Below are 72,089 nucleotides of genomic sequence, written 5' to 3' on the forward strand. Positions count from 1 at the left end.
ATGAACTACTTCAATACCACGTATAGATAGTGATGTGATCACATCCATGGTGCAATTGGAAGTGGTGAGGTATGTTTTTTAAAGAGGCAATGTCATCCACAGTCTGGGCCGCAGCAATATCCCTTATGTGTTCTCGGACACGGATGCGCAGTTCACGTGAAGTCAAACCAATATAAGTTAGTGGACATCCACAAACGGCATAGTATATAACGTTTGACGCACCACATGAGATATAATCTCTAATGCGGAATTCACGTGTGCCATCTGCTGATCAAAACACCGAGCTCCGCAGGATATTGCTGCAGGCCAGACAGTGGCCACATGGGAAACAGCCGACGCGAGGATTGGTCAGGCCCAAAAAACTATATGCTGGAGGAACATAATGGCTCCTGACAAGTACATCGCGGAGATTGGCCGCTCTTCTGGCTGTCATCATGGGATAATTAGAGAGTGAGTCCTTCAAACAGGGATCGATCTTTAAAATGGACCAATGTCAGTTAAGGATAGCCCTAATATGCCACTCATGGTTAAATGTGGTAATAAACCTGACACTTGGTCCATCAGACGTATTCTTGTGTCTCGTCACAAGGAGTTGGGATCTCGGGGTGTTCTTAGCCCTAAGGTAACCCCTCTTGATGCTACGATTGCTATACCCTCTTTCTCGGAACCGTGACATGAGATCGGCAGCTTGCTCTTCAAATTTCTGGTCAGATGAACATATTCTCCTCATCCTCAGGAACTGTCCGGTGGGGACAGCGCGAATAGTGGATGTGTTGTGGGCAGACGAGGCATGAAGTAACGCATTGACAGATGTAGATTTACGAAAAACATCTGTTTGGATGAAGTCGTTGTCGTCGACTTAAATAAGCACATCCAAAAAGTCAATGCGTTTATCATGATATTTATACGTCAATTTGATGATATATGGATTCATGCCCAGTCTACCCACAAAAGTCTCAAGCTGCTCAGCCGTGCCCTGCCAAAAGTTCAACAGGTCGTCTATATACCTCAGCCAGCACTGCACATGGGATACTGCCTGATCGCCCCCGTTGCCAAAGATTGAGCTCTCCCAGAACCCTAGGAAGAGATTAGCGTACGAGGGCGCACAGGCCGCACTGTTGTGAATGTTAGCTATGTTTTGGCTGCTGGGAGGCTCCCTCTGGTGGCCAGGAATGGTTTGGACTTGGACCAGGTGTGTTGTGCAGTGGGTGTTTCCTTTGCTAACTCTCTGCTTATTTAAATCCTGGTCTGATTGCAGGCTGTTGCCGGATGTCAGTTGTTCTTTGTATCTCCAGCCTGCTTAATCCTGCTCTACACCACATCTTCCCCAGATAAGTGCTTGCTCTTTATTTATTGTCTGGTTCTTTTGTTTATCTGGGTTTGTCATTTGCTGTGGTTGGTTTCAGTTTATTTGCTTGCAGGGATTTTCCCCCTCAGTGGACTGTTGAGGAACTCCCTGCAGTTCTGTGTGGAGTATAGCTTCTTTCGGTCCATGTGTTTGTGGCTTGTTGACTTTATGATTCTTGTTTTCTGTTCATTGGTATGACAAGGGCACCTGGTATAGGACGGAGTTCAGATCGTGCGATCTGAGGGCCTTTTTGTACTATCAGGAAGTTGGTTTTTTGCAGGGTTTTTCTCTGGCCACCATCAGTCCCTTTCCTGTCCTTTCCTATTTTAGTCAGTGGGGGCCTCATCTTTTGCTAATCCTGTCATCTACCTGTATATTGTGTTTTTCCTATATCACCGCAGTCTTTGAATGTGGGGGGCTAGCTATTCTTGTCTGTTTTCTGAGGCAGAAAGTTATTCATCTTTCCTACCTTTAGGATAGTTAGTTCTCCGGCTGGGTTCGCGGTGCACAGGATGTTAGTTCACCCCTCGGCTACTTCCAGTTGTGATGGTTAGTAAGGGGATGGCGGCCAGATTAGTTGCCAATGCTCTTGTCACCTTTTGCCAATGTTTTGTGGTGGTCTTCCATGGTTCCGGATCATAACCCCGCACCCATCGCAGTGCCGCGCTGCTGAGGTAAAACGAATCTTTGAACGTAAAAAAATTGTGGGTTAGGATGAAGCGGAGCAGCGAGAGAATAAGATCACACATCTCGCCGTCCCGACCGGAGGTCCCGAGGAAGAATTGAACAGCTGCCAGTCCATCATCATGGCGGATACAGCTATACAATGATTCTATATCCGCCGTAACGATCAACATGTCAGGTTCCATATGGATGCCATTGACCCTGTTCAGCACGTCCGTTGTGTCTTTAAGAAAGGAGGGAAGTGTTTCCACTAGGGGTTTGAGATAGAAATCAATAAATTTGCACACCGGGTCACACATTCCCTCCAATCCAGACACAATCGGACGGCCGGGCGGGTCAAGGGCATCCTTGTGAATTTTGGGCAAGAAGTACAAGGAGGGCACCTTAGGGTATTTAACAATCAGACCCTCCATGACCTTCCTTGTGATGAGACCCAAGTCCAGCGCTCGCTCAAGGATCACCACAAGATCCCTGGAGAAGGAGTTGGTAGGATTAAAATCCAATTTCTTATATGTGTCTCTGTCTCTCAGCTGACGAAAGACTTCCCTTTCATATTTTGCCATAGGCCAAATTACTATATTTCCCCCCTTTGTCAGCGGGCTTTATTACGACATCCTTCCAATCCTGAAGATGTTTTAATGCCGTCCTCTGTCGGAGACTAAGGTTGTCATTGTACCGTTTTGATAATTGGGCAAAATCATTCAACACCAGTCTCGTAAATATGTCGACAGAGGGGCATAATGACAAGGGGGGAAATTTCGTAGATTTGGGCATAATCGAAGGGGGATACACACCTGCACTGTCAGGGGATTGTTCAGACTTAAGTTCCTCCAAGATTGCCAAAGCTTCTCTCTCAGCACGACTATCCAAGCCAAAAGTTGGTATATTACGAGTATGCAGTTTCTTCAGTACCAATTTTCTAGAGAAAAGATGTAAGTCTTTCATGGCTGTGAAGAAATCAAAGGAATTAGTCGGAGAGAAGGACAATCCCTTGGATAGAACCTCAGTCTGTATCCCCGACAGTGCATGAGTGGAGAGATTGATTACCTAAAGGACACGACTGTCCTTTTTTGATGTTTTTGGTGGAGCCTGTTTGGTGGCTTTCAATCTTGTGACTATGCCTGAAGTCGCAGGATTAGTACCATGGTTTACACCATCCCCGCGATTAGGGGCCGTCATTTTGTCAGCGAGAGACCAGAGACAGCAGAAGTTCAACGGGATCGTGATCCAGACTTGGACCTGAACCTGGACCTAGATCTGTACGAGGGTTGTTGCCATCTATATATTTGGTTCAATTGCTGATCTCGTAGGTCCCGTTGGAATTTCTTTATCTTAAGGGTTTGTATCTCCTTCTCCATTTTGCCAAGTTCGGAATCTACATCACCATTGAACTTGGAAAGGGCCTCAATGGATAATTTAGATTTTATTAGTAGGAGAAGTTGTTCCATCTCCTTCTCCATGTCTAAGATGGATGAGATATTAAGCTCACTGAGGAGCTGTAGATACCCCCTCGAGCAAGCGCTAGATAGATCCTCCAATTTAGTTTTAAAAGACTCACTCTCCACCGGGAAAGAGGGGAAAACTTGAACACGCAAGCCTCTCGGAATCAAGTTTTTCTGCAAATACTTGTCCAGGAACGCCCTGTTCCACCAGGTCTTGGTTCTCTTCCTCAAAAGATCCCTGTATCGTGTAATTGCCTCTTTGGTATCGACATCACCACCACAAACCTCTTCACCACTGGTGCCGGCCGCCTCAAGTGCCGAGTTGAGTTGTATGAGCCAGGCATCATCCCGGGCTAGAACACTACATATTAATGCCCATGCCGATCACCAAAACAATATCCACACTGTACAATAAACTGATTTGCGCTACTCTGCTCTCTAAACCTGCCTTTCATACATCTTGGTTATAAGACCTAGGTATGTGCCTGAATAATAAGACACTGCATTCCTCCTCCATTCACATGGATTCTCATGGTGTACAAGAAGCCAGGAAAACTCTTTCAAACTCTCCGTGATGTTACATTGGAATTCTTGCGCTATTTTAACCTCTCTGACCCTGATTGTTACTTGAGGTGTAACTTTAGATATTTGGCAGGAATGTACTGCCTATGAAAGTTTCTTGGGGGAGATGAAATGACTTCTCAAAGATATTGGTGTGTTTAAAGGGCTCATACATTCAAGAGGGGAGAGAGAGAATTACTGCCTTAGTTTAGAGTTTAATCCCCTCAGGACAACTGCAGATCAATTAGTGCGCATCTATTACTTCGGTGTGACTGTGTAAGCAGGTTATTGAGCGACTGCTGATCTGCAGGCATTCAGTGCTTCTACTCTGTCCATGATAGCAATAAATATTGGCATTAAACGTAGCTGCATATTAATGAAAGAGCACATACTGTATATATTCATATATACACATATAACCTGCAGACACATAAGACTATCATAAGGACCAAATCGCAAAAACTAGTAATTAATTACAAGAAAGAGAAAGCCGATCAAATAGTCCAAAAATGTAGATTTATTGATTAAAAAAGGTGACAGGGGAGAAAAACGGGTTACATCACTGCAAAACATCAGGTACAATTACATCAGATATAAAGATGAAAAAATCATCAGACTGAAAAATGCGCAGTCGAATATTGATGGATTAGAGATTAATAAAATACATAGCCTGAAAAAACGCTAATATAGCTATATTATTAACATACTCCTAGAGATGAAGTCAATCCTTAATGTAAGGTGTATCCCGTGCATGGAGTCAAATACAACCAACGATAATATATACAAGATCCTTAGTTAGTCCATGCAGAGAAAACACCCCACATAATAGTTTCTGATGTACCCTTCCCTATCATATTCAGATAATACGATATATACAGCATAGATATAAGTAAGTGTCCACATATATCATTAGCCAGTGTCAACTCTGAATGACCGCAATAGATGAAAGGTGAAATAATGTCATTAAATATCAAAGCTGCAAAATGATCAATCGAAAGTAATATATATATATATATATATTATACTATTTGCAGCAAGGAAAGGGTGCCATCATATATTAGAATGCAGCATGAACACTGGCCACGAACAAAATGAATGGAAAATGGGAGCAGGATGACTGCATAGCAAAGCGAGCGGAGTCAGGCAACATCTAAACAGCTCATGTTGTGGTAGGGCTGAAGTTCTGTGGAAAGGGGAACTTTAAGATTTAACTTTTTGGGGGGGGGGGAAGAATGACTGAAATTTTTTCTTTTTTCAATTAATTTCATCATTCTTTATAACAATGTAGAGTTAATGTGAATGGCCACTATAAAAACTAAAGCATCAAGTTTTGAAAAACAAAATTGGTCAGTCACCAAATTTTGGCCATAAATCTGTGTGTAGAAAATTGATAATCTTCATATTGTATCTCGATGATTTTGACAGATTCTCAGGAAAAGGACCAGCTGCTTTGGGATCCTAATATCCTACCAGAAAGAGAAGTGGAGAATTACCTCAGTCATGCAGCAGAGTACCAACACCGAGTTGGTGGAAGATATAGCCAAGATGAAGGAACTGTCAAGGATAATGAGCAGGTGAATGTGTAGACCTTGTCTGTGTCTTTACTGGTCTTAAGGTGGTGTCACACATAGCGACGCAGCAGCGATCCCGACCAGTGATCTGACCTCATCAGGATCGCTGCTGCGTTGTTACATGGTCGCTGGTGAGCTGTCAAATAGGCAGATCTCAACAGTGACCAGCCCCCAGCTAGCAGCGACGCGTGGAAGTGTAACTAAGGTAAATATCGGGTAACCAAGGAAAGCACTTCTCTTGGTTACCCGATATTACCTTAGTTACTAGCGTCCGCCGCTCTCACGCTGCCATTGCCGGCTCCCTGTTCCCTGCACTCCTAACCAGAGTACACATCGGGTTAATTACCCGATGTGTACTCCAGCTACGTATGCAGGGAGCAGGGAGCCGGCACTGGCAGCGTGAGATTGGCGGACGCTAGTAACTAAGGTAAATATCGGTTAACCAAGAAAAGGGCTTCTTGGTTAACCAATGTTTACCGTGGTTACAGCTTACCGCAGGCTGCCAGACGCCGACTCCCTGCTCCGTGCTAGCTTCAGTTCGTCGCTCTCTCGCTGTAACACACAGCGATGTGTGCTTCACAGCGGGAGAGCAACGTCCAAAAAATGAAGCGGGACATTCAGCAATGACCAGCGACCTCACAGCAGGGGCCAGGTCATTGCTGGATGTCACACACAGCGACAGCGAGGGGACGTCGCTGCTACGTCACAGAAAATGGTGACTTAGCAGCGACGTCGTTGTCGTCGTCGCTATGTGTGACACCACCTTTACCTTTGCCATGACTTAATTTGCATCAGGTTGCTTCCCTATTATTTGCATTCTGATAAGCTTCCTCTACCATGTTTTCTTTAGGCTCTCTATGAATTGGTGAAATGTAGATTTAACACAGATGAAGCTCTGAGAAGGCTGTCTTTTAATGTCAAAGTTGTACAAGGTGGGTGATGTGCAATTACATATTTGCTAAAGATGAGCAAGAAGGTTTGTGATGCCCAGTTCCCCTCTGTGGTCTGATCATCTCACACAGCTGGACTTCACTTCTGCAGCTTGCATCCTCAGGGTGGCAACTCGTAAGGTCTAGTCACAAATTTAATGCGTTTTGCTGCAACTGGGCACTATGAATATTTTTGCTCATCTCTAATGGTTACAGAAGTAATGATGAAAGTACTTCATGGCCATGCATAAATATGATGGTGTATATAAAAAGTCTACACACCCCTGTTAAAATGCCATACCACATTATTTAAGGTCTTTTTTTATTTTTCTTTGACCACTGGAGATCTTTTTTTTTTTTTTACTTGAGTTGTATAGATTATGTTCAACCCCTTAAGGACCTGGCTATTTTTATTTATTTTAATTTTTTTTGCAATTTTTTTTTCCCCCCTTATTCAAAGAGTCAGAACTTTTTTATTTTTCTCTCGATATAGTCGTGTGACAGCTTATTATTTGCGGGATGAATTGTACTTTTGAATCCATATGATCTAGTGGTAAGGGGGGGGGAAAAATCCAAGTGTGGCAAAATAACCATGAAAGTGAATTCTGCAATTTTCTTGGTTTTTATTTACAGCATTCAGTTTACCATTAAACTGACCAGGCGGTATGATTCTCCAGGTCAGTACAATTATGTAGATACCAAAATTGTATAGTTTTTTTGTTTTATTTAAGCGGGGGAAAAATTACAGACATTTTTTTGGGGGGAGCGAGAAATCTAGCTTGTTACACGACTTTGAGAGCTGCAATGTTATAAATCTTTATTATATTTAATTCTGTTGCAGCGACCAAAAAACTGCAATTGTTTTTTTGATTTTTATTTGGATTTCTTTTTATCTTATGTTGTTACCAATCAGATTTTTTTTTTTTGTGTTGATACATTAGACTTCTACGAATGCAGCGATACCAAATAGGTGTATTTTTTTTAATTTATTTTTCTTTTTCGCTCCTAATTGGGAGACCCAGACAGTGGGTGTATAGCTACTGCCCTCTGGAGGCCGCACAAAGAACTACACTTAAAAGTGTAAGGCCCCTCCCCTTCTGGCTATACACCCTCCCGTAGGAGTACAGATTCCTCAGTTTTAGCTTTGTGCGCAAGGAGGTCAGACACGCACGCATAGCTCCATTGTTTTTAGTCAGCAGCAGCTGCTGACTATGTCGGATGGAAGAAAAGAGGGCCCATACAGGGCTCCCAGCATGCTCCCTTCTCACCCCACTGTATGTCGGAGGTGTTTGTAAGGTTGAGGTACCCATTGCGGGTACGGCGGCAGGAGCCCACATGCTGATTCCTTCCCCATCCCTTTTTACAGGGCTCTGGGTGAAGTGGGATTTACTGGTCTCCAGGCACTGAGACCGGGCTCCATCTACAGCCCCTGGAGAAGATGCTGGATGGAGCGGAGTACATCAGGGACATGGCCCTGCTTCCTCAAGGTACTCTGTGTCCCCGTGCATTTGGCGCTCACACCGCAGCATGCTGGGTGTTGTAGTGCGCCGGGGGACATCAGCGCTACGGCGCTTGTGCCATGGCCTCATTCAGCTTCGCTGAAGCAGGCACACTTATAGGAATCGGTCGCGCCGGCCGCTGGGACTGCGGCGCGGCTGGCACTTGTGGTGCGCCGGGGACTTCAGCGCGGCCCGCGCTTTTACGGCGGCCGCGCTGATAACTCGAGTCCCCGGCTTTTGCGGCCTGCTTCCGTTCGTTCCCGCCCCCGGACCTGCCAGTCAGGAGAGGGGCGGGACGCTGGCCACGTCTAGGACTCGGTCACGCCGGCCGCTGGGACTGCGGCGCGGCTGGCACTTGTGGTGCGCCGGGGACTTCAGCGCGGGCCCGCGCTTTTACGGCGGCCGCGCTGATAACTCGAGTCCCCGGCTTTTGCGGCCTGCTTCCGTTCGTTCCCGCCCCCAGACCTGCCAGTCAGGAGAGGGGCGGGACGCTGGCCAGTGCATCAGCGCCGAGGGCTGGAGTCGTTTTTACATACTCCAGCCCTCACAATCGGCACAGAGGGGACACTGTTTCCCGCACTTTTGTTTGGGAACTCCCACGGACCGCCCCTCTCCACAGACGCCGGCAGCCATTCCTGCTGACACGCTGCGCTGCAGAGGGGAGCCGGGGAGACCCAGACAAGGAATTCTGCAGCCTCTTACCCGCTATTCAGCGGGCGGTAAGCAGCCCTCAGGGCTCACCCCCTCTTGTGCCAGTAGTATTCTTAGTATTTTGTTTCTACAAATACTTTGTATTGCATAGCGCTGGTCGCCCTTTGGCTATAGACTCTCTCACATTGCAGAGAGCCAGCAGCATGTCGCCCGTAAAACGCAAGGGTGCCAAGGCGCAGACATTATATGCTTCCTGCACCGCATGTGGGACTTTTCTACCGGCAGGCTCCACGGACCCCCATTGTGTGCAGTGCTCGGCCCCTGCGGCGCTTGCACAGTCGGGACCTCTGCTGGACGTGACCCAGGGTGTACCACCTGTGAATGCTGTCCAGGTGACAGGAACTGAGTTTGCAGCTTTTGCTGACAGAATGTCTCTCACTATGTCACAAATTCTTGACACATTGCGAGCTAGGCCTGTACTTCAGGCCACGGACACTGTGCAATCATTGCCCCCTGGTCCCCCTCAGCTCCAAGCTCCGGGACGGGCATATACACCTCAGGGTGAAGACTCTGACTCGGACGATGGCCCCGGGCAGCCTAAGCGGGCTCGCTATGACGGGCCTTCACATTCATCTCAATGGTCAGGATCCCAGCGAGATGAATCTATGGGTGATGAGGCGGACGTAACTGATCAGGATTCTGATCCTGGGACCGCTCTCAATCTAGATACACCAGATGGTGACGCCATAGTTAATGATCTTATATTTAACATCAATAAGATGTTAAATATTTCCCCACCAGCTCCTCTTGTGGAGGAGTCAGCTTCGCAGCACCAGAGAATCCATTTCAGATACCCTAAGCGTACTTTAAGCACTTTTCTGGACCACGCTGACTTTAGAGACGCAATCCAGAAACCCCACGCTTATCCTGAAAGGCGTTTTCCTAAACGGCTTAAAGATACACGCTATCCTTTTCCCCCTGAGGTGGTCAAGGGTTGGACCCAGTGTCCAAAAGTGGATCCTCCAATTTCCAGGCTTGCAGCTAGATCCTTGGTTGCAGTTGAAGATGGAGCGGCACTTAAAGATGCCACTGACAGGCAGATGGAGCTCTGGCTGAAATCCATCTATGAAGCGATTGGAGCGTCATTAGCGCCTTCTTTTGCAGCCGTATGGGCACTCCAAGCTATCTCAGCCGGGCTTGCGCGAGTTGACTCCGTCACACGTGCATTTGCCCCGCAGGTAGCACCATTGACCTCGCAAATGGCGGCATTCGCGTCGTACGCGATTAATGCTGTTCTTGACGCTACAAGCCGCACGGCAGTGGCGTCAGCCAACTCCGTTGTTTTGCGTAGGGCCCTGTGGTTGAGGCATTGGAAAGCAGATTCTCATTCCAAGAAGTGCTTAACCAATTTGCCTTTTTCTCGTGACCGATTGTTTGGAGAGCGTTTGGATGAAATCATCAAACACTCCAAGGGTAAGGACTCATCCTTACCGCAACACAGACAAAACAGACCCCAACAGAGGAAGGGTCAGTCTGGTTATCGGTCCTTTCGAGGACCGGGCAGGTCCCAATTCGCCTCGTCAAAAAAGACTCAAAAAGACCAGAGACGCTCAGATTCTTGGAGGTCTCAGTCACGCCCAAAAAGGACAGCCGGAGGAACCGTTGCCAAGACGGCGTCCTCCTGACTTGCGGTCTCCGATTCCCACACCCGCGGTCGGTGGGAGGCTTTCCCACTTTGGCGACATCTGGCTGTCACACGTCAAAGACCGTTGGGTGAGGGATATTCTGTCTCACGGGTGCAGGATAGAGTTCAGTTCTCGTCCGCCAACTCGTTTCTTCAGAACTTCTCCACCACCAGACCGAGCCGATGCTCTGTTCCAGGCGGTGGCCGCTCTAAAGGCGGAAGGAGTGGTGACCTCCGTCCCTCTTCAGGAACAAGGTCACGGTTTTTACTCCAATCTGTTTGTGGTCCCAAAAAAGGACGGATCGTATCGGCCCGTCCTGGATCTAAAGTTGCTCAACAGACACGTAAAAGTCAGGAGGTTCCGGATGGAATCCCTACGCTCCGTCATAGCCTCAATGTCTCAAGGAGATTTTCTAGCATCAATAGATATCAAAGATGCGTATCTCCACGTGCCGATCGCACCAGAGCATCAGCGTTTCCTACGCTTCGTCATACACGACGAACACCTGCAGTTCGTAGCGTTACCTTTCGGTCTGGCAACAGCCCCCCGGGTCTTCACCAAAGTCATGGCGGCAGTAGTAGCTGTTCTGCACTCGCAGGGTCACTCGGTCATCCCGTATCTAGACGACCTGCTTATAAAGGCACCCTCTCAAGAGGCATGCCAACACAGTCTGAAGGTGGCACTAGACACTCTCCAGAGTTTCGGGTGGATTATCAACTTTCCAAAGTCTCATCTAACCCCGACCCAATCTCTGACTTATCTTGGCATGGAGTTTCATACTCTCTCAGCGATAGTGAAGCTTCCACTGGACAAGCAGTGCTCGCTACGGACTGGAGTGCAATCTCTCCTTCAGAGCCAGTCGCACTCACTGAGGCGCCTCATGCATTTCCTAGGAAAGATGGTAGCAGCAATGGAGGCAGTCCCGTTCGCGCAGTTTCATCTGCGCCCTCTACAATGGGACATTCTACGCCAATGGGACGGGAAATCGACGTCCCTCGACAGGACTGTCTCCCTCTCTCAGACTGCCAAGGACTCTCTGCGTTGGTGGCTTCTCCCCACCTCATTGTCACAGGGAAAGTCGTTCCTTCCCCCGTCCTGGGCAGTGGTCACGACGGATGCGAGCCTATCAGGGTGGGGAGCGGTGTATCTCCACCACAGGGCTCAGGGGATGTGGACTCTGGAAGAGTCCACCCTGCAGATCAATGTTCTGGAAATCAGAGCAATCTATCTTGCCCTGCGAGCCTTCCAACAATGGCTGGAAGGCAAGCAGATTCGGATTCAGTCGGACAATTCCACGGCGGTGGCGTACATCAACCACCAAGGGGGAACACGCAGTCGCCAAGCTTTTCAAGAAGTCCAACGGATTTTGACGTGGGTGGAAAGCAGAGCGTCCACCATATCCGCAGTTCACATCCCAGGCGTGGAAAACTGGGAAGCAGACTTTCTCAGTCGCCAGGGCATGGACGCAGGAGAATGGTCCCTTCACCCGGACGTGTTTCAGCAGATCTGTTGCCGCTGGGGGACGCCGGACGTCGATCTGATGGCGTCACGGCACAACAACAAGGTCCCAGTTTTCATGGCACGGTCTCACGATCACCGAGCACTGGCGGCAGACGCCTTGGTTCAGGATTGGTCGCAATTCCGACTCCCCTATGTGTTCCCACCTCTAGCATTGTTACCCAGAGTTCTCCGGAAAATCAGGTCCGACTGCCATCGAGCCATACTCGTCGCTCCAGATTGGCCAAGAAGGTCGTGGTACCCGGATCTGTGGCATCTCACGGTAGGCCAACCGTGGACACTACCAGACCGTCCAGATTTGCTGTCTCAAGGGCCGTTTTTCCATCTGAATTCTGCGGCCCTGAACCTGACTGTGTGGCCATTGAGTCCTGGATCCTAGCGGCCTCAGGTTTATCTCATGAGGTTGTTGCCACAATGAGACAGGCTAGAAAACCATCCTCAGCTAAGATCTATCACAGAACGTGGAAGATATTCTTAGCGTGGTGCTTGGCTCAAGGGTTTTCTCCCTGGCCATTTGCATTGCCAATTTTTCTTTCCTTCCTGCAGTCTGGGTTGGAAAAAGGTTTGTCGCTTAGCTCTCTTAAGGGTCAAGTCTCCGCGCTATCCGTATTCTTTCAGAAGCGCTTGGCACGGCTTTCTAAAGTACGCACGTTTCTCCAAGGAGTTTGTCATATCGTTCCTCCTTACAGACGGCCATTGGAACCCTGGGATCTGAACAAGGTTCTCATTGCTCTCCAGAAGCCGCCTTTCGAGCCTTTGAAAGAAGTTCCCCTTTCTCGGCTTTCACAAAAGGTAGTTTTTCTTGTGGCGGTCACGTCTCTTCGAAGAGTGTCCGAGCTGGCGGCGTTATCTTGCAAATCTCCCTTCCTGGTGTTTCACCAAGACAAGGTAGTACTGCGTCCAATTCCAGAGTTTTCTCCCAAGGTGGTTTCTTCCTTTCATCTCAATCAGGATATCACTTTGCCATCTTTGTGTCCGCATCCAGTTCACCAATTTGAAAAGGGTTTACATCTGTTGGACCTGGTGAGAGCACTCAGGATTTACATTTCTCGCACGGCGGCTCTACGCCGTTCTGATGCGCTCTTTGTCCTAGTCGCTGGTCAGCATAAGGGATCGCAAGCTTCCAAATCCACCCTGGCGCGGTGGATCAAGGAACCAATTCTTCACACATACCGTTCTGCTGGGCTTCCGATTCCATCTGGACTGAAGGCCCATTCTACCAGAGCCGTGGGTGCGTCCTGGGCATTGCGGCATCAGGCTACGGCTCAGCAAGTGTGCCAAGCGGCTACCTGGTCGAGTCTGCACACGTTTACCAAACACTATCAAGTGCATACCTACGCTTCGGCAGATGCCAGCCTAGGTAGACAGGTCCTTCAGGCGGCGGTGGCCCACCTGTAGGAAGAGGCTGTCTGACAGCCCGTTCATGTGGTATCTTTTTACCCACCCAGGGACTGCTTTTGGACGTCCCACTGTCTGGGTCTCCCAATTAGGAGCGAAAAAGAAGAAGGGAATTTTGTTTACTTACCGTAAATTCCTTTTCTTCTAGCTCCAATTGGGAGACCCAGCACCCGCCCTATTTGTTCTTAGGGTTTCGTTTTTTCGGGTGCACATGTTGTTCATGTTGTTTCTTAAGTTCTCCGATCGTGTTATCGGATTGAATTTGTTTTTGAAACTGTTATTGGCTTTCCTCCTTCTTGCTTTGGTACTAAAACTGAGGAATCTGTACTCCTACGGGAGGGTGTATAGCCAGAAGGGGAGGGGCCTTACACTTTTAAGTGTAGTTCTTTGTGCGGCCTCCAGAGGGCAGTAGCTATACACCCACTGTCTGGGTCTCCCAATTGGAGCTAGAAGAAAAGGAATTTACGGTAAGTAAACAAAATTCCCTTCTTCTTTAATTTTTAATTTGGTAAAAGGGGGGTGATTTTAGCTTTATCTTTTTTGCAAAAAAAAACAAACAAAAAAACTGTGTTAGAAGCACATGTCGACTGATTTGACATGCATGGAAAGATGCGGGCTGGGTGTGCGATCCCGCATCAAAGACGGGGGATGACACAGTACGTTGTTAAAGGTGGAAAGAGTTCTGAAATGTGTCTTTTGGGATGATTTTTTTGCATGACACAAAGCTGGCATTTAACAATGTGTGTAGACTTTCTGTAACTGCTGTAAATTCTAAAGCCTTTTAACTTCCCCTGTACCATTGATTTATGCAATTTGTTAAAAGGCTACTGCTGCTACTTTATATATATATATGTATATAGTCTCATATACCTGAGTGAGATAATACAGCCAATGCCTGATACATGATGCCCATGGAGTGGACAGCTTATATCACATGTCTGGTTCTCTTTAAGAATGAGAATCACTTCTTGCAGGTAGGAAAAGGTTTATTGCAGCAGCAAAATAGAAATGTATACACCTTTCCTCTTTATAGTTGACATTTCATAAAGAGTAGACAATGGTGAATTTATTTTAGGAGATTTGAATTCTGCTTGAATTTTACCTGCATGAATTCAGCAAAATGATCGCCAGCTGGCTGCCATTTTGCTGAACCACAATGTGACAGCAAATGGTTAGTTGTACTTTTTTTTTTTATCTTTAAATATCTCACTGATCAACGCAACTGCTCGCTCTCACCTGTACTGTCCTTTGTGGCTATTATTACCATAATGCACTAAAACCTAGGGCCTCTTGGTGCTAGACCAAGACTTCTGGCTGCGAACAGACCCAGGAGACCTCTGCTCATGTGTAGCCATGCATAAATATGATAAACATTTTATTAGTTGCATTTAAGAGCAAAAGTCATGTCCATAAACCACTTCCAGCACAGCTAAAAAGATATCATTGTTGAAAGTCATCAGTCAGGGGAAGGCTACAAAATAATTACCTATAACATGCAAGATTGTGAAAACTGTCTTCAATAAGTGGCTGCAATTTTGCACAACAGTGATCTTACCTAGAACTGGACGCCCCTCAAAAATGGAAGAAAAGACAAGAAGAAATTTAGTCTGGTAGGCTGCTTTGGGGCTTACACCAACATTAAAGGAGCTGCAAGAATGTCAAGTACTAGTTGCATACTGCATGTGACAGCAATCTACCATATTCATATGCCTAGCCTGTGGGGTAGGGGTGGGAAGAGGGAAGCCTTTTCTCACAATGAAAAACCTCCAAACTTGGCAGTTTTCCCAACACCTACATCAATTTTACCAAAAGTGTGTGGGGAAAATGTGTTATGGTCTGGCCAAGGTTAAACTTTTTGTCCATAGTTCCAAAAAGTATGTTTGGTGCATAGTGCAACACTAAGCAACATCAAAAGAACACCATACCCACTATGGAGCATAGTGGAGACAGCATAATGCTGGGGCTTTAGTCAAAAGTAGAGGGAATTATGAATCGTTCCAAATATAACTCAATTTTGAAAAAAGACCTTTAGGTCTCTGTCACCAGATTTTCCTCATAAAAATAGGACCAGCCAGCGCCTGTAAGCCCTGATATACAGCTTTTTGAAATGCTGTATATTTTTTCCCCGTTTGCTGTGCAAGGCAAAAAAATACCTTTTTATTATATTTCCCTATGGGGTGGTCCGATCCAATGGGTGTTGCTGGTCTTGATGTCGCTGACCTCCTTTCTTCTGGTTATCAATAGCCTTCGGCCCTGCTTTGTGTGGATGACACATCCTACGTCATCCACACAGTGGCCTCCAGCACACTGTTGTGCATGCGTAATTCTCTCTGCCCTGCTAAGGAAAGGCCAAAGAGCTCAGGTGCATGCGCCCTACAATACTTTGCCCATCCACAGGTGAGTATAATAAACGGTCTTTTCATTGCCTTACAGAGTTGATTGGGGACATGTATACAGCATTTCAGAATGCTGTATATGAAAGCCTATAGGTGGTAGCCCTACTTTTATATGTGAAAAGCCGTGAGACTGGCTACTTTTTAAGAGGAAATTCACCTTTCAGCAAGACAACACCACTAAATGTACTCCAAATCAACAAAAGCATGACTTTACCAAACACTTATGGAATGTGATTGAATATCTGTGGGTCAACCTGAAGAAGGTTGTACACAGATGCTCCCGTAATCTGACACATATGGGGAATTACTGCAAAAAAAAAGTGGACAAAGACTGCCAGTTCTAGATGTGCCATGGTGATAGACCACTACCTAAAAAGACTGAATGCTGTCATAAAAAGTATTTGTTTAAGGGTGTGTGTATTTGTGCAGCTACATTATTTTAGTTATTTTTCCACTCAAAAATATATTTTTTTTTGTTTCAATTGAACTTTACACACAGTTCTGAAATTTTGTCTTGGGATTTTTTTTTTTTTTATTTTACACGACAAACCTGGCTTTTCAACGTGTGTGTGTGTGTGTGTGTGTGTGTGTGTGTGTGTGTGTGTGTGTGTGTGGCTTTTTAGATCTATTGTATATGCTGTGTAAAGTTGCATATTGCAAGACAATACTCCTGACTTGGCTTTGTAGTTTCGTTTAATCCTAATGTCCTTTTCAGGTCATCTCTGTGCATGGAGTGAGGATGAGTGTAGAAGTTTTGAGCAAGGGTTTCGTGTCTATGGTAAAAACTTCCATCTTATTCAGGCCAACAAGGTAAGGTTCTTCGTAAGATGTTTAAGCGCTTGAGAACTTCTGAGCTCGAATAGTGTAATTTTCCCTATTGTCATTTGTTCGCCAAGGTCCGTACACGGTCAGTGGGGGAGTGTGTACAGTACTACTACACCTGGAAGAAGTCTGAACGCTTTGAGCACTTCACACAGAGCCGTCTGGGAAGGAGAAGGCCGCTGATGAACACTGCATCAGTGTGAGTTATTGTTGGCAGCTAAAATTGTTAATAGCATGGCACAGATTTAAAAATAATAATGTGGAATGTTTTATTACATAGTTACATAGTTACTTAGGTTGAAAAAAGACCTAGGTCCATCTAGTTCAACCTTCCTCCACCAGTTTTATATTTGGTCACTAAGTCATTTATAACCAACAATGTTGTGTGTAGTGAGGAAATCATCCAGCCCTTTTTTAAAAGTTGTTCTAGTATCAGCCATTACTACCTCTTGTGGTAGGGCATTCCACAGTCTGACTGCTCTAACTGTAAGGCTACATGCCCACGCTGCATCTTTTTGTGTTCAAAAACTGCAGCCAAAACTGCAGCCAAAATGCAGCCAAAACTGCACCTTGTCAGAGAGAGCCTGGAAATGTCACAAAAAACGCATGTAATTTTAGGTGCGTTTTTGGTGCGTTTTTCACACCCTGCGTATTTGCTGCGTTTTTGTGACAAATGTTGACAAAAACGCAGGAAGAATGAACATGCTGTATTTTATTTGTCACAAACCTTTGACAAATAAAGCGCTGACAAATAAACTGGAACGTGCACATGACAAATCTGACTTCTCATAGACTTTGCTGGGAAGTCAAATGTCAGAAAGTTCTGACAACAAAACTGCAGCCAAAAAAGCAGCAAAAAAGCAGGAAAAAAAGCAACGTGCGCATGTAGCCTTAAGAACCCTTTCCTATTTAGCTGTCGGAATCGCTTTTCTTCCACTCGCAGTAAGTGCCCCTTGGTCCTTAGTATTGTCTTTGGAAGAAATAAGTCATGTGCCAGTCCTTTATATTGACAACACATGTGTTTATACATAGAAATGAGATCTCCTCTGAGACGTCTTTTTCTAAGCTAAACATATCTAACTTTTTCAACCTGTCATCATATGGGAGGCCTTCCATTCCTTGTAATAGTCTAGTTGGCCGCCTTTGAACTGCCTCTAACTTCTGAATGTCCTTTTTTAAAATGTGGAGCCCAAAACTGGTTCCCATATTCCAGATGTGGCCTTACAAGTGATTTATAGAGGGGTAACAATACGTTGGGATCACTGGATCTAATCTCTTTTTATACACCCTAAAATCTTGTCTACTTTAGAAGCTGCTGCTTGACATTGAGTGCTGCTGCTCAGCTTATTTGTAATGAGAATACCCAAGTCCTTCTCCTGTTCTGTAGTCCCGAGTTTACTTCCATTTAATGTATACGCAGCTATAGGATTACTCCGTCCTAGGTGCATTACTTTACATTTAGCAACATTAAATCTCATTTGCCAAGTATCTGCCCATTCTGGCATCTTATCCAGATCTTTTTGTAATATTGTACTATCAAGGTCAGTTTTTAATATCCTACATAGTTTGGTGTCATCAGCAAAGACTGACACTTTACTATCAATCTCATCCACAAGGTCATTAATAAAGAGATTAAAAAGAATTGGTCCTAGCACAGATCCCTGCGGTACCCCACTGCTGACTATAGCCCATTTAAAGAATGTACAATTTATGACTACTCTTTGTTTCCTATCTTTTAGCCAATTCCTTACCCAGTTGCATATAGTTTCCCCTAGTCCTTGCTTCTGGAGCTTTAGTATAAGGCTATTGTGTGGTACAGTATCAAATACCTTTGCAAAGTCCAAATAAATCACATTAGCTGCATTACCAATATCCAGGTTTGCACTTACCCCCTCATAGAACCCCAACAGGTTGGTTAGACACGACTTTCATGAATCCATGCTGTTTATCAGTTATTATATTATTTTCTGAAATATATTTTTGCATGTCATCCCTTAAAATGCCCTGAAAAACTTTGCAAAAACTGATGTCATGCTTACTGGACGGTAGTTGCCTGGATCTACCCTCTTACCTTTCTTAATATTGGTACCACATCAGCAATCCTCCAATCCTGAGGCACCAACCCTGTAACAAGCGAGTCTAAAAATGTATTTATTTGTTTGTTTTTCTCCTCTGTTATAGTGAGTATGACTGTGATATGCAGAATATGGATTGTCCATTTGGATTGAGGGGATCTGCATTCAGGAAAGATGGTATTGGTGAGACTGGTTTATATGTATTCTTACTACTTGTACATTCTGACATCTAGTCTGTATCTTGGCCTTTACTGTTGTATAATTCTTAACCCCTTCACAACACTTGACATACCTATACATCATGGTCAGATGGGGGTTCCCAACCAATGACTTATAAGTATGTCATTGTGATCGTGCAGGAACAGGATCTTGGCGTAGGTGATAGCAGACCTCTGTCGGTCACAGCCATGGTCGGTGCCTGCGCCTCCCTCAGTTGTTTCAGCCCCTAAATACTGAGGTCAATAGTGATTGCTGCATTTAGGAGCATGGGTGACGGAGTGTGCTTCCTCTCCCACACAACTGGCACCCCTGCAACATAATCGAGGAGCATGGTCTAAAAGGCTTTCTACCACTGTCACTGATACTTGTGCATTGCATCAGTGATCAGAGTATGGACCAAGTAAAAAATTAGTAAAAAAAAGTAATCACAAAAAATGTAAGGCTCTGCATTCCCTTTAATGAGGCAGAGGGAGTAATTTGGCCTATTATCCAGTAGTGAAAACTCTTTTATTGATGAAAAGATATTTTTTCACATGAAGAATCAACAAAAACGTTTCGGCTGTTTGCCTTCTTCAGTTTTTTATAGTTTTTTATATGACTCTAGGAGAATAATTATGGATTCATACTAGAACATATTCTGTTGTCATCGTAGTAGAACGCTTATAGTGTATGCATCGGTAAACAAGTGTCAAACCATCATAGCTAATAAATGACAATTAGGTCATCATGAACTGTGTTCATCAGTGTCCAGGAAGGGATTCCCTTCCTGGACACTGATGAACACCGTTCATGATGTCATTTATTACCTATGATGGTTTGATACTTGTTTACCGATGCATACACTATAAGCGTTCTACTATGATGACAACAGAATATGTTCTAGTATGAATCCATAATTATTCTCCTAGAGTCAGATAAAAAACTATAAAAAACTGAAGAAGTCAAACAGCCGAAACGTTTTTGTTGATTCTTCATGTGAAAAAATATCTTTTCATCAATAAGAGAGTTGTCATTTCATTTTTTGAGTGCCGGAGTTTACTTTTCTAATATACTATACAATTTACTCCTGAGCACCTAAATATACAGTGAGCATAGCTATACTATTGCTTACATTATCCAGTTGTGTCCGTCATCTTAAGCGTGCATAAAAGTGTGCTCGACCCCAGTTTTTTGCAGTTCTGAAAAGATAGACACTGTTGAACAAAAGCCAGATGGAGTACAGAGTAACTGCCACCTCAGCTGCCTCCTTTATAGAGAATTAAACCCTTGGAGTGTCATCTGAATGTCATTTTGAGATTTAGATGGAAACACTGATTAAGTGCTCAGCATTGTGCATGGGATAAATGTAATCCAAAATTTTATGTGTATTGGTACTGTTATGTTACTGGTAACGCATAAGGCTTCCTAAAAGCGTTATATCCCCCGCACCTCAAAAAAAATCCAGCAAAATCTGTACTACCAAATTCAAATGCCCCGCCTTTCTGAGTCCCACAATCTGCCTGAACCACATTTAATGTCATTGTTTGCGTTTTCTGTTGAAATAAGAGCCTGCCTAATTTACGAGGTGTTTGTTTCCAGAAACATGAGCTGGGTACTAACTACCATGACAGTTTGCAATTTTCACTCTGCAATATCCATTGCTGCTTGCTTCTGGAAAACATCCTTGGAGTCAAAATCATTACCACACCTGTAGATACATTCTCACAGAAGTGTAATTTTCAAAATGGGGTCACTTGTGGTTGGGGGGGTTCCTGCTCCTTTTCCATTTAGGAACTCTGTATATGGATTCCAAAAACTATTGTAGGAAAATCTGTGCTCCAAGAGTCAAATAGTTAAATACCGTGTTTTTTGGATTATAACATTCACTTTTCTTCCCAAAAATTTGGGAGGAAAATGAGGTGTGCGTCTTAAAATCCGAATATAGCTTACTAGGTGGTGGCGAATTGGCGCTGGGGGCTGGTTGCCTCTATGTGCAGGCGGCCTGCTGGTTCCTCTCTCTGCGGATGGCCAGCTGGCAGTGGAAGCTGCAGTGGGTGTCTCAGATGGGGTGGGGCCTCCACCAATATAGCTGATACCAGGAAGCAACGTTATTTTTCTAAGTCCACGTGGGCATGGAGTTGATTATAATAGAAGACCCCCAGATGGGTGTGGTGCAGGGGGGACAAAAGAAGTGGACGGGAGGAAGCATCACCACGCCCACCAACCAAAGGTCCTTCTAGCCATTGGGATTTAGCCACAACCCTGCCAGCACATACCCACCGCTGCCATCACAGACTCCACCTGCATCTACCCTGCCTCCTGTGACTCCACTCCACCAACGCTCGGATGTTTAGATTTTGAAATCCAAAAAAGTAAAGTTTAGAAAATTAGATGCTTGGTGAGTGGCCTCGGCAAAGGAGCAGATAATATATTCATAGTCCTCCCCTCTGTTTGTTAGAATTAGCATAAGCATTATACAAACAATTCACTTTGTCTTGAAGGACCTGTGTGAGGTCATACCCATGTGACCTGGTATCCAGCTTTGGTGGCTGAGGCACCGCCCCTTCTGGTCACATGGCTATGACCTCACACAGGTCCTTCAACAGACAAAGTGAGTCGTTAGAATTAGCATAAGTATTATACAAACAGAGGGAGGGGATAACTATGAATATATTATCTGCTCCATTGCTGATGTCACTCAACTAGCTGCTCATTTTATAACCTTTACGGTTTTGGATTTCAAAACCTAAACATCCGAGTTGACCACGTCAGTTTTGTAGAGAATCAGCCTGATAGTGCCAGTATAGTGCTGGCTTTAACTTGTATACGAAAATCCTGGTGATTTTAGTTTCGAATCCTGGTTCCCTTTAAAGGACTAATAAACTTCTTTAGATGGAGAGGTGCAGTTTATAGAATGGTGTCACTTTTGGGTACTTTGACACATAGGCCTCTCAAAGTCACTTCAAATATAATGTGCGCATCCCTAAAATTTTGTTACATTTATTATATTTTTATAAATAAACACAAATCATATTGACCAAACTTTACCACTAACATGAAGTAGAATAATCTCAGAATCACTGGAATATATTAAACTATTACAGAATTATTTCCACATAAAGTGACACGGGTCAGAATTCAAACAATTTGGCCTGGCCGGAAAGGTATCACAGGCTTGGTGGTGAAGGGGTTTAACCCCTTAACGACCCATGACGTACTGGGTACGTCATGGATCGTGTGCCGGTAAGCCCCGCCCCCTGCCGCCGGTAGGCGGCCGCGATCTGCGCACATATCAGCTGTTATCAACAGCTGACGTGTGCCTGCTAGCCGCTGGTGGAATCGCTTCCACCTGCGGCCATTAACCCCTTAAATTTTGCTGCCAAAATCTGGCAGTGATATGTATATGGGCGCCGCCATAACAGTCAACTTACCCCGTTACCTCTGTAGCTGAGATCTGCAGATAGATAATAGCGATCGGATTGCTGATCGCTATAGACCCCTAGGGGGACTAGTAAAATAAAAAAAAAGTAAAAAAAAAGTTTTAAACAATTAAAAAAAATAAAAAAACCTAAAAGTTCAAATCACCCCCTTTCACCCCATTGAAAATTAAAGGGTTAAAAAAATAAAAAATACACACACATATATATTGGTATCGCCGCGTTCAGAAATGCCCGATCTATCAAAATATAAAATCAATGAATCTGATCAGTAAACGGCGTAGCGGCAAAAAAAATCCAAACGCCAAAATTACGTTTCTTTATCGTTCCTATATGAGACCCAGACATAGGGTGTATAGCTTCTGCCTCCGGAGGACACACAAAGTACTACACTAAAAAGTGTAGCTCCTCCCTCTGAGCATATACACCCCCTGGATAACAAGATCTAGCCAGTTCATTGCTTTGTGTTCAGGAGGCACACATCCACACATGCATTCTCATCTGATTTTTCATTTTTGGAAAGTTTTTGAAGAAAAGCGGGTCCAAGCCTGGACTCCCGGCATGTCCCTTCTCACCCCACTGTGTCGGCGGTGCTGTTAAGGTTGATTTACAAGGCTGGAGCCTTACATGCCGCGCTCCTTCACCATCCCTCGGGCTCTGGCTTGAAGTGGGAGCCAGCACGGTCCTCCTTGCCTTGCAGGAGACCGGTCTCCATCCGCAGCCCTTCAGGATCCTGCTGGACGGAGCACTCATCCCCAGGGACTTGGAACCCTGCGTCTCAGCAAGCTAAGTACCTGAGACGTTTATATTCGGGGGGTCCCGGTACTTTATTATGGTGGGAGAGTGTGCTGTGTAACTTTTGTGACATTTCCGGCCGGTTCTCTGGCTGTCGCCTGAGAACTGCGCCGATGGTGACTGCGCGCCGGCCGCATCGCTTAAATTTAGGCCCCGGCTTCGCCGGAGGCCTACTTTCGATTTCACTGCCCTCGAATGTCAATCATGCAGAGGGACAGTGCGGCTCCACCCAGCGGCCGTTCGGCACAGGGGAGGGACACTCCTCTCTGAGTAAATGTCCCCTCCCCTGTAAATCTCCTTGGCCCTCCAGATCCCGCTCTCAGAGCAGGTCCCGCCCCCTCTCCTCGCTCCGGCGCCATTTTCTCAGCGTTTTTTCTCTGGATCAGCGCTGGCTGCAGCATCCCTGCTAAGCTGCTTGGGGGTCCGGGCTATTGGATCTGGAGGGCACACAAACGGGCTGGTAAGCCACAACCTCCGGTTGTGGACCTTCTTATATACTCTCTGGGGGTCATTCTGGCTCAGAGCCCCACTTCAGCAGCATGTCTCACACGAGGAGCAAGGCTGCAAGGCTGTACTCAATATGCACTGCATGTAAGCTCATACTGCCTGAACCGAGCACATATCCACATTGTGATGCCTGCTCTAACCTGACAATGCCTCAGCCTGGAATCGCACCCACAGTGGTCCCTCCGGCTGCTCCTGCTCCTGTGGCTGAACCCCCGGCTTGGGTAGAATCCTTCTCTAGGTCGATCTCCCAGTCTTTTGCCGACTCCATGGGACAGCTGTCCTGGACTTTGCTGAGCATGCATCAGCCCACCTTCTCAGGGCGCCTCTGCTGCTAGGGCCCTCTCAGCGGAGCTCACAGAGGATTCCTCATCTGGTCCCAGACCCCGTCCTCCTAAAAGGAGACGCAGGGTTCCCTCTCCTTCCTCGTCTCGCGGCTCTGATTCACGAACTGACTCGCAGGACGAGGAGGATGCCTTTACTGGGGGCTCGGACGCTACCTCCATGTGCCCCATTGATCTGTCCGAAAGTGACGCAGATGTTAGTGATTTGATTGCGTCCATTAATTCTGTACTGGACCTCAATCCGCCAGTATCAGAGGAGCAACCCTCTCTGGCAGAAAAGCACCAGTTTACCTTGCCTAAGAGGACAAGGAGTGTGTTCTTTAACCACTCCAGTTTTCAGGCCACTGTGACCAAGCCTAGGGCCTGTCCTGACAAACGCTTCCCAAAGCGTGGTTCTGATGACCGTTTTCCCTTTCCACCTGAGGTGGTCAAGGAATGGGCTCATTCACCAAAGGTAGACCCCCCGGTGTCTAGACTCTCAGCCCGAACCGTTGTATCAGTGGCTGATGGCACCTCTCTTAAGGATTCCACTGACCGCCAGGTTGACCTTCTGGCCAAATCTGTATATGAAGCGGCAGGGGCCTCGTTCTCCCCATCTTTTGCAGCAGTGTGGGCTCTCAAAGCCATCTCTGCTTCTCTAGAGGAGATGCATTCCCTCACCAGGGAATCTATGCCCGAAATGGTTGCCTTAACTTCCCAAGCTTCAGCTTTTTCATCCTATGCCATGTCTGCCATGCTGGAGGCTTCTCACCGCACTGCGGTGGCTTCGTCTAATTCCCTCGCTATCCGCAGGATCTTGTGGCTTCGAGAGTGGAAGGCAGATGCTTCTTCAAAGAAGTACCTTGCTAGGCTCCCTTTTGCTGGATCCAGGCTATTCGGTGAACAACTGGATGAAATTATTAAGGAGGCTACTGGCGGGAAGAGTACTTCCATGCCACAAACTAAAAACCAGGAAACCTGCCCAGGGTAGGAACCAGTCGAGGTTTCGTTCCTTTCGTTCCTCCAACTGGTCATCCTCTAAGCCCTCGGCCTCGTCCACTAACTCAGCCAAGGACCAAAAATCCAACTGGCGCACAAAGGCGCGTCCACAGAAGACCGCAGGAGCTGCTGCCACTAAGGCAGCCTCCTCTTGACTATCTGGCCGCGCCAGCAATGTCCTTAGTCGGTGGCAGGCTCTCCCACTTTGGCGACATGTGGTTTCAACACGTCTCCGATCAGTGGGTGCGGGATATCATCTCCCACGGCTACAGGATAGAATTCTCTTCCAGCCCGCCAAACAGATTTTTTCTGTCAACTCCCCCCTGCTCCAAGGCCGCCGCCTTCTCTCAGGCCGTGGCATCCTTGCAGGCCAACGGAGTAATTGTACCGGTTCCCGCCCGGGAACGGTTCAGAGTTTTCTACTCAAATCTCTTCCTAGTCCCCAAAAAGGACTGTTCCTTCCGGCCCTTCCTGGATCTCAAGCTTCTCAACAAGCATGTTCAGGTGCGGCATTTTCGCATGGAGTCTCTGCGATCAGTCATTGCCTCAATGACCCAAGGAGATTTCCTGGCATCCATCGACATCAGAGATGCCTATCTGCATGTGTCAATTGCAGTTTCACACCAGCGTTGGCTACGTTTTGCAATCGGAGAGGAACATTTCCAATTCGTGGCTCTCCCCTTCGGGTTAGCCACAGCCCCTCGAGTATTCACCAAGGTCATGGCAGCAGTGGTTGCGGTTCTGCACCTCCAGGCGTTGGCAGTGATTCCTTACCTGGACGACCTTCTAGTCAAGGCTTCAACCAGCGTGGACTGTCAGCGGAGTGTCTCGCTCACTCTCGCCACTCTAACCCAATTCGGGTGGCTTGTCAATCTGCCCAAATCCACTCTGACTCCGACCCAGAAGCTCACGTACCTGGGGATGCAGTTCGAGACTCTGCCGGCACTTGTGAAGCTGCCCTTAGTCAGACAGCAGTCCCTCCATCTGGCAGTGCGCTCTCTGCTGAGGCCCCGCTGTCATTCCATCAGGCACCTGATGCAGGTGCTGGGTCAGATGGTGGCGTCAATGGAGGCTGTTCCCTTTGCCCAGTTCCATCTGCGTCCTCTGCAGCTGGACATTCTCCGCTGTTGGGACAAGCGGACTTCCTCCTTGCACAGGCTAGTGGCTCTGTCGTCACAGACCAGGAGCTCCCTTCAGTGGTGGCTTCGGCCCCTCTCTCTGTCTCAGGGATGCTCCTTCCTGGCCCCGTCCTGGGTGATCCTCACCACAGATGCCAGTCTATCCGGCTGGGGAGCGGTATGTCTACACCACCGAGCTCAGGGCACTTGGACTCCGTCCGAGTCAGCCCTCTCGATCAATGTACTGGAAACCAGAGCTGTGCTTCTGGCTCTCCTAGCCTTTCACCACCTTTTGGCAGGCAAGCACATCCGAGTCCAGTCAGACAACGCGACAGCGGTTGCCTACATCAATCACCAAGGCGGGACACACAGCCGCCTGGCAATGTTGGAGGTTCAACGCATCCTTCAATGGACGGAGGACTCCAAGTCCACCATATCCGCAGTCCACATTCCAGGCGTGGAAAACTGGGAAGCAGATTATCTCAGCCATCAAACCGTGGACAGTGGCGAGTGGTCCCTGCATCCGGCAGTGTTTTCAGTCAATCTGCCGCAAGTGGGGCACTCCGGAAGTGGATCTAATGGCATCCCGGCACAACAGCAAGGTTCCAGTTTACGTGGCTCGCTCCCACGATCCTCAGGCCCTTGCAGCGGACGCGCTGGTTCAAGATGGGTCCCAGTTTCGTCTGTCCTACGTGTTTCCCCCTCTAGCTCTCTTGCCCAGAGTTCTGCGCAAGATCAGAATGGAGGGCCGGCGGGTCATCCTCATTGCACCGGACTGGCCCAGGCGAGCTTGGTACCCAGACCTGCTCCATCTGTCCGTAGAGGTGCCGTGGCATCTTCCGGAGTGTCCAGACCTTCTCTCACAAGGTCCGTTTTTCCGCCAGAATTCTGCGGCTCTCAGATTGACGGCGTGGCTCTTGAGTCCTGGATCTTACCGGCTTCTGGTATTCCTCCTGAAGTCATCTCCACTATGACTCGGGCTCGGAAGTCTTCCTCGGCCAAAATCTATCACAGGACCTGGAGAATTTTCCTGTCCTGGTGTCGCTCTTCCGGCCATGCTCCTTGGCCTTTTTCCTTGCCGACCCTTCTGTCCTTTCTACAGTCCGGTCTACAGCTAGGACTATCCCTCAATTCCCTCAAGGGACAAGTCTCGGCTCTGTCAGTGCTGTTCCAGCGGCGTATCGCCCGGCTGGCTCAGGTGCGCACCTTCATGCAGGGTGCGTCTCACATCATTCCGCCTTACTGGCGGCCCTTGGATCCCTGGGACCTCAATATGGTCCTCACGGCCTTGCAGAAACCCCCCTTTGAGCCTCTTAGGGAGGTTTCTTTGTCTCGACTTTCACAGAAAGTGTTTTTTCTAGTGGCCATAACTTCCCTCAGGAGAGTCTCTGATTTGGCTGCGCTCTCTTCGGAGTCACCTTTTTTGGTTTTTCATCAAGACAAGGTGGTTCTCCGTCCGACTCCGGACTTTCTCCCTAAGGTGGTTTCTCCTTTCCACCTTAACCAGGACATTTCCCTGCCTTCCTTTTGTCCGGCTCCTGTTCATCGCTTTGAAAAAGCGTTGCATACTCTGGATCTGGTGCGGGCGCTCCGGATCTATGTGTCTCGCACCGCTGTTCTTAGGCGGTGCACCTCTCTTATTGTGCTAACCACAGGTCGGCGTAAGGGCCTCTCTGCTTCTAAGCCGACCTTAGCTCCTTGGATTAGGTCGGCCATATCCGATGCCTACCAGTGTACTCAGGTGCCTCCCCCGCCGGGGATCAAGGCACACTCGACCAGAGCTGTCGGTGCCTCTTGGGCTTTCAGGCACCAGGCTACGGCTCAGCAGGTCTGTCAGGCTGCCACTTGGTCTAGCCTGCATACCTTTTCAAAGCACTACCAAGTGCATGCTCATGCTTCGGCAGATGCGAGCTTGGGCAGACGCATCCTTCAGGCGGCTGTCGCCCATTTGTGAAGTTAGGCTCCACCTACTTCTCAGCTTTCTGTTTATTCCCACCCATGGACTGCTTTGAGACGTCCCAATGTCTGGGTCTCCCATAGGAACGATAAAGAAAAAGAGAATTTTGTTTTCTTACCGTAAATTCTTTTTCTTATAGTGCTGTATTGGGAGACCCAGCACCCTCCCTGTTGCCTGTTGGCAGTTTCTTGTTCCGCGTGTTATCACCGGCTGTTGTTGTAGACAGAGGCTCCGGTTGTTCCGGCTCTTGCTCTGTCTTTTCTTGTGGGTGGCTATTCTCCTTCAGCTTTTGCACTAAACTGGCTAGATCTTGTTATCCAGGGGGTGTATATGCTCAGAGGGAGGAGCTACACTTTTTAGTGTAGTACTTTGTGTGTCCTCCGGAGGCAGAAGCTATACACCCAATGTCTGGGTCTCCCAATACGGAACAATAAGAAAAAGAATTTACGGTAAGTTAACAAAATTCTTTTTTTTGGTCGCCGCAAATTTTGCGCAAAATGACAATAACAGGCGATCAAAACGTAGCATCTGAGCAAAAATGGTACCGTTAAAAACGTCAGGTCGAGACGCAAAAAATAAGCCATCACTAAGCCTCAGATCCCGAAAAATGAGAACGCTATGGGTTTTGGAAAATGGCGCAAAACGTGCGCCACTTTTTTTGGACAAGCTTGTGAATTTTTTTTAACCCCTTAGATACAAGTAAACCTATACATGTTTAGTGTCTACAAACTCGCACTGACCTGAGGCATCACATAAATACCTCAGTTTTACCATATAGTGAACACTGTGAATAAAATATCCCAAAAACTATTGTACGATCACACTTTTTTTGCAATTTTTCCGCACTTGGAATTTTTTTGCCGTTTTCCAGTACACTCTATGGTAAAACTTATGGTTTCATTTAAAAGTACAACTCTTCCCGCAAAAAACAAGCCCTCATATGGCAAGATTGATGGAAAAATAAAAAAGTTACGCCTCTCGGAAGAAGGGGAGCAAAAAACAAAAACTGAAAGTGCCCGGGGGCTGAAAGGGTTAAGAAGCACACTCTTAACTTTTTATTCATTAATTGTGTTATATATGTATGTAATGTAGAGTTTCTTATAACATACTCACCTGTTGCCAATGTCTCTGGTATCCAGCCTTGTTCTTCTCATTATCTTGCCGATGTCACCACTCTGCAGACTGTCCAGGTTATTCTACGTGATCCGGACGTGGCTTTTACAATATAAGCCTATGGAGAAGCCATAGACTTACATTGTAAAAGAGACTTCCAGGTCACGCGTAGTGTGAGCCAGCTAGTCGCAATTGCGGCAACATCGCTGGCACTGGACACAGGAGACCTCGGCAATAGGGGGAGTACAAGTGCATCTTAATAAATTAGAATATCATCAAAAGTTAATTTTATTTCAGTAATTAAATACAAAAAGGGAAACTCCTATTATATAGTCATTACAAACAGTGATCTATTTCAAGTGTTTTTTTCTGTTAATTTTTATGATTATGGCTTATAGCCAATGAAAACCCAAAAGTCATTATCTCAAAAAAATCAGAATAATTACCACAAAACACCTGCAAAGGCTTCCTAAGTGTTTAAAATGGTCCCTTAGTCTTGTTCAGTAGGCTGCACAATCATGGGGAAGACTGCTGACTTGACAGATGTCCAGAAGGTAGTCATTGACACACTTCACAAGGAGAGTAAGCCACAAAAGGTCATTGCTAAAGAAGCTGGCTATTCAGAGTGCTGTATCCAAGCATATTAATGGAAAGTTGAGTGGATGGGAAAAGTGAGAGAAAAAGGTGAACAAGCAACCGGGATAGGATTGTTAAGAAAAGGTCATTCAAACATTTGGGGGAAGATTCACAAAGAGTGGTCTGCTGCTGGAGTCTGTGATTCAAGACCCACCACATACAGACGTATCTCGGACATGGGCTACAAGTGTCGCATTCCAGGTGTCCAGGCACTTGTGACCAATGGACAAAGCCTGCAGCATCTTATCTGGGCCAATGAGAAAACAAACTGGACTGTTGCTCAGTGGTCCAAGGTGTTTTTTTTCATATTAAAGTAAATTTTGCATTTAATTTGGAAATCGAGGTCCCAGAGTCTGGAGGAAGAGTGGAGAGGCACAATCTAAGCTGCTTGAGGTCTAGTGTGAAGTTTGCTCAATCAGTGATGGTTTGGGGAGCCATGTCATCTGCTGGTATAGGTCAACTGTGTTTTTATCAGACCAAAGTCAGCGCTGCCGTCTACCAGGAAATTTTAGAGCACTTCATGTTTCCCTCTGCCAACAAGCTTTTTGGAGATGGAAATTTCCTCTTCCAGCAGGACTTGGCACCTGTCCACACTGAAAAAAGTACCAGTATCTGGTTTAATAATCACAGTATCACTGTGCTTGATTGGCCAGTAATCTCGCCTGACCTAAACCCCATAGAGAATCTATGGGGCATTGTCAAGAGGAAGTTGAGAAACACCAGATCCAATAATTCAGACAAGCTGAGGCTCCTATTAAAGCAACCTGGGCTTCCATAACACCTCAGCAGTGCCACAGGCTGCTTGACTACATGCCACACCACATTGCTGCAGTAATTATTAAAAAAAAAGCCCCAACCAAGTATTGAGTGCATTTACGTATGTACTTTTCAGTAGGCGCCAACGTTTGAGTTTAAAATCATTTTTCAGTTGGTCTTATATAATGTAATTTTCTGAGAATTACTTTTGGGTTTTAATTGGCTGTAAGCCATAATCATTAACATTAAAGGGAACCTGTCAGTAGAAATTTCACAATAAACCTAAAAGATTCCCCTTCTGCAGCTCCTGGGCTGCATTCTAGCAAGGTTCCTGTTGTTACTGTGCCCCCTTTGAGACCTAAATAAATATTTTATAAAGTCTTACCTTTTTGTATGCAAATGTTTTTTATGGTCACGGGGGCGGGCTGTCTTGCGTCCGTTATTCGCCTCCTGCCACTTTACGCCATCCCCCATCGCTGATTTCCATATATGAGGACGCCGCCCACTGCTCCCGAGGTCTCACGCATGCCCAGTGGCACTATCGTGGGACAGCACTGTGTAAAGTGTTACCGCTGGTGAGGTGATTGCGCAGTCGCGAGATTATGGGCGGCGCTGTGATTGTCATCAGCAGTGTCATCACAGTACCCGCCCATAATTTCGTGCCCGCGATTTTCCCACTGCCTCCACCGTTATGCGCAAGCGCTGGCCATATGAACCCATGTCACCTATTACCTCAGGCGCGAAATTATGGGCGGCGCTGTGATTGTCATCAGCAGCGTCATCCAAGTACCCGCCCATAATCTCGCGCCTGCGGTAATAGGTGACGTGGGTTCATATGGCCAGCGCTTGCGCAATAACGGTGGAGGCAGTGGGAAAAACGCGGGCACGAGATTATGGGCGGGTACTTGGATGATGCTGCTGATGACAATCACAGCGCCGCCCATAATCTCGCGACTGCGCAATCACCTCACCAGCGGTCACGCTTTACACAGTGCTCAATGCCACTGGGCATGCGCGAGACCTCGGGAGCACTGGGCGGCGTCCTCATATATGGAAATCAGTAATGGGGACGGCGTAAAGCGGCAGGAGGCGAATAACGGAAGCAAGACAGCCCGCCCCCGTGACCATAAAAAAACATTTGCATACAAAAAGTTAAGACTTTATAAAGTATTTATTTAGGTCTCAAAGGGGGCACAATAGCAACAGGAACCTTTCCAGAATGCAGCCCAGGAGCTGCAAAGGGGGAATCTTTTAGGTTTATTGCGAAATTTCTGCTGACAGGTTTCCTTTAAAAGAAATAAACATGTGAAATAGATCACTCTGTGTGTAATGACTCTATATAATATATGCGTTTCTCTTTTTGTATTGAATTGCTGAAATAACTTTTTGATATTTATTGAGGTGCACTTGTATATTATACACTCTGAGTTCCTTGAGGTACTAGTGGTTTTGCACATATTTTAAACATTGTTTTTCTGCATTTCCTAAAGGATTTGCCCATGAAGCAATCAATAAGAAACCACTTAGTAATATACATTAAATTTCATAGACTTCAGTTTCTTTACTTTTTCCATGAGTAACGGGAGAGACCGTTTCATCTCAGCGGTGATCAGACAACCATTTTAATGGGGATTTCATATGACTTTTACACCATGAAGATATGGAAACGTGTTTTTTCTTCGGCGCTCCATTGGGAGACCCAGACGATTGGGTGTATAGCACTGCCTCCGGAGGCCACACAAAGCATTACACTAAAAAGTGTAAGGCCCCTCCCCTTCTGGCTATACACCCCCAGTGGGATCACTGGCTCACCAGTTTTCTGCTTTGTGCGAAGGAGGTCAGACATCCACGCATAGCTCCACTGTTTAGTCAGCAGTAGCTGCTGACTATGTCGGATGGAAGAAAAGAGGGCCCATATAGGGCCCCCAGCATGCTCCCTTCTTACCCCACTTGTGGTTTGTAAGGTTGAGGTACCCATTGCGGGTACGGAGGCTGGAGCCCACATGCTGCTTTCCTTCCCCATCCCCCTGAGGGGCTCTGTGGAAGTGGGATCTTACCGGCCCCCAAGCCCTGAGGCCGGGCTCCATCCACAGACCCAGTGAACCTGCTGGATACGGAGCTGTGTACCGTTCAGGGACAAGGCCCTGCAACTTTCAGGTACTCTGTGTCCCCGTACAGGCGGGCACGCACACACCAGACTTGCTGGGTGTGTTAGTGCGCCGGGGACAGTAGCGCTGTACGCTGGGGTTTGAGTCACAGCAGCTTAGCTGTGTGACTTCATGTGCTGGGAACTACCGCGCCGGGCCACTCTCGGAGCGGCGGCGCGGCTGGGACTTGTAGTGCGCCGGGGACTTAGCGCCGACCGCGCTTTTACGGCGGCGGCGCTTATAAATTTAGTCCCCGGCTTTTGCGGCCTAGCTCCGCTTCGTTCCCGCCCCCTCCCTGTCAATCAGGGAAGGGGAGAGACGCTGTACGATTACTCAGCGCCGACGGCTGGAGCCTTATTTACATGCTCCAGCCCTCTCACTAGGCACAGTGGGACGCAGGTTTCCCGCTTTTGGTCTGGCACGCCCAGGGCCCGCCCCCCCTCCACAGAGACGCCGGCAGCCATTCCTGCATGCAGTCTGGCTGGAGGACGGACACAGGCTCTGGGAGACCCAGACTAGGGATTTCTGGCGACCACACACCCGCGTTTAGCGGGCGGTAAGCAGCACATTAGTGCTGGCCCCACTAGTGCCACAGTGTGTATTGGTGTACTTTTTCCTGTACCAGATATATATATATATACTGCACTGTACGGTCGCTTCTTGGCTGTATACCCTATATTGCTCTGGGAAGACAACAACATGTCATCCACAAAACGCAAGGGTGCCAAGGCACGGGCTGTATACACTGCTTGTACAGCATGTGGGGCTAATCTACCAGCAGGCTCCAACGACTCTCATTGTGTGCAATGTTCAGTCCCAGTGGCACTTCGTCAGCCAGAGCCTATGGTGGTGGTAGCCCAGGCAGAGACGCCTGTGAACCCTGCCCCGGTGACGGGGACAGAATTTGCAGTCTTTGCTGATAAAATGTCTGTGACTATGACAAAAATCCTGGAGACCTTGCAGTCCAGGCCAGTTGCTCAGACCATAGACACTGCTGTGCCTATGTTCCCCGGTCCCCCTCAGTTGGAACTAATCCGTACTTCAAGGGGGTCCCAGGCATCACAGGCTGAGGGCTCTGACTCCGATGACAGTCCCAGGCCGCCTAAGCGAGCTCGCTGGGAGAGACCCTCCACGTCATCACGCGGGTCAGGGTCTCAGCGAGAAGGGTCTCTATATGATGAGACAGAGGTGGGTGATCAGGAGTCTAGTCCTGACACCGCACTCAATTTGGATACGCCAGATGGTGACGCCATGGTAAATGACCTTATAGCGGCCATCAATAGGCTGTTGGATATTTCTCCCCCAGCTCCTTCAGCAGAGGAGGCAGCTGCCCAGCAGGAGAAATTCCATTTCCTGTATCCCAAGCGTAAATTGAGCACTTTTCTGGACCACTCTGACTTCAGAGCATCAATCCAGAAACACCATGCTTATCCGGACAAGCGTTTTTCCAAACGTCTTAAGGATACACGTTATCCCTTTCCCCCTGACGTGGTCAAACGCTGGACCCAGTGTCCAAAAGTGGACCCTCCAATATCCAGGCTTGCAGCTAGATCCATAGTTGCAGTGGAGGATGGGGCTTCACTTAAAGATGCCAATGACAGACAGATGGACCTTTGGTTGAAATCTGTCTATGAAGCTATTGGCGCGTCGTTTGCTCCAGCATTCGCGGCCGTGTGGGCGCTCCAAGCTATTTCAGCTGGTTTGGCACAGGTGGACTCTTTCATACGTCCAGCAGTGCCGCAAGTGGCGTCCTTAACTACGCAAATGACTGCGTTTGCGACCTACGCTATTAATGCGGTACTGGACTCTACGAGCCGTACCGCAATGGCATCCGCCAACTCTGTAGTTTTGCGCAGAGCCTTGTGGTTAAAAGAATGGAAAGCAGATTCTGCTTCTAAAAAATGTTTAACCAGCTTGCCATTATCTGGAGACAGACTGTTTGGTGAGCAATTGGCGGAAATCATTAAACAGTCCAAAGGTAAGGACTCTTCCTTACCCCAGCCCAGATCAAGCAAACCTCAACAGAGGAAGTGGCAGTCAAAGTTTCGGTCCTTTCGAGGCTCGGGCAAGCCCCAATTCTCCTCGTCCAAAGGGACTCAGAAAGAGCAAAGGAGCTCTGATTCCTGGCGGGCTCACTCACGCCCCAAGAAAGCAACCGGAGGTACCGCTTCCAAGGCGGCTGCCTCATGACTTTCGGCCGCCTCCCTCCGCATCCTCGGTCGGTGGCAGGCTCTCCCGCTTTTGCGACATTTGGCTGCCACAGGTCAAAGACCGGTGGGTAACAGACATTTTGTCTCACGGGTACAGGATAGAGTTCAGTTCTCGTCCTCCGCCTCGGTTCTTCAGAACTTCCCCACATCCCGACCGAGCAGATGCCCTTCTGCAGGCGGTGAATTCTCTAAGAGCAGAAGGAGTGGTGGTCCCTGTTCCTCTTCAGGAACAAGGACAAGGTTTTTACTCCAATCTCTTTGTGGTGCCAAAAAAGGACGGCTCATTCCGTCCTGTTCTGGACCTAAAACTGCTCAACAAGCATGTGAACGCCAGGCGGTTCCGGATGGAATCCCTCCGCTCAGTCATTGCCTCAATGTCTCAAGGAGATTTCCTAGCATCAATAGACATCAAAGATGCTTATCTCCACGTGCCGATTGCTACAGAGCACCAACGCTTTCTACGCTTCGTGATAGGAGACGACCATCTTCAGTTCGTAGCTCTGCCATTTGGTCTGGCGACAGCCCCACGGGTGTTCACCAAGGTCATGGCGGCAGTGGTAGCAGTCTTGCACTCTCAGGGACACTCTGTGATCCCTTACTTGGACGATCTACTTGTCAAGGCACCCTCTCAAGAGGCATGCCAACTCAGCCTGAATATTGCACTGGAGACTCTCCAGACGTTCGGGTGGATCATCAACTTCTCAAAGTCAAATCTGTCACCGACCCAATCACTAACGTATCTTGGCATGGAGTTTCATACTCTCTCAGCGATAGTGAAGCTTCCGCTGGACAAGCAGCGGTCACTACAGACTGGGGTGCAGGCTCTCCTTCAAAGTCAGTCGCACTCCTTAAGACGCCTCATGCACTTCCTCGGGAAGATGGTGGCGGCAATGGAGGCGGTTCCGTTTGCACAGTTTCATCTGCGCCCACTTCAATGGGACATTCTCCGCCAATGGGACGGGAAGTCAACATCCCTGGACAGGAAAGTCTCCCTTTCCCAGACGGCCAAAGACTCTCTGCAATGGTGGCTTCTTCCCACCTCATTATCACAGGGAAGATCCTTCCTACCACCGTCCTGGGCGGTGGTCACGACAGACGCGAGTCTGTCAGGGTGGGGAGCAGTTTTTCTCCACCACAGGGCTCAGGGTACGTGGACTCAGCAGGAGTCCACCCTTCAGATCAATGTTCTGGAGATCAGAGCAGTGTATCTTGCCCTACTAGCCTTCCAGCAGTGGCTGGAAGGAAGGCAGATCCGAATTCAGTCGGACAACTCCACAGCGGTGGCATACATCAACCACCAAGGGGGGACACGCAGTCGGCAAGCTTTCCAGGAAGTCCGGCGGATTCTGATGTGGGTGGAAGCCACGGCCTCCACCATATCCGCAGTTCACATCCCCGGCGTAGAAAACTGGGAAGCAGACTTCCTCAGTCGCCAGGGCATGGACGCAGGGGAATGGTCCCTTCACCCGGACGTGTTTCAGGAAATCTGTCGCCGCTGGGGAAGGCCGGACGTCGACCTAATGGCGTCCCGGCACAACAACAAGGTCCCAACCTTCATGGCACGGTCTCGCGATCACAGAGCTCTGGCGGCAGACGCCTTAGTGCAAGATTGGTCGCAGTTCCGGCTCCCTTATATGTTTCCACCTCTGGCACTCTTGCCCAGAGTGCTACGCAAGATCAGATCCGACTGCAGCCGCGTCATACTCGTCGCCCCAGACTGGCCAAGGAGGGCGTGGTATCCGGATCTGTGGCATCTCACGGTCGGCCAACCGTGGGCACTACCAGACCGACCAGACTTACTGTCCCAAGGGCCGTTTTTCCATCGGAATTCTGCGGCCCTGAACCTGACTGTGTGGCCATTGAGTCCTGGATCCTAGCGTCTTCAGGATTATCCCAAGGGGTCGTTGCCACCATGAGACAGGCTAGGAAGCCCACGTCCGCTAAGATCTACCACAGAACGTGGAGGATATTCTTATCCTGGTGCTCTGCTCAGGGAGTGTCTCCCTGGCCATTTGCCTTGCCTACCTTTCTTTCTTTCCTGCAATCTGGGTTAGAAAAAGGTTTGTCGCTCGGCTCCCTTAAAGGGCAAGTCTCGGCGCTATCCGTCTTTTTTCAGAAGCGCCTAGCACGACTTTCTAAGGTGCGCACGTTCCTGCAGGGGGTTTGTCATATCGTACCCCCGTACAAGCGTCCGTTACATCCATGGGATCTGAACAGGGTGCTAGTTGCCCTCCAGAAGCCGCCCTTCGAGCCTCTGAGGGAGGTTTCACTTTCTAGACTATCACAGAAAGTGGCTTTTCTGGTAGCGATCACATCTCTTCGGAGAGTGTCTGAGCTAGCAGCGCTGTCATCCAAGGCTCCCTTCCTGGTCTTCCACCAGGACAAGGTAGTGCTGCGCCCCATTCAGGAGTTTCTCCCGAAGGTGGTATCTTCTTTTCATCTTAATCAGGATATCTCTTTGCCTTCTTTTTGTCCTCATGCAGTTCATCGGTATGAGAAGGATTTACATTTGTTAGATCTGGTGCGAGCACTCAGAATCTACATTTCCCGCACGGCGCCCCTGCGCCGTTCGGATGCACTCTTTGTCCTTGTCGCTGGTAAGCGCAAGGGGTCGCAGGCTTCTAAGGCCACCCTGGCTCGATGGATCAAAGAACCAATTCTTGAAGCCTACCGTTCTGCTGGGCTTCCGGTTCCATCAGGGCTGAAGGCCCATTCTACCAGGGCCGTGGGTGCGTCCTGGGCATTGCGTCACCAGGCTACGGCTCAACAGGTGTGCCAGGCAGCTACCTGGTCGAGTCTGCACACTTTCACCAAACATTATCAGGTGCATACCTATGCTTCGGCGGACGCCAGCCTAGGTAGAAGAGTCCTGCAGGCGGCAGTTGCCTCCCCGTAGGGGAGGGCTGTCTTCGCAGCTCTAACATGAGGTATTCTTTACCCACCCAGGGACAGCTTTTGGACGTCCCAATCGTCTGGGTCTCCCAATGGAGCGCCGAAGAAGGGAATTTTGTTACTTACCGTAAATTCCTTTTCTTCTAGCTCCTATTGGGAGACCCAGCACCCGCCCTGTTGTCCTTCGGGATTTTTGGTTGTTTTTCGGGTACACATGTTGTTCATATTGAACGGTTTTCAGTTCTCCGACGTTACTTCGGAGTGAATTTGTTTAAACCAGTTCTTGGCTTTCCTCCTTCTTGCTTTTGCACTAAAACTGGTGAGCCAGTGATCCCACTGGGGGTGTATAGCCAGAAGGGGAGGGGCCTTACACTTTTTAGTGTAATGCTTTGTGTGGCCTCCGGAGGCAGTGCTATACACCCAATCGTCTGGGTCTCCCAATAGGAGCTAGAAGAAAAGGAATTTACGGTAAGTAACAAAATTCCCTTCTTTAGGCTCTTATGATTCCATGCTAAAATGTTATCCTCTGAAAGCATATAAAGTTAAAGCACATCTTACTGCATGATCAATGTGCCTCCATCTAAGTAGACATAACCATCAATCTTCCAATTACAGTGCCTGACGTATACAGTGATATCACCACTAAGATCCTAATTACAGTGCCTGACATATGGTGCTTATAGAGACTGCAGCCCCTTATACAGTGATGATATCACTAAAATCCCAATTACAGGGTGGTGCCAGGGTTGCCTGGTGATTGTGCAAGTTTTGGTATGCATGAGGTGGGTGACTGATTTCAGAGCTGCAGCTCTTGTGGCATTATATTAAGAGGCAGCAGTGTCTACATCGTGCAGGAAACCAATGTCTGCAAGAGGGAGAAGGGACTCAAAGTGAATGTTAATCAAAGTGCTTGAGATTTCATTGAGGGTGTGCGTGTTTGTGGGGTAGGGATTGTGCACTTTGAAAGGAGAGGAAAGAGAATGTAAGTAGGTTGTGGTCAGACAGGGGGAGAGGTGAGTTTAAGAGTGTAGATAGGGAACAGTCTGGTGAAGATGAGGTCCAGTGTGTGGCCATTTTTATGGGTGGTTGCGGAGGACCATTGGGTGAGGCATAAGGAGGAAGTGAGTGTTAAACGTTTAGAGTCAGCTGAGTGGGAGTTTTCAATGGAGATGTTGAAATCACCCATAATGATGGTGGGGATGTCAGTGGGAAGGAAATAAGTAGCAAGTTGGTGAAGTGGTCAAAAAAGATAGTGGCAGGCCCTGGGGGTGGTAAATGACAGCCGGTTTGAAGGGAAGTAAATGCATACAGAGTGCACCTCAAAAGAAGACAGGGTAACAGCGGGTGGCAGTGGAATTGAGGTTAAGGAGTAGTTGTCTGATAGGAGCAAACAAACTCCTCCACCATGCTTGTTGCTGGGGCAGTGGATGTGAGAAAGATGGAACCCACCATAAAAAAGTGCAGCATGAGAGGCTGTATCAGAAGGGGTGAGCCAGGTCTCAGTGATGCCGAGGAAGGACAGTTTTAGTGATAAAAATCATGGATGTAGAAAAGTTTTGTTGCAGACGGAGCGTGCATTCCACAGAGCTCCTGTTGGAGGAACTGGGGGAGCCGGGGGAAGGGTGAATGGGTATAATGTTAGAAGGGTTGAAAAATATGTGTGAAAGATCTGGGATGGGGGTTAGAAATGAGTGGTGAGGAGGGACAGTATTTGGAAAGATATAACCAGCTGTGAGGAGGACCAGAAAGTGTTTAGTAGGTGGGAGCAGGTGAGGCTATGAGGTAGCTATGTGTGTCTGGAGACAGAGGGTTTTATGTTGAGGAACAGATCTAGGGAGCAGGTTAAATGGATGGGAAAGATGGAGATGAACAGTTAATTTGTTGGGTGTCGGGATTGTGGGGATTATTAAAAAGGGAACTATTATAGGGGTGACAATGTTCAAATTGTCTCTTCAGGGAGGATGGAGACAAACTCTAGTGCCACCTATTGAAAGTAGCAATCTTAAAAGTCAAATGTGGCTCTCTAGCAAGCCTTTTCATATGACCTAGGATTTATGCCAGATCAGAATCTCAATTTGCAAACAGTGTTTCGGGATCATTGTCCCTCGTCTGTACAAAGTATGAGATCTGACCTGGCTGTATGAGAAACTAAAGTGGGGTGTGAGGGGAGAACTTTTTTTTCCTTGCGGAGACTGATCTGCATAATCCTTGGTGATTTGAAAAGGCTTGTTAGAGAGCCACTTTTTACTTTTTTAGGATTGCTACTTCCAAAAGGTGGCACTAGAGCTTGTCTCCTTCCTCTCTGAAGAGACAATTTGAATATATCCCAGAGGAGCATTGCAGCTATAAGACTCCTCACTAGTGATGAGCGAGTATGCTTGTTACTACTCGGTACTCGCACGAGTATCAATGTACTCGGGCTACTCGGTGGGGACCGAGTAATCTCGCGATACTCGTGCTGTACTCGTGGTCTTCATGTTGGCGCTCTTTTTACAGCCATCCCTTATGCAGGGATTGGCTGGCAGACCACTGCAATGCCAAAGCCCTGTTGTGGAATTGCAGTGATTGGCCAGCCCGCACAGCGTGACCGTGCCTTTAGCCCGACACTTCCCCGCTCGGCTACGGCCCCTCCCGCACTCCACTCCGCGTGTATATATATATGCACGCTTACACACACACGTACGTTTTTTTTGTTAATTTAAAGTTTTATGGTTTCTACATGCTGCCGGGGAACATTTCAGAATAATACTCGGGTCTCCCATAGGATAATATTGGGCTCGGTGCTCGGGCCGAGTACACGAGTATTTTGAGATGCTCTGCCCGAGCCTCGAGCTCCCGAGCATTTTAGTACTCGCTCATCACTACTCCTCACCACTGACAGCCAGATCGGTTTGTCAGTCTGCGCAAAGAGAACAGTTCTCCACTTAGACCCCAGGGGTGACAATGGAAAGAAACTGAAATATTATTTACAGTGACTATGTATCAGTTACCTTCAGTTCCCTTCTGGTTCAATTCTGGTCTAATTTATTATAGTACACTTATAGATGCACCTAGATGATGCACAGGCAGGCTAGGTAGATCCAATATATATTCTTAGAAGTGCTCTCAGGTGTGACACAGAGGGCAGGGGGTGGTACTCATATTGATCAATTAAATCAAAACTGAGCACAGATGTAAGATACCATAGGCAAAGTAAACAAGTGGGCCATAAAGAAAAGTGGGAGGGGCTGATGACGGGGTCAGTTAGAAACATACCAGATTGAGACAAGCAGCAGAGGTAAGGTATGTCAGTTTATGTGAAAGTTGAGTAGTAGTTCAAACAACAGTAGACACGATGATTAGATGAGTGGAGAGTGGTGATGATAGATGACCAAGTGCATCATATTAAAGGGAATCTCTCACCCCCCTTTGACAGTTTTAAGCTATTACTATGGGCATAGAGGTAATAGGATGGTGAAAGTAGTCTTACCTTTATGCCTCATAGTAGATGCCTTGTTTCAGAAATCTTACTTTAGATTGCTATATGCAAATTAGTCTACCAGGCTACTGGGCATTGTGCTTCGGCTGCTGAGGGGTTGCTTCCCTGTAAGAAATTCCTGCCTCCTGCTTAATTATCCTTCCTGTCACCTCCTATCAGCTACAGTCACAGCTGGCAAATCCCGTGCGTGTGCTATAGTGTTCTTCAGCCTGCGTTCAATAACCCCCCCATTGAATCTGCTGCGCATGCGCTGGTGAGTCAGCTCCACTTCCATTACCGGTGCGCTGTTCTAAGTTGTCCTCCCGACTTCCTGCCTGTGGGCAGCTGAATAGACAGAGACACACACACCTGGGCGATTTTTTTTTTTTCAGGCAGGAAGTCAGGAGGATAACTTAGAACATTAACAGCGCACCGATAATGGAGGTGGAGCTGACTTACAAGCGCATGCACAGTAGATTGAATGGGGGGGTGAATGAATGCAGGCTGGTGACACTCTACTGTGCACGCATGGGATCTGCCAGCTGTGACTATGACACTGAGAGGAAGTGATAGGAAGGATAATGAGGCAGGGATTCTTACAGGGAAGCACAACGACCAGTAGCCTGGTAGGCTAATTTGCATATAGTGATCTAAAGTAATATTTGTTGAACAAGGCATCTACTATGAGGCATACAGGTAAGACTACTTTCACCATCCTATTACCTGTATGCCCATAGTAATACAGTGGAACCTTGGTTAACGAGAACAATCCGTTCTTGGAGTTGCTTCTTGGAGTTGCTTGTTAACCAGTTTACTTGTTCAGCAAAGCAAGATTTCCCATAGGAAATCATTGCAATGCAGACAATTCGTTCCACAACTTGTTAAATGTCCTATCCTGGTCCCCTGTTGTACCATTCCATACACTCATAAACATACACAAACACACAATCACGCACGCACACACACAAATTATGCTCACCTTACCTTCCGTTCCATCGCCGGTCTCCTGGGACTTGCTGTTCCTTGGTACGGGCTGTGTATCGGGTAACCATCACGACGAGGGAGGTATTTCCGCTGCAAGAGCGCTTACGTCAAAGGCAGGAGCCGCTTGCCTTTGATTGGTCAGCGCGCTGCCTTTGAGTAGCGGCTGACACGGGAAGTTCCTGCCTTGTCGCGATGCTTGCCGATACACAGCCTATACCGGCGAACTACAAGACCGAGGAGGCCAGCGATGGAACGGAAGGTACACATATTATGCTTACCTTACCTTCCGTTCCATCGCCGGCCTCCTGGATTTTGTAGTTCGCCGCGAGGATTCCTCCCTCGTCGTAATGTACCGGCGAACTACAAGAACCATGAGGCCGGCGATGGAACAGAAGGTAAGGTGAGCATAATACTGTATGTGTGTGCGTGCGTGTTTGTTTGTGTGTGTGCTTGTGTGCATTTGTGTGGACTGCAAGAGCGGGTTAGAGTGCAGTGGATGTACAGAAGCGGAAGTGTGTGCGGTGAGTATTTGCTCGTACAGCAAAGCTTTCTCGTAAACAGAGTTACAAATTTACAGAAAGCTTTGCTCGTTCAGCGAAATTCTCGCTAACTGGGTTACTCGTTAAGCGAGGTTCCACTGTAGCTTAAAACGGACAAAGGGGTGACAGATTCCCTTTTAAATCTTATATAGAGTGCAGCCCCATATTCTGTGATATCACCACTAAGCTCCCAATTACAATTCCTGATGCTTGGAGCTTCTATAGAGTGCAGCCCTATATAAAATGTACACTGAACAGTGCAGTGTATTGCTCATTTCTGTACTCCACCTATATAATATACCGTATTTTTCGCTTTATAAGACACACTTTTGTCCCCTCCCCCCCCCCCCCAAATTTTGGGGGAAAGTAGGGGGTGCGTCTTATAAAACGAATATACGGGGGGGGTAATATACACTGCCGCTATCCATCACAGTGGTGCTGAAACCGCACCACGGTGATGGGCTGGGGCTGCGGCGCATATTATATCTGCCTGTGCCCCCCTTTGATGGCACATGGCCCCCATGCTGCTGCCCATAGTAAAATAAACTCTTTATTTACCTCCTCCAGCGCCGATCTCTCGGTCTCTCTGCTGCCGCTGTGATCAGGCACGCAGAGATGATATCACTCTGCTGTGCCGATCACATGATCGGCACCGGGAACCAGGAAGTGCAGGAGCTCAGCAGCACGGAGGGAGACACGAGAGAGGACAGCACTGGAGAAGGTAAGGATAGTCTTTTATTTTACTATGGGCAGCAGTATGGGGGCCATATCTAACACAAGGGGGGTGTGCCATCCATAGGGGGCCATATCTAACACAGGAGGAGGTGTGCCATGCATAGGGGGCCATATCTAACACAGGGGGAGGTGTGCCATCCATAGGGGGCCATGGGCAACACAGGGGGAGGTGTGCCATCCATAGGGGGCCATATCTAACACAGGGGGAGGTGTGCCATCCATAGGGGGCCATATCTAACACAGGGGGAAGGTGTGCCATCCATAGGGGGCCATATCTAACACGGGGTGGTGTGCCATCCATAGGGGGCCATGGGCAGCACAGGGGGAGGTGTGCCATCCATAGGGGGCCATAGCTAACATAGGGGGACGCGTGCCATTCATAGTGGGACATGTGGCATCACTGGGGGACGTGTGCCAGCACAAGGGGGGTATATTCGATATAAGGGGGCCATATCCAGATTAAGGGGGCTAATTTTAGGATGGGGGTCTATGAGGGACATATACCCTATATGATTTGTTAGATGGACACTGGCATTATAAGACGGACCCCAATTAACATTAAAAAAAAAAAAATTATCTTTTCCTTCACCAAATTTGGGGGGGTGTCTTATAATCAGGTGCGTCTTATAAAGCGAAAAATACGGTACTTGACTCTCCTGGGCTGCAGTCTTATCCTCATGTCCTCCTGCTCCCTTGTCCTAATGAGATGATAGGATAAATGACTCTGTGATGCTACCATCTGCTGGATGATTTAGAGAGCTAGAAACCACAGCATAGTAACTATTTGCTGGTTTAATTTCCTTAATCCCTGGTGCTTGGATTGTTAGTTTGGTATAGTGTGTTTTTTTTAGAATAATATGGAGCTATGCTCTTCCTCCATTCAGCTATGTCATCTGTTGTCATAATGGCTTCTTGTCTCTTTTCATGTATACAGCCGGCTCCAAGCAGAATTCTTCCAAGAACACTGTCTGCTCCTGTGATAGAGACCAATTTGCTTGTAGTCTACACTCGCACCCTTCTCCCAACGTGGAGGATCCCAAAGAGTCTCCTCCAATCAATAGTGAAAATATTAGTCTTGATCTCTGTCCTCCTGAAATGTCTGTATTGCCTGATGTCAGGAAGCAAGACCATCCTTTGGAAACTTTCAATATGGCTGACTTGTCTCTTCCTGGCTTTATGTCCAGACCATCTATTTTTTGTACCAATCCGCTCACCCAGTGATTTTCCACTTTTTACAGAAGTAAGGATTAGGCTGTTTTGGAGCGCTGTCACCAGTTCCTTGTTCCTATCAGCTGATTTTTATAATCTCAGGAAGACATACCTAACAGTACTAGATATTTTGGAGGATTGACAATTTTGAAGTATTGAGTTGGAGACGTGTGCAGGAACTAGTAGTGTACAGTATCTTCTTTTTATTTGTCATTTTTGTATGGGTTTGCAATTGACCTTTTAAATTGCACATGAATTCTGATTATACATAACTGGTTACTTGCACAATCTGTCTATATACTGTACTTTTTTTTGGTACACATTCCACTGTAAATTATTTTTTTCCTAGGGTAAGAGTGCTTGGACAGTTTGCCAACTTTTTAAATGATGAATTTTTGACAATGTAGCAAAGATACCTAGAAGGTACATATTTATTCATTTGTTTTCAGGCCAGACTGGTAATTCTGGCATGCTTGTAGGTTAATTCTGGACCTGATTTGGTCAGTGTGCTTTCTTTATCCTTTTTTTTCTTTTTTTTTTTTTTATGGCTACTGCCATTTTGTAATGTCAGCCAATTTTGCGTACTTGAATCTATGGGCTGCAATGAATGAAATGTGCTCTGTGAACGCAGCCCCTGCTGTTATATGAATTGTTAGCCTATGAAAGATGAAGCCATTTTTTACCTTTTTGGTTCTGCAGAATTTGTATTGAGCAGTGCCTCAGTTCAAGTCTGTCTGTACATTTCCATAACTTCTCAACCTCAACTGAGGGAATAATTTTTTTTTTTTCTGCAGCATTTTGTATTTCAATCTACACTGTTAAAGGGGTTTTCCTACTATCAGTTTTTTTCTAAGCTTGAAACACTTTCACAAGCCTGTCTACTGTAATATCCTTGATTTGCGCAGCCTCTTTCTTCAATTTTCCTGACTCACTATGGCACCAGATTTTTTGTTCTGTTCACAGTTGTAATGGTCAGTCCAACAGAGCTAGTCACGAGTCTCTCAGTACTGCAAGAAACTACAACTACAATACCCATGACCACTGTGAAAGTGGGGCAACAAAATCAAGACACATGCCCATTTGTACTGGAATCATGGCCCTAGCGCACATCCACAAGACAGCAGCCTTGCATTCCAAACGGAGAGTGAACGGAGAGCAACTGCACATGGTCGGCCTGTTAAGGACTACTACAGGGCCAATTTGCTGGCAACTTAAATGAAAACTGTAGTAATCTTTCTGACACACGGGAAAGTTTTCTTCTGGACACTGCAATTTGATTAATTTATGTAAATTTCATATATTTAGTTTTGTTGTACAATAAAATGTGATTTTTAAGTGTGGATTAACAATTTAATATTTAGAAAAATTACGTTTCAGAGAAACCTGTCATGTGTGAGTATGTGAAGAAAAACCCGATCGCTGGCTATTATGATACTTGTATCCTGCATTGTTTTATCAGTTTGCCACTCTGCAACTCTTAGGGGTCGCTCTCACCATTGTTTTAATCGGACGAGTGCTATCCGTTATTTTATCAGATAGCAATCGCACCAATGTTATTAAATGGAGCAGTGCTGATGATGGATATTTTTCATTGTATAGTAGAAAAGTAAATCCGGCACTCAGTTTTCCAAAGAAAATTCTAAAATTTATTTCAATAAATAAAAGATCACACTGTGTGTCAATCAGTGACGTTTCGGTCCTTTCCTGGACCTTTTTCAAACTCGCGCTATAAGGATACAAATATCTAATATCTATCTAATACATAACAAGTTTCCCTCATAAGGCACAGGAAAAAACAAAATCGTATATATTACTCATGGAGATATGTATAAGAAAACAAGAACAATAAGAGTGGACAAAGTTAAAGCCAGGCCACGTCCCCAGTGGCCTCAAATTCCCACCATGGAATATACAATAACAAAATTAACATACATACACACACACATACATACATATATATATATATATATATATATATATACACATATATATATATATATATATATAATATATATATTCGCTCGGCCACGCCCCCCACATGCATTGGCGGCTCGGCCACGCCCCCCGCACACATTGGGCACCTATACACCTCCCCCCCCCAGGACTACTCCACCTATTAGACACCTCCCCCCCCCCCCCCAGAACTACTCCTCCTATTATACTCTTCACCTCCAGGCCTACTCCTCCTATTATACTCCTCTCCTCCAGGACTACACCTCCTATTATACTCCTCACCTCCAGGACTACTCCTCCTATTATACTCCTCTCCCCCCAGGAGTACTCCTCCTATTATACTCCTCTCTCCCCAGGACTACTCCTCCTATTGTACTCCTCTCTCCCCAGGACTACTCCTCCTATTATCCTCCTCTCTCCCCAGGACTACTCCTCCTATTATCCTCCTCTCTCCCCAGGATTATTCCTCCTATTTATACTCCTCTCTCCCCTGGACAATTCCTCCTATTATACTCCTCACCTCCAAGACTACTCCTCCTATTATACTCCTCTCCCCCCAGGACTACTCCTCCTATTATACTCCTCTCTCCCCAGGACTACTCCTCCAACACACACACACACACACACACACACACACTGCACAAAACATACCTCCCCCCAAAACACACGCACCCCACACACCCACCCACACAAACCGCGCAACACACACAGCACCACACACAAACAACGCTGCAGACACACAGCGCTCCACAAGCAACGCAACACACCAACAACACTGCTCTCACAAACCCCCACACCCAGACAATACCCAGAACATTTACAGCGCTCTACACAAACACTTGGCAACTACACACAACAACATCTATATATATAACAAAAATCATACATTAACTACACAATAAATTCTAGAATACCCGATGCGTTTAGAAACAGGCCACCTTCTAGTATATTATAAAGACGCTTGTTCGAAAATGCGGACCCCACTAAATGCCTAAAATCCAAAAAGGGATATTAATTAGAATATATTCTTACGAGTGTGGAGGTCAATGATGGCTTGTAAGGAGCAGAGACGCTCATGGATATGCGGAATCGCCACTATGGGAAAGTGCTAGTGAGTATTCCAAGCTATGGCTATTTAAAATCCCGGTGTTTTACATCGCATCCGGCCGTAAGATCGGATATGACATCGTTGGTTGGCGTAGTGGAGCGTAGTAAGTGTAACCACCGTAGTCATATCCTGTCAGGCACGAATGACACAACATGATAATAGCTGTTCACATCTATTAAGGAAGATAGAATAGTGCTCAAAGGATCCCAAAGGAAAGAGTCTTAAAAAATAAAGCGCACAACAGAAAGAGCTATGAATGGTAGTCATTAAAGGGACAGTAGTCAATAGGGTGTCACACACTACTATATGTGGGGAGGAATGAATAAATGCAGAAAGGGGGAGGGAGATACAGATAAGGTATGGAAGTCAAAAGATAATTAAAAGATAGGGTTGAACCACAGATAAATAATAAATGAAATAGAACAAGGAAAAGAAAGAGAAAAAAAAATGAGGGGAAAAATTAAATATAATGGGAAAATAGAGAAAGAAAGAAAGGGGGGATAGGGAATAAGGAATAAAGAAGGTGGAAGGATGAAATAAGAAAAAGGTGCATAATACCAGTTGTTGAGAATGATGATCTCGTGCTCTCAAGTGACTACGACTGGTGCTGAAATAAAGCAGAAGACATAATATTTGTAAAAACTGTCAGTGAGAGACATCCTTAGGAATTATAAGAAACTTCCCACATCAAATTCTCTATTTAAACCCTTTGGTTCCAAGGTCTGCAGGGTGAATATCCAAAACACCTCTCTCTTCAGTTGAATAACCTGATTTAAGCCCCTTCTATGTGGAGGGTCTTGTTCCAACACCTGAACTTTTAGTTGGGATAATTTATGTCCCATCTTGTGAAAGTGGAAGGGTAGCGGTAAAGAGAGGCGCTCACAGCGAATGGTGGATTTGTGCTGGGGAATTCTATCCCGTACCTTTTGGGTCGTCTCGCCCACATACATAAGGTCGCAGGGTCACTTGATTGACTAGATTACATGTGACGATTCACATGTATAAAACCCCTTAAGAGGACTTGTATGTGGGTGGTATACATGATCACCTTTGGTAATATTACACTGCAAACAGTTTAACCTTCGTCCGGCTGAGTAGGTACAATTGTAACTATTTCGTTTTAAAATTGCAATACATTTTTTTGTTCCAAAAGCTGTAGAGGGCTGAAATTGCGTGACATCTCTGCAGTTTTGGTCCAGAATATATTGGCCAAATTTCAATAAAATATCTCCACCCCCTTCCGAGATAAGGGGTCGCTGTTAACGTTGTAAAATTATGCAGCCTAGCGAAGTTAAACAAGGGAAAGTGGCCTTCTTGGGGGTGCGTAAATGAGTTTGGAGTGATTAAACGTTACAACCGATATCTGCCCTCACCAGCTTATTATGGATTCTAGAATTCCACAATCTTGGGATAACCCAAGAAATTTAGAGTGCATTTCTCCTAGTGTTTTGGTTCTAACGTCACTATGGCTAAGAATCCTGTTAACACACGTAAACTGAGATTGTGGAATGGACTTTTTCACAGCTCAGGGTTGACCACTAGAAATAAGTAACATATTGTTCTTATCTGTAGTTTTAGTATATTAAGCGGTTTCTAATTTGCGTTCAGGTCCCTTGATATTTATAGTGTCACGGAAACTAAGCTTGTCTACATCATACTGTATTTTAAATTGGAGCTTAAACTAAATAGCATTAAAAGAATTGTGAAAGTCCAGTAGTGAGTCCAATGAGCCCCCCAAATGCAAAATAAGTTCTCAATAAAGCAACGGCCGTAAAGGGAGTGAGCCTGGAATAATGGATGAAGGTAAAAGAATTTCTCCTCAAAAGATGACATATAACAATTTGCATAAGGGGGGGTCACATGACAGTCCCCTGTATCTGGAGGTAATAAGTGTCCTGGAACAAGAAAAAAAAAAAAAATTCCTTCAGGACAGGATTAAGTAGATCCATACAGAATTGTTTTACCTCAGGTTCAAAATGGTGGTCTGAGAATAGTCTATCCACCAAGTGAAGGCCTTTGTCATGGGTAATTACAGTGTATAGACTTTGGCCCACATGACCAGATAAGCACTACAAGGTATTGTATCCAAACCCTGAATTACATTCAGAAAATCATTCGTATCAAATAGAAATGAGCTAGTGGTCCTAATCAGTGGTGTCAGGATTTTCTCTAGCAATTTGGCAATATGAAAGAGATCCTTATTTCTACCAGTGGCCCTCCATGTTATATGATCAATATCTAAAATATATATATATGTCAATTTTGTTATTGTATATTCCATTTTTTGGGAATTTGCGGTCACTGGGGACGTAGCCTGGTTCTAATTTTGTCCACTCCATGAGTAATATACGTGATTTTTGTTTTTCCTGTGCCTTATGAGGGAAACTTTATATTTGTATTTGTTTTTGTTTCCTTATAGTGTAAGTTTGAAAAAGGGCTAGGAAAGGACCAAAACGTCACTGGTTGATACACAGTGTGGTCTTTTGTTTATTGAAATAAATCTCAAAATTTTCTTTGGAAAACTGAGTGCCGGATTTTCTTTTCTACTATACAGTGTGTCCACCCATATCCTGTCCACCGCCATTAACTTGAGAACGGCGGCAGCTATAGGCATAGAAGTGGTGCCTAGGTATAGTAAAGTAGCCATGCGCTACACAATGAAACCACCTATAGCGCTACCTGGTGGAAAACAACGGAGTTAGCATTTTTATCTCAAAAACTGAACGAGATACAGAAAAAAAGTGAATTACAAAGTTATAGTGCATCATCCATTCAATATGAATCGATACCTTGCATACAGAAAAGCTATGATTAGAACATGTAAAACACGAGTACATTTTGTCACGATCTCCAAAATTGAGACGTTGCAAGACACGGACTAATGGTGCACTTAACCGTCACTAAGCTCACTAATGGGAATCGTGACCAAGGGGGATGGAGAGGAAAGACATGTCCCCCGAATAATTACAACGGATGAAAATTTAAAACAGTCGGCTTACATGAATTGGCCAAAAAATCATAAAACAACCAAAAATTGTGGTCGCAATGCAAAAGCAGTCCCCCTTGGTCACGATTCCCATTAGTGAGCTTAGTGACGGTTAAGTGCTCCATTGGTGCGCGTCTCGCAACATCTGCATTTTGGAGATCGCAACCATACGTCCGTGCGTTGTACACCTTCTAATCATAGCTTTTCTGTATGCAAGGTGTCGATTTGTATTGAATTGATGATGCACTACAACTTTGTAATTCACTTTTTTTCTGTATCTCGTTCCGTTTTTGAGATTAAAATGGTAACTCCATTATTTTCCACCAGATAGCGCTATTGGTGGTTTCATTGCGTAGCGCATGGCTACTTTACTATACCTAGATGCCACTTCTATGCCTATAGCTGCTGCCGATCTCAAGTTAATGGCGGTGGACTGGATATGCGTGGACACACTGTATATGCGTGGACACACTGTATATGAATAGACTAGGATCCTATCTGGCGGGCACCTACATTAAAAGGAGTGCCGTTTTTCACATGTATTATTGGATATTTTACACCAACAGAATGTCTGTGGGAAAAAGAAATCCCAGCATGCTGCAATTTCACTTTGAAATCAGATGGGTATGAGGAAAAAAAAAAATTGAGATGTCCTATGGAGCAACAGATTTTTACTGTTACATTGGTATTCTGTACCTTAGGAAACTGTAAATGCTCCTATAAATGACTAATAGCTGTGGAGTAAAACAGATTTCATACAGCTGCACATGGATGACGTGTGAAAAACATTGTTCCACTTTTCTGGATAAGAATGGGACTGTTTTTTTTTTTTTGTTTTATTTTATATAAATAATTCTATTATACTGTCCCAGGCCTCAATTTGTAATCCATTCTCAGCTGTTTGTGAGAGACTGGCTGCTGTAATCACTCTCATACACAACACAACTCCTTGGTACGTATTCTTACTCTTTCGGCCTTTCTTAGCACAAAGAGAGCGCGGCTCTGCTCTGTGTGGGTCTGGTCTGCTTTGTTCTGCTCTGCACAGAGCTGCAGTGAGCGGTCATTCTGAAGATGTTGGCGGTCAGGGCTTCAAATAATGGCACTTAGAGTCAGCTCGTGCGCAGATGGAGCTCTCTGCTCAAGCTCTGATCTGCGCACGCGCCGACTTTGGCCGCCATTATTTGAAGCCTTCACCACCGACGTCTTTAGAATGGCCTGTCACTCACCACCTCACGCACAGAGCAGAGCCGCGTCACCAGCCCCACACAGAGCAGCACCCACAGTGATTATCTGGGCCCCCCTCTGTACCACTGGCAGCATTACTGTACTCCAGTACTGCCCCTGCCTACTGTGACCCCCGCTCCGCTGCTGCCCCTTCTCCCTGATAAAACACCACCAGATTAGACTCCATATTTTTATTTTTTTCTCCAAATTTGGGTTACGTCTTATAATCCGGGGCGTCTTATAAAACGAAAAATACGGTAATTGAGACATTATTTGGTTTTTAATACGGGGCGTCTTATAAAACGAAAAATACGTTAATTGAGCCATTATTTGGGGGTTTTTTTCTTCCCCAGAGTGAATGAGAAGTTCAGGAAGGAAGGGAGATGGGAAGCTGTTTTTATAATTACATATTTTCTTATTGATTTATGAAAAGATTTTTGAAAGACGTTTCCCTTTAAATAATACAAGACTACAATATCGTAGTGTGCAAAACGTAGGCAGGTGGCAAAATGCTGCAAAGTAAGAATGCTTTGAAAACTAGAAGTGTACATTTAGTAAAAATATAAATAAGAAAATGCAAAGTGAATAAACAAAACATGTCAAATCAATATTTGGTGTGACTACCCTTTGCATTTAAAACCGCATCAGTTCTTCTAGGTACACGTTCACACAGGAATTCACCAGGAAGGTTGTTCCAAACATCTTTGATAACTAACCAGAGATCTGTGGATGTAGACTTGTGCAAATCCTTCACGACTCCTTGTCCATCTTTATATTGAACTCAGTTCTTAATGATATTTGCTGAAAGTTTGGGGTTATACTCCTACAGAATAAATTTGAGCCAATTAGACGCCTCCCTGATGGTACTCCATGATGGATCAGTATCTACCTTTGTTTCTCAATATTAAGGACATCATTAAACTTGGCCAAATCCCCAATGCCATTTGCGAAATGAAGCCCCAAACTTATAAGGAACTTCCATGCTTCATTGTTACCTGCAGACACTCATTATTAAGGCTCTTTTCCATGCGGGAGCATTGGAAGCGATATGTTAATGACCCTCTGCTGCGATGTCAGCAGAGGGTCATGCGACTGTGATGAGATCTTGCGATCGTATCACAGCAGCGGAGAAGATGGAGGGAACACTTTCTCCCCATCTCCTCCTCCTCCTGCACCGCACTGCAGTCACATAACATGCGAGTGCAGTGTGATTTTACACACGTGAGCCGAGACTCCGTGCAAAATGCAGAATGCTACAATTGTACCGAGAGCCCGATTCGTGTGGAGAAAAAACTGGACAGCGGAAACTGTCTCATTGATTAACACTGGTGCGAGTGCAATCCGATTTTATCAGATCGCACTCGCACCAGGAAATCGCAGATGGAAAAGCGCCCTTATACTGCTCTCCACTCTTCAATGAACAATCTGCTTTCTGTTTCAGCCAAATATTTCACGTTTTCAATCCTTATCCCAGAGCTACTGCTGATATTTTTGTAGTCTCAAGTTTTTATTTTTTTCGTGCATAGCTTAGTCACTTGACATTGTTTCATGTCAAAACTTTCTGACCTCATTCCCAAACCTCTTGCTGACTGGTAGATTGATGTTGCTGGGTCCCACCAATCCTGATGACACTACTTGAGACCTTCCTATTTTGAAAGGAAGTAAGTATAATGTATCTTTTATCTGCTGACTAAAGGTACCGTCACACATAACGAGATCGCTAGTGAGATCACAGCGGAGTCACGGTTTCCGTGACGCAGTAGCGATCCCGTTAGCGATCATGTTATGTGTGACACCTACCAGCGATCAGGCCCCTGCTTTGAGATCTCTAGTCGTTGCAGAATGGTCCAGGCCATTTTCTTCAAAGGCGATGCCCTGCTGGGCAGGACACGTCGCTGTGTTTGACTCTGTGTGACAGGGTCACAGTGACTGCTGAGATCGTTATACAGGTCGCTACTGCGACCTGTATTGTTCCGGCATCGCTGGTAAGATCTGACTGTGTGACATCTCACCTGCGACCTCCCAGCGACTTACCTGCGATCCCTTTCAGGTTCGGGATCGCTGGTAAGTCGTTGTGTGTGACTGGGCCTTTAGTTTCATTGACCAAACACTATCTGTGGTCCTAACCATTGTCAATCTTAGCTGCCTGCAATTCTCAGCATTAAAGCTGCCATTTCTCCATCATTAAATACCATGAAGGAGGCTCAATATTTATTCTGCATCAGTAAAAAGAGTCAAATTTACAGTTAATGCCATTAAGAACTATCTGCAGTGTAAAGACGAACAAGACGTTTTAGTAATTATTATATAGCCTCCACAGAGCTCCAATCTCAACATAGTCTGGGATTATACAAACCTACATCCACAGAAGATCTGTGCTTTATCCTCCAAAGATGTATGGAACAACCTCCCTGCTGACTTTGCGCAAAAACTATATACAAGTGTATCTAGAAGACTTGATGTTCTGATGCGGTCTCAAATGAAAAGGGTGGTCGCGGCAAATAATGATTTGATTAACGTTTCTCTTGTGTACATTCACTCTGCATTCTGTTAATAAAAAAAACACTTTCATTTTGCAACTTTTTTCTATACCTGCCTAAAACTTTTGTACAGTGCTGCAGTTGTACAAAGTTCCAAATAATTTGTTAAATTGTAAGATATTTATGCATATGAGTATTTACCTACCGTATTTAAACAGCTTTTTCATTCACGCTTATCCATGTACAGAATATTTTATGTATGATTACTAGTGATGAGCGAGCATGCTAACCACAGCTCTTTACTCGATCGAACCTTGAGCATCGGAGTTTGAAAATGCTCGAGGTCACATCGGACCGCCCTGATGCTCGATTGAGTAACGAGCAGTGATGAGTATGCTCATTCATCACTATTACTAGTTCATGTATGTATTTATTTTCTAGCCAGTATTCTCACAGCACAGTGTATATTTTTGCACAGATTTCATCATATGTACTAGCAAAATTGGATGTTTGTCTTACCACTTTTATGTTTTAATCCAATTTTTTTTAATTTTTTTTTAAACTGCAAAGAAATGACAATCCATTTAATCCATTTACACAGACTCCTTCTGTAAATAAAGATTTGTAAATACAGTCAAAGTCTGAAATTCTTTTTTGCAACAATCAGGCCCAAGAACAATCTCTTTTGTTGTAAATGGTTCCTTCATAATAAGCAGATTATAGTGTTGTCCTGCTAGGACCCTCCGCAATCATGTTGGCAAATCTGACCGTAACTGCCAGCGTCACCACAGGAGAATATAAACGTTACCTAGTACCCATTTATGTCAATGAGTTTACTGTGTAATTCAAGACATGACCTCCAGTGAGAGGAAGTCTGTAACCGGCTTACAGCCTAAGGGTATGTGCGCACTAGGCGTTCTTTTCACGCTGCGTTTTTGTCTCAAAAAACGCACCCGCGGCTAAAAACGCGGCAAAAACGCGTGCGGTTTTACCGCAATTTGGTGCGTTTTTCGCTGCGTTTTTGCTCACTGCGTTTTTAATCAGTGCACAATGCCATTAAAGATTGTTGATGAAAAAAAAAAAGGTCTGATGTCATTTCCTTCAATATGTTCTTCATTGTATGCAGGAGAGCAGACAGCTGCAAAACTAGTGTATGCAGGAGAGCAGACAGCAGCTGCAGAATTACAAGGCTCAGCATCCACCATCCAGGACTGTATGCAGGAGGTTTTTTTTGCCAAAAAAGAAAAAAATGACATGGGCTTCGCTATATTTTTGTATGCTAGTCAGGTACAGCAGGCAGCTACGGGCTGCCCCCACCCCCAGCTGCCTATTTGTACCCGGCTGGGAATCAGAAATATAGGGAAGCTCTTTTTTTTTTTTTTTTTTTTTATTTCATGAATTTCAAGAAATAATTAAAAAAAAAAAAAAAATGACATGGGCTTCGCCCAATTTTTGAGTCCAGCCTGGTACAACTAGGCAGCTGGGGATTGGAATCCGCAGTGCAGAGTGCCCAAGCTTTCTGGGCACCCCCGCTGCGAATTGTAGTCCGCAGCCACCCCAGAAAATGGCGCTTTCATAGAAGCGCCATCTTCTGGCGCTATATCCAACTCTTCCAGCTGCCCTGGTGACTGTGGCTCGCTGGGTAATAATGGAGTTAGGGCTAGCTGTATATTATCAGCTGGCCCTAAGCCCGAAATTCATGGTGTCACGCCAATATTCGACATGGCCACCATGAATTTCTAGTAATGATAAAAATATTTTTCTGTGTTTTTTGTTTTTTTTTTTTTTTTATCAGAAATAAAACACAACACAATTAGTGACTCCATCTTTATTGAAATAAAGAACCCCCCCTCCCTCCGCAGTAATCCTGGGTCAAGGGTCCCGCGCCATCCAATCCGGATCCAATATCATCTGATCGGTTTGCTGGAAGGCAAACCGATCAGATAATGTGTAAGGTTCCAGGATGTGAATCACATCACACATCAGCTGATTGTATAAAAGCCGATTATACAATCAGCTGATGAATCAGTAGAAAAAAAAAAACTCATGTGCTGATTACCGGCAGCTCCTGGAGCGATCGGATGAGAGTCTGATCCTGTCCCATCGCTGCAGGAGCTGCCGGTAATCAGCTGATGAAGTCTCCTGACGGCAGGATCAGCTGATAGGTGAAGCCGGCCGGAAGCTAAAAAGCCGGCGACACCGCGAGAATTACGATCAGCTGATGCTTCAGGTGATCCATCGCCAGGTCCTGCAGGCATTTGTACGTACCTGAGGAGACGGCACACAGCCAGACCGGCGATACCGGGAGAGGAGCTGGGAGCGGGCATGGCACCGGGAGTCTGCAGACACGTGAGTATGAAATTTTTTTCTCTACTGTTAACTTATGCTTTCGACGCTGCCTCCACCTCCCGCCCAGACATGACGCCGCACGGGAGCTGACATGGCACCGGGCGGGTTGTGGAAGCGGTAGTGACGGTACCGGGAGGATTCATGCTTCTGTGTTTACCAACAGAAGGAATCCTCTTCCTGTACACGTCACTTTAGTACCCACCCCTTGTGTTTATAGCTGCGTTTTTAGTCATAGAAACGCAGCTATATGCGTTTTTCATTGCGTTGTTGAACATCTCATTGAACTCAATGGGTGAAAAACGCAGAAATAATTGACATGCTGCATTTCTGTGGTCACCACAAAAACGCAGCTACAAAAGAACGCTGTGTGCGGACAGTAGTTATGAAAACCCATAGATATTGCTGGGGAAGCAATGTCACTGCGTTTTCAGTACAAAAACGTGGTAAAAAACGCCGCTAAAAACGCCTAGTGCGCACAAGGCCTAATTATGATATGAGGGTCCTGGTGAATTATTTAAATAACATTTACTTTAAAATAAAATAAAAAATAGCCATATTGTTACGGGGGAACTGGCAGATTAGGATAAAGGTGGTAAATATCCCAATCGCCAGTCTGGGTCCACCGTGCTCCCAGATGGTAAAGGAGCTGCTGGCAACCTGTAGGTCAGGCGGATAATACAGAGCTTGGTGGCTCCGATATAATGAGCCTGATCCAAGTTGAATGTCACTTGGACCAGGACTATTCTGAAGCCAGTTCACGCCACAGGGTCCACACACCCAAACTAGGAACTCCACTGTTAACACTACAGGGTTCCTGGGGTACACTGTGTGCGTAGGGGGCACAGCAAGACAGTCGGCACAGCAGCCGCAGCCCAGTTAACTCCACTGGGATGCTACAACAGGACTGGAGTGATAGGAAGGAAAGCACGGTGCCTGACCCTAAGGTGCCGAGTCACGAAGTCTGGACGTGACAAGCACCGGACACCTAACCCTACCTACCGCTTCCAAAACTAGTGGATGTTGCCGCAATGTGGCTCTATCATGTAAGAACATGTAAATACTGCGCACGATGGTGTGGTCACGAAGCCCTTTTATCACTTAGGATCTGCCCAAAACCCAGGGTGAGCCACAATGGCGCCTTCAGGGGCCAATAGCGGAGTGCCACATCATCAGTGACGTCACTGGCGGCCTATCTGGAACAGCCACGTCACTGATGACATGGGCAGCACCGCCCCAAACAGCCTACCAGTCGTCATCTGATAACCTATAGTGGGGTGGCAGGTCATAGGGGCGGTCCTCCGTGAGCCAGTCTGGAGTGACCACATCATCAGGACACCTGATGCTATCCAGCCTATCAGGGCCTTCCGCCTCATGGACATGCCCAGTGAAGTCCTTACAGTACTTGGCCTCCAAGTGCCTGAGCATGCTCAGTAGCCTGAATCACGGACTTTGTCTCAGAAATGAGATTATCAGCCTGACCATGCTCAGCAGGCACAACAAAGGACTTGGACACAGAACGGACTCCAAGTACCTGAGCAAAGAGGCTTTTGCACTAAGTGTAGGAGCATGCTCAGTAGCCTGAACTGAGGACTTAGCCTCAAAAATGGCACTATCAGGCTGAGCATGCTAACCAGGCAAAACACTGGACATGGGCTCTGGCTGGGGCAAATCGGCATGCGCATGCGCTCTAGCCGCCTCTCCACACTTAGGCGTGGAGGAAAAAGCAGCCAGCTGGACAACCCGAGGCACGGACAAAAATGGCGGCAGGCACCTGGGCGTAGCAGGAACCGCAGCAGGCTGCTTGCAGCTATGGGGCCGCCGATTTGTAACACATATGGTGCTCAAATATTTTCACTCAGTGACTACATAGAATATCTTTGCTAAACTGCATACAAAGCAGCCACATAACACTGGCATTAATGTTTATAACATTACATGTATAGCTGGAGACTTCATAAGCACAAACATGGATACTCCGTATGTACATGTGAGCAATTTCCACACTACATGTGCTACAAGCAGGCAGTCACATGTATACACACTGTAAGGTAGGCCTACCTGGCACCAAAGAGACACCACCCCTCTTCCTCAGCCGGCAACTTAGGTCTCATTCAGACATCCATTTTCTCATACATGGAAAAAAAAATGGACTGATTTCCCTTCCATATGTGGTCAGTATGTCCATTTTTACCATCCCTGATTTTCTTTTTCATGCGCCAAAAAAGTACAGATTGTAAAGCTTAACAATGGTAATAAGGGCTAGAACATAAATGGCATCCATGTGTTGTTGATCATATGCAAGGACCCATAGAGGGAGTGATATTAATACACAACTTCAGTTAAAAAAAGACATGTCTCCATGTGTAGCGATAATGTTCACTACGGCAGCTATCACCATGATATCGCTGCTGCGATGAGGGCGGGGACTATCGCACACGGCATTGCAGCATCGGCTTGCGATGTCGTAGTGTGCAAAGGGCCTCTTAGTGTTTTGACTTTTGTTTTATTTTTACAATTGGGAGGGCCCTGACATACATTTTGTAGGTCCCTCTGTTATACATAATTTCTAGTTAACTATTCCCCAGCACTTTACAAGGCCAGCTAGAACGAGCCCGTTGGTATGTTGATCATTCACCTGAGGGGCCTCAAGTGGTCCTGTAGTATACATTTTGGAGGGGCGGCTGTTACTTATACATTTGGGTGCTCCCTCCCTCATTGAGACTCAGATAGTGAAATACATATTCCATACCAGTTTACAATGTGCCCATTGTGGTGGTGGGCTTTAACCTCCTCTCCTCTACCTTCATGTCATTCTGTAGCTCCCAATTCAAGTTTTCAGAGGGCCTGCAGGTGTCAGGAAACCTTATTTTGGTGAGGACCCTGAGGTGGTGTCTGTCTCTTTCCCTGTCTCACAGATAATGAAATAGACAGACGAAGAAACAGACAGAGACAGACAAAGAGACAGACAGGGAAAGAGACATACAAGGAAAGATACAGACAGGGAAAGAGACAGACAGATAGAGGCAGACAGGGAAAGTGACAGAGAAAGAAACAAATAGGGAAAGAGAGACAGAGGAGACTGGGAAAGAGACAGACAAGAAAATACACAGACAGAGACAGACAGAGGCAGACAGGGAAAGCGACAGAGACAAACACAGACAGGAAAAGAGGCAGACAGACAGGGAAAGAGACAGACAGAGGCAGACAGAAAGAGGCAGACCAGGAAAGAGACAGACAGTGAAAGATACAGACAGAGAGGGAAAGAAACAGACGGGGAAATAGACTGACAAAGAGACAGATGGAGACAGACAGCGAAATAGAGAGACAGATAAACGGAGACAGACAGAGAGATAGAGAAATACACTGACACACAGGGAAGCAGACAGACAGACACAGAGACAAACTGTCTTGCTAAATTCTACTAAAAAGGGGGCTGAAAGCTCGTACTTACGAAGCGCTCACTGATATCCTAATCAGGCACGAATACTAATATTCTTTATAGCAAGATACTATTTATTTTAATAGCATATGAATAGTCATTGGTACATATAGGCATAAGAACTATTTTTTAGTCATAGAATCTTATAAAATAACAGAAATATGCATCAACATTACCGTTTGTTGCAGCAATCCTTCTCATCGGAGGGACTCGATTTAATGATAAGGAAACAACAACCCGGCCTCTTGCATCACAGGAACAGTGCGTACGTACACTTCAATGTCCTGGAAGGTTTCCCTAACATTAAGCGAGTCCGGTGTATTTTTATAGGAAAACTTTGTAGGTTGTGTTTAAATGGTCACCAGCATGTGACAGCTGAGTCATGTTCATGTAACTTAACCACAAACTGCTGTGGGCACCAGCAGCTTCCTGCACATTTCCTGCACATTTAGCCAGTTGTCAACTGGTCGACCACAGTTTCCTGGAGATAGTGCAAGGAGACGTTAATTTTACAGGCCAGCTTCCTTGCAACTGTTGTCAAATAACCACAAATTTCCTGACTGTGGAACTGTAAATGTTACTTCCTCATTATCGTGAAACTGCTTCAAGACCTGTTTGACGTGTATTCTTTGGTCATAGTGAAATTGGTTATCCAGAGGAGATCTCTCTTTGATACTGAATTATTGATGGATCAAATAATATCCGGGATCACTATATCTTTTGATTATGATCCCTATCTAAATCACATTCAGTCTTCAGTCATATCACATTGGTATCACAATCGGTCCTTGATCCCAGGGATTATTTTCCATCATCAGTATTCCACTAGAGGAAGATCACTCGGAAAACACCATACCATGACAAAGAAATATCGTTTGCCACAAATGTTGTTTTCTTGGTTTGTTTAGATAAACGTTGAATCACAAATATAATCACTTTCACTACTTTGTACAGTATATTAAAACTAAAAGCAATATTATCTGAAAAGCTCCCTTGAACATCATGTGTTTTGGCATTTGCTTGATATTCAAAGGAATCATTACACATTACATTTCCCGATATGTTACTACAAGTTTCACTAGACGCATTTATGAACATATTGGCATAAGGCCATAACATATCATGAATTGTCCTTTCCACTAAGCTGGGTTTAAAAGCATCTACAGTATTTATAGCCGTCCCAAAACTTATTTTTATATTCCCCATAGGGATGAATCCCAGGTTAGTCAGTCCAGTCTTATTTGTTGGTACCCAAATTCCTCCCTTAAAAGCCAGATATTGCAAATTGGTGACTGTTGCATTCAAATTGCCTTGCCACCATGGAAGATTGATCCATCCCACTACGGAAATGGGTACTGTCGCATTCTATAGATGAACACATCGAGTGTCTTTATCAGCAAGCTGATCAGAACAACTTTTCCACTTTAAGATTTCCTCCATCGATACCGGGACATCCAGATAAGCGATACTGGTGGCTGTAACTGAAGAATGTGTACAGATCCAGCAATCTGTGTGTTGAAAATGTGATGGTTCATCAGAAATTTATTCGCCATAGGTTCCTCCTGATGTAGACTTGTCCATCCAACGACCAATGAGGCAAACATCAAACACAGGAATTTCTCCATCTCATCACTATCGAGCTCTTCCCAGTAACCGATACCATGGATTCTGCTTATTTACAACACCATCTGCAAATAAAGATACACTATTATTCTCGTAAATAACATTTTTCTTGTGGGACACATTCCCACTTCTCCACTCCTGGTCTCATTATCAGGAGAGTACGATCTTTTCTGACCGCTATTACCTCTGTCTCTGAGGGCGGTCCTTGGAGGTTTTGAATCCATATTTTTGCTCCTACATTTGTAATATTAGAGTGTCCAAAACCTTTAGTACCCCGTATTGTTAATTCTGCCGGGGCAGTTCCTTCTCTTATTTCAGACAAGTTTATTGGAATTTTTAACATCTGAGCCACCTTCTGGTGTTTCATCAATATCAAAGGTTCATTTCCCAAATTTAGCATCAGTACCTTGATTTCTCCCTGATGATCTGCCTCTATTACCCCTCCCACCACTATGGCTCCTTTTAACGCTAAACTAGAACGAGTGGCTATTTGACCATAATGATCCTTTGGTGTATGGCAACCCAATCCTGTTGAAATTGGTTTTACCTTACCTGGGGGTACCACGACAGTTTCCATTGTACTGAGGTCTAAACCTGCTGAATAAGGTGTCGCTCTTTCTGGTGTGCCCAAACAGCTGTACCTTGCCTTGTCAACTGTTGGACTGACTTGTCTGAAGGTTTCTGCTTTATCTGCTTCTGAATTAAACAAACGTTCAAGTGAGTTAGTAGGGACATGAGCATCGACATGAAATACAGTGGTCTTGGTAGATTGAATAATCCCTTCAATGTCTTGCCACACTTCCCTGACCATCTCAAACACATTTTGCTGTTCCTCTCCCCAGTGGAACTCATATTTTTTCCTCGTTACTTTGTATAAATGAGCCACCATTTGTCCCAAATGAGGGATATGTTGTCTCCAAAAATCAAACAATCCAATATAAGACTGAGTCTCCTGTTTGGATATAGGGACTGGAAAATTAATAATTTTCCGTCTGACATTGGGCAAGATCTCTCTGTGCCCCTTGTTCCACTGAATCCCTAGATATGTTACCACCAGAGACGGTCCTTGAACCTTGGCATCATTGATTTCCCATCCTTTACTCCTCATATAAGCAATCAGTTTTGTCAATTGATCTTTCACACTTTGCTCATCTTGTCCTTGTATCATTATATCATTGATATAATGTGAGATCTGCATTTCCTTATGACAAGACATAACCCCAAAGGAGAATTTTCCTTCGGTTAGATTAAGAGTCATCCCTTTTAGGACATCAATTCCCAAAATACATTCTGGTATAGGAACTACCAGCACCGTATACTGCTTGATAGGTAAATTACCTATCTTCAAAGCTACCTGTGTCTGAACCCCGGTGATCACTTGACCACCTAGTCCAGCAATTTTTACTCGAGGTCCTTTTATTTTTTCTGGGTTTCCATGAATTAAAGTAGCCTCCGCCCCCGTGTCAATCAAAGCTGGGACTCTTTGAACATTTCCCCCTTTCCAATGTATGCTAAGATTGACGAAGGGACGTTCGTCCCCTTTTTATCAATAGGGGGGCTTGGCTGGCTACCTATGGTAAATCACTTCCTTCTGAACTTTAATTTACACAGACTTCAGTCTGTGTATTAACCCTTCCTTCCGTGACCTTTGTGGCCACGGCTGCAGCCAGTTCTTCCCATGGATAAACTGACTGAAAATCTTCCCAAGACACATTCTTTGGGGGTTTTTCCCCTTTTCCCTCTGATTTCTTTACCTTGGGGATTTTTGAACCCTCTTCCACATTTGTAGTGGTCACTTTCTTTGTGGATAGAACTTTCTGTTTGTACAACTTCCATAATTCTCCTGTCTCCTTTCCATCAATCCTTTCCTTATTGATCCCGGCTTTAAGCAAAACCTGGAACATGTCTTTGCGAGACACTCGTGGGGCCTCCCCTACTGATTTCTCTTTCCAATCAGGATTGTTTGGCTTACTGTTACCAACATGGCCTCCAGGGGACGATTTATCCCACTGTCCCATATCCTGTAACTCCCTCATCCTCCCTAGAACTACACCGATTGATTCTCCAGTCAGCGCTACAGTTAAGGTTAAAATAACTGTTTTGTATGCTGGAGGAGCATGTTTAACCAGCCTATTTCTTATGCTGGCTTTCAATGGGTACTGGAGATAATCATCATCCATTCCCAAAAGAGGAAGAGCATTCCTCATTGCTTCTTCCTTCAGCCTTTCCATACCATCTTTTAAGGTATACCAAGGTTTATCATTGATAGGAAAGTCTGCTTCTGATGGGTATTTGTCCAGAAAAGCATGGGCTAAGATCATGATTAAGTTTTGAGTACCATGCTCATTATGATCAACAAAATATTTTTTTATTGATCTCTGAATTACTGGGTCCCGAGACATGGTGACAAATTTTGCCACGTCTCCAGCGTCAAAGTGCACTCCACCTACTCCGAGATCGTGCATCCTGACCAACCAGGGAATTTCTCCTTCTCCTGGTTTTTGTCTAAACCGTGTTAAAAGGCTATCAACTTCTCCCTGAGAGTAATCTTCAATGGTTACTCGATTTTTTACATGAGGAATCATTCTCTCATTTGTGATGGCATTACCATCTTCGTCATATTGCAGATTCCCCTGACCATCCCGGACATGTTTCCGGATGATCTCATTCTCTGTCCTCTCTAGGCGCCTCCTTACTGGATTAGCCTGAATCTTCCCTTTATGGTAATCCTCCTCATCAGATGATGAAGATGAATCCCACACATCCCCATCCCAAGTATCGGGATCCCAGTTTATAGAAGCTGAGACAATACTTTTATGTACTTTGGTTTTATTTACCTTTCCTCTTCTTTTCTTGTACTTATTTTGAGCAATTTGGATTTTATTTACCTTTCCTCTTCTTTTCTTGTACTTATTTTGAGCAATTTTTATGGCAGATTTTTGTGCCACATTCTGATAATGTTCCAATTTATCCTTCAACAGTCTGTTATTACATTCCAGAACTGTTTTCAGGCAACCTAATTCTATCATCCTTTGTTCCATCTGGGAACTTTTCTTCTGCATCTTTAGATTACGCTCATGCATTACACTATATGCACTTGCCAAAATCCAGATGCGCCGTCCTAAAGACACTACATCACCTGCTTTCACAGGGACACTACCGAATACATTCACAACATCAGTAGCTTCACTACCCTTAAGCTTATCCTGCCATTGTTTGCGCCGTGCTAAAGACACTACATCACCTGCTTTCTCACAGGGACACTACCGAATACATTCACAACGTCAGTAGGTTCACAACCCTTAAGCTTGTCCTGCCATTGTTTTGCCAATCCACAAGACACTACATCACCTGTATTCACAGGGACACTACCGAATGCATTCACAACATCAGTAGCTTCAATACCCTTAAGCTTATCCTGCCATTGTTTGCGCCGTGCTAAAGACACTACATCACCTGCTTTCACAGGGACACTACCGAATACATTCACAACATCAGTAGCTTCACTACCCTTAAGCTTATCCTGCCATTGTTTGCGCCGTGCTAAAGACACTACATCACCTGCTTTCACAGGGGCACTACTGAGTACATTCACAACATCAGTAGCTTCACTACCCTTAAGCTTATCCTGCCATTGTTCTGCCAATGCACAATTGACCAATTAATGTGCTATAAGATTGTAGGGAGCCTCAGTCCAGCATGGGATCTCCACAACAACCTCCTTAACATTATCCTTACATTTTCTGAACATTTTGACACTATGCAAAAAGATTGAAAAAATATCTGGAAATTTGCCAAATATATGTTTTTAATTTCTAAATTACAAAAATTTGTTAATTACTTCTTATAGAAGTAATCCTGCCGACTACGCCAATTTATGTCTTGCTAAATTCTACTAAAAAGGGGGCTGAAAGCCCGTACTTACGAAGCGCTCACTGATATCCTAATCAGGCACGAATACTAATATTCTTTATAGCAAGATACTATTTATTTTAATAGCATATGAATAGTCATTGGTACATATAGGCATAAGAACTATTTTTTAGTCATAGAATCTTATACAATAACAGAAATATGCATCAACATTACCGTTTGTTGCAGCAATCCTTCTCATCGGAGGGACTCGATTTAATGATAAGGAAACAACAACCCGGCCTCTTGCATCACAGGAACAGTGCGTACGTACACTTCGATGTCCTGGAAGGTTTCCCTAACATTAAGCGAGTCCAGTGTATTTTTATAGGAAAACTTTGTAGGTTGTGTTTAAATGGTCACCAGCATGTGACAGCTGAGTCATGTTCATGTAACTTGACCACAAACTGCTGTGGTCACCAGCAGCTTCCTGCACATTTCCTGCACATTTAGCCAGTTGTCAACTGGTCGACCACAGTTTCCTGGAGATATTGCAAGGAGATGTTAATTTTACAGGCCAGCTTCCTTGCAACTATTGTCAAATAACCACAAATTTCCTGACTGTGGAACTGTAAATGTTACTTCCTCATTATTGTGAAACTGCTTCAAGACCTGTTTGACATGTATTCTTTGGTCATAGTGAAATTGGTTATCCAGAGGAGATCTCTCTTTGATACTGAATTATTGATGGATCAAATAATATCTGGGATCACTATATCTTTTGATTATGATCCCTATCTAAATCACATTCAGTCTTCAGTCATATCACATTGGTATCACACAAACACAGAGACAGACAGAGAGACTGATACAGAAACAGATAAACAGATACAGACATGGCTAAAAACAGAGACAGACAGACACACAGAGACAGAAAAAGACAGATACACAGATAGACAGGGAAAGAGACAGACAGGTCAAGGGACAGACCGACAGACAGACAAAGAGATACATAGATAGACAGGGAAAGAGAGACAGAGACATACAGACAGAAACAAAGAGAGACAGACAGACAGAGAGATAGAGAGAGACAGACAGAGACTTGGAGAGATACAGAGAGACAGTTACTATCCTGGGCAGTGCTGGGTACTACAGCTAGTCTAATACATAAAGCTGAGTGTATGTGTGTTTGTATGCATGTCCGCTAAAGGAATCAGCACCATCACATTTACAATCAGACGTCTCACTTGACTCAGGAAACATTATAGATTATGTTTTGAGGGGAAATTTTAATCCCACGCTTTACAGTTAGTCGTGAAGAAAACCTGATTACATTAAAGTCAATGGAGCTGGGATATAAATGTCATTAATAGGAGCTTTAATTGGTAACAATGGACATTATTAGTATAACACAGTTTATGTGTGAGGTAATATGATTTCGGTAGAGACAGACACACAGAGACACAGAGATAGAGATACACAGACAGAGACACAACAGAGACAGAGACACACAGAGACACACACAGGGACAGACAGAGACACACAGAAACAGAAACAGAGACACAGAGACAGAGACACACACAGAGGCATAGGCACACAGAAACAGACACACAAAGACAGACACAGAGACAGACAGAGATACACAGAGACAGAGACACACAGGCACACACAGAGGCAGAGAAACACAGAGACAGACACATACACACAGACAGACACAGAGACAGACACAGATATAAACACACACACAAAAACGGAGACACATAGGAGACAGAATAGAGGAGTAAGGCCAGACTCAACTGCAAATGGGGGTGCTTAAGGGAGAAAAAACTACAATAATAATAGATAAATCCCCAGCACTCAGTAGGATAAGAGACTGAAATAATGCAAACGTGTTTTATTAATAGAATATCTGCAAAAGGAAAATAACACCTCAACCAGAATTTAAGCAAAGCCAACATTTCGGCCAGACATGGCCTTTGTCAAGGTTTTGCCTAGGTAGAAAAAAATGAAGAATATTTACAAACCAAAATGTGACAAAATGTACAATTTACATATATACAAGTCGACAATGCACATATGTATCATAGAGTTGGTGGGAAAAAGTCGAATTGGACGTCAAAGAATGTATCTTAGAGGAGGCATCAATTTTTGTGGTAACTTTGCTGTACGTAAAAAAGAAACAATATATCAGCACAACAAGATAATATAACCTAATCCAATGGATTGTAGTAAGATCACACGTGATATAGGCCAAACCAGGAGGAGGTATCAGTATAGACATCTGTAATGCTAACTAAAGAGCAGCTTAGGGATAATGCAGAATAAAGTAACATCACACCATGAAATTATTCACATACCAGTAACCTAGGAGGTGTCTAAGAGACAGGTGAGGGAATAGAAGAAGTGCCTATAGAAAGATATATATATATATATATATATATATATATATACTAGAAGGTGGCCCGATTCTAACGTATCGGGTGGTCTAGAATGTGTATGTAGGTTAGCAGATTGAATAATAAGGTAGTGAATGGACTGGATGGGTTAGGTTTATTTAGTATTCTTATGTTTATTGGTTTTACAATGACAAACACCAGAAGGAACAGTTTTAATAGATGAGTCTAATGTTTAATGATGTCCATGGCTTGTAATAAAAGAAGGCCATGAACAGTGTAAAGTTAAAGGGGTTATCCGGCTTAATTTGCTTTTTTTTATTATTTCCCTATTGGGCTACATTGGGGCAGGTAAGTAGATAGAGACCACTTACCTGCCCTGCTGTCAGCCCCTCTCCCCCGGCTCAGAGCGGTCATGTGACCGCTCCTGCCGCGATTTTGCTGCTTCCGGTCATTTCATGTCAACATGGGCAGGGCCATGTTGACATGCAAATGTGGAAACAGCATGTCGCCGCCCTGCTGGGCGGGTACAGTGCGATGAGCCCCGCCCCCTTCCCTGCACCCTCCCACACATTCTCCGCACCTCTTACTCTCCAGTAACCTCCCCCTGCACTGCTGTGGGGTCCGTGACCTGGGGGAGGGGCCTGGCGGCAGCTGCCGTGGTGTCAGCGCCAGCACCAGCACCGGGCCCCCTGCTCAGGATCACACATTCAAATATACCGGCATCACAGATCACCGATGCCGGTATATTTGAAAGCGCTGATGAGAGGGAGCGTTGCGCTGCTGCTCATCACTGCCCCGCTGTCTGAGCTCTCTTCAGCACAGCGGTGACGTCACTACTGTGCTGATATGTCCAGAGCACAGGCAGCATGCGAACTTGCAGGAGCAGCGGGGACCGAGGACGGGTGAGTATGTACTCCCTATGGGGGGGTCGGTGCACAGCCCGGTGTGTGTGTGTGTGTATGTATGTGTATGCGGTGCACAGCCCGATGTGTGTGTGTGTGTGTGTGCGTGTGTGTGTATGTATGTATGTGTGTATGCAGTGCACAGCCCGATGTGTGTGTGTGTGTATGCGTGTGTATGTATGTGTGTGTGTATGCGGTGCACAGCCCGATGTGTGTGTGTGTATGTATGTGTGTGTATGCGGTGCAGAGCCTGATGTGGTGTGGGGTGCAGAGCCCGATGTGGTGTGGGGTGCAGAGCCCGATGTGGTGTGGGGTGCAGAGCCTGATGTGGGGCTGTTATTTGCAATGATGTAGTGTGGTGTGCTGCCCTGTAGTGTAGTGTCCTGCCCTGTAGTGCCCTGCTGTGTAGTGTCCTGCCCTGTAGTGTCCTGTAGTGTGCTGCCCTGTAGTGTGCTGCCCTGCAGTGTGCTGCCCTGCAGTGTGCTGCCCTGTAGTGTGCTGCCCTGTAGTGTCCTGTAGTGTCCTGCCGTGTAGTGTGCTGCTGCCCTGTCCTGTAGTGTGCTGCCCTGTCCTGTAGTGTGCTGCTCTGTAGTGTCCTGTAATGTGCTGCCCTGTAGTGTCCTGCCGTGTAGTGTCTTCCGTGTAGTGTCCTGCCGTGTAGTGTGCTGTCCTGTAGTGTGCTGCCCTGTAGTGTCCTGTAATGTGCTGCCCTGTAGTGTGCTGCCCTGTAGTGTCCTGTAGTGTCCTGCCCTGTAGTGTGCTGCCCTGTAGTGTCCTGTAGTGTGCTGCCCTGTAGTGTACTGCCCTGTAGTGTCCTGTAATGTGCTGCCCTGTAGTGTCCTGTCCTGTAGTGTGCTGCCCTGCAGTGTGCTGCCCTGTAGTGTGCTGCCCTGTAGTGTGCTGCCCTGTAGTGTCCTGTAGTGTCCTGCCGTGTAGTGTCCTGCCGTGTAGTGTGCTGTCGTGTAGTGTGCTGCCCTGTAGTGTCCTGTAATGTGCTGCCCTGTAGTGTGCTGCCCTGTAGTGTCCTGCCGTGTAGTGTCCTGCCGTGTAGTGTCCTGCCGTGTAGTGTCCTGCCGTGTAGTGATAACAGGTCAGGTGCTGGGGCAGAATATACTGACAGGGAATGTGTGTGCAGGGGGCGGGCAGAGGGTGGGGCTGGACACTGAGGCCGGGCGGTGCAAGCTGTGACTGGGAGGTTCAGCACAGGAAGTGGTCAGTTTGCTGGAGCTGAATGTAAACAAGAAGCTGCAGAGAATAAAGGGTGAATTCAAGAGGAACAAAAGTTAGAAAACAAAAAATAACAATGTAGGGGTGATTAATATGACAATACAGCACAGATTAGCTTAAACTCAAACATTTTTGTTACGTCGGACAACCCCTTTAAGTAAAAATATGCTGATGTTGTGATGTGGCCCAATGCTGGTATGTGCCCCTATCGTGGTGCAGCCACCATCCTGACATGTGCCCCCATCCTGCGGGGTAAGGGCGCTTTCACATTTGCGTTCAGCGCAATCCACCACTATGGAGAATAGCGCAGTCCGTTAACGCACTGCGCTATTCTCCATAGACTTGTAGTGACGACGTACTGTAACGCAAGTGTCTGCGTTGCATCCCCTGGATGACGCTAAGTCTTTATTTTGACGCAGCGTCGGGCGGAGGGAATGCTACATGTAGCGGTTTTTGGGCCGTTAAAATAACGCATATTGATAGATTCCGTTGGAATCTGCCAAGGTATCTAATGATTGTCTACGGTGGCGGATTCCGCCGCTATTCGTTAAGCAGCGAAATCCGCTGACAAATTCCGTCACGTTCTACTGAGCATGCTCAGGATGTCCAGCAGAACTATCTAAATCATTTAAAATCACTCCTGCCTCTCTCCCCCCTCTCCCCCCCTCTCTCATACTCACCGATCATGGGCGCGGCGCTGCACGGCTGTCACAAAGCTCCGGCGGCTTTTCCTCTTTTGAAAATGCCAGCCACTCATTATTCAATCTCATATTCCCTGCTTCCCCCGCCCAGCGGCGCCTATGATTGGTTGCAGTCAGACCCGCCCCCACGCTGAGTGACAGCTGTCTCACTGCAACCAATCACAACCGCCGGTGGGCGGGTCTATATCATGCAATAAAATAAATAAATAAATAAATAATGAAAAAAAAAACGACATGCGGTTCCCCCAAATTTTGATACCACACAAGAAAAAGCCACACGGCTGAAGGCTGGTATTCTCAGGAAGGGGAGCCCCACCTTATGGGGAGCCCCTCAGCTTAACAATATCAGCCAGCAGCCACCCGTAATTGCCGCATCCATTAGATTCGATAGTCCCGGGACTCTACCCGGCTCATTCCGAATTGCCCTGGTGCTGTGGCAATCGAGGTAATAAGGAATTAATGGCAGCAGCCCATAGCTGCCACTAACTCCTAAGTTAATCATGGCAGGTGTCTCCCCGAGATACCTTCCATGATTAACCTGTAAGTTAAAGAAAATACACACATACACCCGAAAAAATCCTATATTTGGAATAAAAGACAAAAAAAACCCCTCTTTCACCACTTTATTAAACTCCCAAATACCCCTCCAGGTCCGACATAATCCACAGAGGTCCCACAATGCTTTCAGCTCTGCTACATGAAGCTGACAGGAGCGGCAGTAGAACACAACCGCTCTCTATCAGCTCCACGCAGCAACTGAAGTGAGCCATGCGATCAGCTGTGCCCTCATTCAGGTGACCCGAAGACACAGCTCTCGGGTGGAGGACTGCAGCTGTGGCCGCGGGTCACCTGAGTGACAGCACAGCTGATCGCGTGGCTCCCTGCGGTCACTCAGGGGATTTGCGGTTACCTCTCTCTCTCTCTCACTGCTCCCGACTGCAAATCTCCTTTTCCCGGCAAAACATTAAAAAAATACAAAAAAAAAGAAAACGCAAAATGTTCTTTTACAGGAATCCGTTACTTTATTAGCTCACTATTTGCAACGCATCCATCACATGAGTCACACAACGCACTGTGACGGATGCCTCACAACTCAAGTGTGAAAGCAGCCTAATGTGTGCGGGGGGCGGAGTGCGGGGTGGGTGGAGTCGAGCAGGCCCATGGCACTGAGGACATCAGTGCCTGGGACTGCATGGCTGGGGACAGGTGACTATCCAGGTGTGTTTGCGTGTGCGTGCGTGTGTTGTATACATGCAGAGTG

General features: G+C 45.9%; 1 protein-coding gene across 1 annotated transcript; it reads left to right on the forward strand.

Annotated features, from left to right (window-relative positions):
- Positions 1 to 3,175: 3,175 nt before the first annotated feature.
- LOC142309247 (mesoderm induction early response protein 2-like) lies at positions 3,176 to 46,197 on the forward strand. Its single transcript, XM_075347174.1, has 7 exons — positions 3,176 to 3,299; positions 5,461 to 5,609; positions 6,457 to 6,538; positions 16,398 to 16,492; positions 16,579 to 16,703; positions 18,686 to 18,762; positions 44,314 to 46,197. Exons 1-7 carry the CDS (start codon positions 3,176 to 3,178, stop codon positions 44,598 to 44,600), a joined length of 939 nt encoding a protein of 312 aa, XP_075203289.1. The 3' UTR covers positions 44,601 to 46,197.
- Positions 46,198 to 72,089: the final 25,892 nt, after the last annotated feature.

The sequence above is a fragment of the Anomaloglossus baeobatrachus genome, chromosome 1 (assembly GCF_048569485.1).
Source record: "Anomaloglossus baeobatrachus isolate aAnoBae1 chromosome 1, aAnoBae1.hap1, whole genome shotgun sequence".
NCBI classification, from domain to species: domain Eukaryota; kingdom Metazoa; phylum Chordata; class Amphibia; order Anura; family Aromobatidae; genus Anomaloglossus; species Anomaloglossus baeobatrachus.

Bases quoted from the DNA above. Each gene is read 5' to 3' on its own strand.
- LOC142309247 (XM_075347174.1), top strand. From the start codon at position 3,176: ATGGTTTACACCATCCCCGCGATTAGGGGCCGTCATTTTGTCAGCGAG. The intron at 6,539-16,397 runs GTGGGTGATGTG...TGTCCTTTTCAG, and splicing joins TAATGTCAAAGTTGTACAAG to GTCATCTCTGTGCATGGAGT. The intron at 18,763-44,313 runs GTGAGACTGGTT...TCATGTATACAG, and splicing joins ATTCAGGAAAGATGGTATTG to CCGGCTCCAAGCAGAATTCT.